Source organism: Triticum urartu, chromosome 3 (assembly GCF_003073215.2).
Source record: "Triticum urartu cultivar G1812 chromosome 3, Tu2.1, whole genome shotgun sequence".
NCBI lineage: Eukaryota > Viridiplantae > Streptophyta > Magnoliopsida > Poales > Poaceae > Triticum > Triticum urartu.
The window spans coordinates 99,786,942-99,859,030 of NC_053024.1; the positions used below are offsets into that span (position 1 = coordinate 99,786,942).

A 72,089-nucleotide genomic window follows, 5' to 3' on the forward strand; every position below is an offset into this window, starting at 1 on the left:
AAGGAAAGTGCGTATAATCCATGGACTCAACATTAGTCATAAAGAACTCATATACTTATTGCAAAAATATAGAAGTTATCAAAGCAAAGTATTACGCGCATGCTCCTAGGGGGATAGATTGGTAGGAAAATACCATCGCTCGTCCCCGACCTCCACTCATAAGGAAGACAATCAATAAATAAATCATGCTCCGACTTCATCACATAACGGTTCACCATACGTGCATGCTATGGGAATCAAAATATTTAACACAAGAATTTCTCAAATTCACAACTACTCAACTAGCATGACTCTAATATCACCATCCTCATATCTCAAAACAATTATCAAGTATCAATTTCTTCTTAGTATTCAACACACTCATACGAAAGTTTTATTATTAATCTTGCATACCAAGCATATTAGGATTTTAAGCAAATTACCATGCTATTAAGACTCTCAAAATAATCTAAGTGAAGCATGAGAGATCAATAGTTTCTATAAAACAAATCCACCACCGTGCTCTAAAAGATATAAGTGAAGCACTAGAGCAAAATTATAATGCTCAAAAGATATAAGTGAAGTACATAGAGTATTCTATCAAATTCCAAATCATGTATGGCTCTCTCAAAAGGTGTGTACATCAAGGATGATTGTGGTAAACTAATAAACAAAGACTCAAATCATAAAAGACGCTCCAAGCAAAACACATATCATGTGGTGAATAAAAATATAGCTCCAAGTAAAGTTACCGATAGAAGTAGACGAAAGAGGGGATGCCTTCCGGGGCATCCCCAAGCTTTGGCTTTTAGGTGTCCTTAGATTATCTTGGGGTGCCATGGTCATCCCCAAGCTTAGGCTCTTGCCACTCCTTGTTCCATAATCCATCAAATCTTTACCCAAAACTTGAAAACTTCACAACACAAAACTTAAGGTAGAAAACTCCTGAGCTCCATTAGTGAAAGAAAACAAAAGAACACTTCAAGGTACTGTAATGAACTCATTATTTATTTATATGGGTGTTAAACATACTGTATTCCAACTTCTATATGGATTATAAACTATTTTACTAGCCATAGATTCATCAAAATAAGCAAACAACACACGAAAAACAGAATCTGTCAAAAACAGAACAGTCTGTAGTAATCTGTAGCTAGCGCAATATCTGGAACCCCAAAAATTCTAAAATAACTTTCTTGACGTGAGGAATTTATCTGTTAATAATCTGCAAAAAGAATTAACTAAATATCACTTTCCAAATAAAAATGACAGCAGTTCTCGTGGGTGCTAAAGTTTTTGTTTTTTACAGCAAGTTCAACAAGACTTTCCCCAAGTCTTCCCAACGGTTCTACTTGGCACAAACACTAATTAAACACAAAAAACACAACCAAAACAGAGGCTAGATAATTTATTTATTACTAAACAGGAGCAAAAATCAAGGAATAAAAATAAAATTGGGTTGCCTCCCAACAAGCGCTATCGTTTAACGCCCCTAGCTAGGCATAAAAGAGAAGATAGATCTAGGTATTGCCATATTTGGTAGGCAATTCTTCGATTAGGAATCTATTTCCCTTAGTAATTTATTTCTTTCTAGTGATTATGAAACTTTTAGGCACAAGATCAAAAAATTCATTTGTAGCAATTGGTTCCTCAATGATAGCAAAAAGATTGGGATGAATACTTATAGATTTGAGATCCGCAGTTTCCTTACTAGATGATTCACCCTTATTTTTAGGAACATACATAAGCTTGAAAATTTTAGTAGGAGGACTTGGAGTGTTATTTACGGAAGAAAAAGCGGTTCCCAAGTTTGTAATGATACCCTCAAGTTTATCAATTCTAGTGGAATCTGAGTTTATCTTCTCATTAACTATGGGTTCCTTTTCCTTGATATTCTTCAGAGTCATTCCTACCTTAGATCCATATTGAGTAATTTGATTGTGGATCTTTTTATCTAGACTTTCAATTAATTCAATAGTAGCAACTTTATTTTCAATAATTTCAAGTCTTTGCATAACATGCTCCAAAGTTAACATGGTTCCATTAACCAAAAGAGGTGGTGAGCCAAATAAATCTAGCATAGCATTATAAGAATCAAAAGTATGGCTACCCAAGAAGTTCCCTCCGGTAATGGTATCGAGGATATATATATACCAAGGATTAACACCTACATAAAAATTGCGGAGAAGAACTGAAGTATATTGCTTCCTGGTAGATCTATTTTGAGCATTGCAAATTCTATACCAAGCATCTTTTAGATTTTCTCCCTCCCTTTGTTTAAAATTTAGAACTTCATTCTCGGGAGACAACGGAGAAGATATGAGACTAGCCATGATGACAAGCAAACAAACTAGCACACGAGCAAACAAGGGCAGGCGAGAAAAAGGCAAATAGAGAGGGAGGATAGAGAGAGAGGGCGAATAAAACGGCAAGGGTGAAGTGGGGGAGAGGAAAACGAGAGGCAAATGGCAAATAATGTAATGCGGGAGATAGGGATTGTGATGGGTACTTGGTATGTTGACTTTTGCACAGACTCCCCGGCAACGGCGCCAGAAATTCTTCTTGCTACCTCTTGAGCACTGCTTTGGATTTCCCCGAAGAGGAAGGGATGATGCAGCAAAGTAGCGTAAGTATTTCCCTCAGTTTTTGAGAACCAAGGTATCAATCCAGTAGGAGGCTATGCTCGAGTCCCTCGTACCTACACAAAAACAATAGCTCAACGCAACCAACGCGCTTAGGGGTTGTCAATCCCTTCACGGTCACTTGCAAAAGTGAGATCTGATAGAGATGATAAATAATATATTTTTTTGGTATTTTTGGTATAGAGATGCAAAGTAAATAAAGTAAAAGCAAAGCAATAGTAAAGTGATGGAGATTTATATGATGAGAAAGAGACCCGGGGGCCATAGGTTTCACTAGTGGCTTCTCTCAAGAGCATAAGTATTCTACGGTGGGTGAACAAATTACTGTTGAGCAATTGACAGAATTGAGCATAGTTATGAGAATATCTAGGTATGATCATGTATATAGGCATCACGTCCGAGACAAGTAGACCGAAACGATTCTGCATCTACTACTATTACTCCACCCATCGACCGCTATCCAGCATGCATCTAGAGTATTAAGTTAAAAACAGAGTAACGCCTAGCAAGATGACATGATGTAGAGGGATAGTTCATGCAATATGATAAAAAAAACCCATCTTGTTATCCTCGATGGCAACAATACAACACGTGCCTTGCTGCCCCTTCTGTAACTGGGAAAGGACACCGCAAGATTGAACCCAAAGCTAAGCACTTCTCCCATGGCAAGAACAACCAACCTAGTAGGCCAAACCAAACTGATAATTCGAAGAGACTTGCAAAGATAACCAATCATACATAAAAGAATTCAGAGAAGATTCAAATATTATTCATAGATAGACTTGATCATAAACCCACAATTCATCGATCTCAACAAACACACCGCAAAAAGAATATTACGAATAGATCTCCACGAGAGAGGGGGAGAACATTGTATTGAGATCCAAAAAGAGAGAAGAAGACATCTAGCTACTAGCTATTGACCCGTAGGTCTGAAGTAAACTACTCACACTTCATCGGAGGGGCTTCGATGATGATGTAGAAGCCCTCTGTGATCGATGCCTCCTCCGACGGAGCTCCAGAACAGGCCCCAAGATGGGATCTCGTGGATACAGAAAGTTGCGGCAGTGGAATTGGGTTTTTGGCTCCGTCCCCGATCGTTTGGGGGTACGTGGATATATATAGGAGGAAGAAGTACGTCGGTGGAGCTTCGAGGGGCCCACGAGGCACGGGGCGCGCCCCCTACCCTTGTGAGCACCTCGTGGCTTTCTTGACGGAGGGTCCAAGTCTCATGGATCTTATCTGATGAGAAAATCACGTTTCCGAAGGTTCCATTCTGTTTGGACTCCGTTTGATATTCCTTTTCTTCGAAACCCTAAAACAGGCAAAAAAATAGCAATTCTGGGCTGGGCCTCCGGTTAATAGGTTAGTCCCAAAAATAATATAAAAGTGGAAAATAAAGCCCAATAATGTCTAAAAGAGTAGATAATATAGCATGGACCAATAAAAATTATAGATACGTTGGAGACGTATCACATCTCACACAGTCAGTCCCCGCCAAACATTTCCGTTCGTATGTACATCCCACACAGTCGATCCAAGGAAAACATTTCCGTTCACAGGTACATCACAAACATTTTTTCCCCGTTAAATCATTTGCGTTATTGAATGTATCGCACACGGTCCGTAGAAGAAACTGTGTGGCAAAGGCTCTCCATCACACACAGTTTTTATGTGGTAAACGTTTACGCAAGGTGGCCTAACACAAACAGTTTTCAAGAGAAAGACGTGTGTGATTGTTCATTGATCCAACATGGTTTATTCCTAGAAACTGTGTGCGTTGCCTGAGGTCATCACCCACGGTATTTTTTCAACAACCGTTTGTAATAGCAAAACCCAATTAGCAAGCTAATTCGCCATTACCATGCTAATTATCTGATTATTCATAATCCATTTATTAATCTAATAGACATTTCATCTTAGGCACACAATATATTTCATTTTCATAATTGAAATACATCAGAGTACAACATCATATAGCTTCAGCACTCAGCTACCCCATTACACAACTACACCAGGACCAAGTTTCACGTGCAACATCTATAACCTTTCGAAATTAGCAACATAGACGGTACATAGACAGATGTATCTCATCTGGAAAACTGCTGAAGCAAAAGGCGAATATTGAGCCTTCATTGATGTTGAAGGTCTTTGTAACTTTAGGCCAGTGCCTGTGGATGATTTACCGTCCATCCTTCTTCCTCTTCGGGAACACTTCAATATTGAACCGTGGGTGTTGTATGAATACCTTCCTCGCCTCCTAACCATACAGGTGGTTTGAGAGGTAATCATCAGTGAACTGCTTTGGAAAGGCCTGAAAACAAGGATGTGCATAAATATCTTCTCTATGTTGGAAATGGGGCAAAGGAATAAAAAAGGCAAGGTATAATAGTTAGTACCATCCTGTAGTGAACTGATGTCGTCTTAATTGTGTAGACAAAGATCTTGTTGTTTTTTGTCGCTAATTTGTTTATCCTAACAATCTTTCTGAGTTTCTTGACTTGACTGGTATTCATGGACAACTCATTTCCCCATATGCAAAAAGGGTCGACAGTGGGTCAAAACCTCTAACAGCAAGACCTACATGTGCAAGACCAAATTGTTAAAAACCTAAATATTAGAATGGTTCCTGCAATTGCACAATAATGTGCTATTAGACAACGGACCATGCACGTGCTAACCTCGATTGTAAACCTCAGTGCTTACCATTGTTTCCCTGCAACACATGTAAGGTAGTTAGTCATCAGGTTAAGTAAGGGTTCGATGCTATCAGTAAAATAAGTTGATGAAAAATAAGCACATTACAGATTCATCAGATTAATTCAAGCCACACGGAAAACCCATTTATCCAAACCAAGCATGATTAAGAACTAGGAAATATAGCACTTGTATATGTTTCTCATGTATTAGTTGCAGCCAAATTCGATTTATTCCTCACATGCACAACAATACAAAATTCTACCCACGACAATTGGACATCGCATTGCAGAATTTAACCAAGCAGTTAACTAAACACCACAACAAATGAACCAACATTAACTGAGCACCACATTGCACAATATAACATACTCCTAATAGAAGATCGAACAGCTAACCAAATAGTTAACTACAGCCAATTGTAGCAATTGTATTTGTTTCTCATGTATTTACTACAGCCAAATTCAATTTATTCCTCACATGGTATACAATAACAGAATGCACCCACAACTATTGACCATCGCATTGCAGAATTGAACCAAACAGTTAACTAAACACCACAACACAAATGAACCAAACGTTAACTGAGCACCACATTGCACAATGTATAACCAAACCAAGCATGCTTGACAACTTGCAAATATAGCAATTGTATTCGTTTCTCATGTATTTTGTATAGATAAATTAGATTTATTTCTCACATGGAAGACAATACAAAATTGCATCCTGAAGAATTGAACATCACATTTGCAGAATTAAACCAAATAGTTAACTGAAGGCGACAACTAATTAACAAAACAGTTAATAAGTGAGCACCACACTGCGCGACATATAGAACATATACACTAGAGCAACAGATTGCATGGTAAAATTAGATAGCACAATTCACTAGAATTTGTGAAGGAAAGGCAGGAGCAGCACACGCAACGGGTAAGCCGAGCATGCTTAACCGGCGTAGCTAGCAAATGGCACGGTGCTCCTTCAAGATCTGGGGGTCGGCGCGAATGGCAGCCATCATGACCTCATCCACGCGTGCGGCCGCGATTTGCTTCTCCGCTGCCAAATGCTCCTTGAGGTCCTGGCTATACTGCGTGCACCATGGCTTAGGCCCGCGCTTATTTGGTGGAGGGGTCAGTGATTTGGATGGAAGGTTTTGCGCTCACGCCGGCGGTCGGGGCATGTGGGATGTGGAAGGAGGAGGAGGAGGATGGGGGTCGGGTGTGGATTACCTGCCCGGATAGGCTAGGCCGAGCAGCGTGAAGGAGGGTCGCCGGCGAGGAGGCGGCGGCGCTACAAGCAAGGAGTGAAGGTTTCAACTTGGAAAAGAAGGCGGAAACAAGGGAAATGTGGCTTTTGGTAAGGGGGAGGGGACGAAGAGGTAGATATTTCCGTGGAAGCCGAAAATTTGGAATCGCTTCAGCCAAAAAACTGGCGTGCAAAGTGTCATCAGATATGGTCCCTTATTCAGACACGGTCTGAAGATATTTTGTGCTGCATCTCACACGGTTGGTTATAATAAACTGTGTGGGATCTACTTAATTTTTCGTCTTGATTTGAATTACATAATGGGGTCACAGCGGTCATGGACGGTGTTTCAATTACTAGAACTTTTATCTGCAGTGAACATGCAACTATAGGTGTGTCGTCAAAAAAATTGGAATTATTCAGGGTTCGTTTGGACATTTTTATACATTAACTGGGTTTTCTAGGCATTTTATGCGCATAATTTAAATTTGAACTACATGCACATGCTCCAGTGCATATAAACTGGTTGAAAAATCAAATATGTGTCCTTGGTTGCATGCTTAGGTCTCATGCAAGAAATGGGAATGAATTTCAAACACCCTGCCACCGTCAGTCGGGCGCACATATTGAGATACCTGGTTTTTAAATTCTAGTAAATCTAAAACTCGTATGAAATTCATGAAACTTGGCATGCTATCATGGAGCGGCATCAACATACCGTGGTAAAAAATTTGTCCCATTTGGGGCAGGTTTGGGTATAAGCTTCTCACAAACCAGTGCTTCTCACAACAAGTGTGATGGTTTCGGTAGGGAACGTGCCACCTTTGGGGACGAAACGATATCTGTTGCCTCTTATTGCTTTCAAAACATTTCGAGTGTCAACATAGAACACAAGAGTGTTGTGTTCAATTTTGGAATTTTTTGGGGTTCATTTGGACATTTTTATACATTAACTGGGTTTTCCAGGCATTTTATGTGCATAATTCAAATTTGAACTACATGCACATGCTCCAGTGCATATAAACTGGTTGAAAATCAAATATGTGTCCTTGGTTGCATGCTTAGGTCACATGCAAGAAATGGGAATAAATTTGAAACACCCTGCCACCGTCACTCAGCCGCAAACATTGAGATACCTGGTTTTTAAATTCTAGTAAATCCAAAACTCGTCAGAAATTCATGAAACTTGGCATGCTATCATGGAGTGGCATCAACATGCCGTGGTAAAAAATTTGTCCCATTTGGGGCAGGTATGGGTATAAGCTTCTCACAACAAGCGTGATGGTTTCGGTAGGGAACGTGCCACCTTTGGGGACGAAACGATATCCGTTGCCTCTTATTGCTTTCAAAAAATTTCGAGTGTCAACATAGAACAACAAGAGTGTTGTGTTCAATTTTGGAATTTTTTTGGGGTTCGTTTGGACATTTTTATACATTAACTGGATTTTCCAGGCATTTTATGTGCATAATTCAAATTTGAACTACATGCACATTCTCCAGTGCATATAAACTGGTTGAAAAATCAAATATGTGTCCTTGGGTGTATGCTTAGGTCCCATGCAAGAAATGGGAATGAATTTTAAACACCCTGCCACCGTCACTCGGCCGCAAACATTGAGATACCTAATTTTTAAATTCTAGTAAATCCAAAACTCGTCTGAAATTCATGAAACTTGCCATGCTATCATGGAGCGGCATCAACATGCCGTGGTAAAAATTTTGTCAGCTTCCCCAGGTTTAATTCGGTTTTTAAATATAAAACACTCATCGCAAACGTTTTAGTTAGAACACCCGTATGCAAACCGACAGCTTCCCCAGGAAGCCAAGGGAAAATGTGCCGAGCAGGATTTGTGCAGCTCTTGATCACAAACGTTTTAGATAAAACACCCGTATGCAAAGTGAGAGCAGAGCAGGATTTGTGCATCCCTTCAACGCAAACGGTTGTTTTGGATGACCCGTGTGCAACCACGTACAAACAATTATTGGGTATGTTGCCATTTGTCAAACTAGAAAGATTTACATTTGTTGATCTAGTAACGCTGCCATTTGTCAATCCTTGTAACACTGTGATTTGTCAAAATATGCAGCTAGAAATCATTAGCACTATCTAATTTTTGCAACTAAAATTCAGTAATTAAGCATATATTTCATTCATAGATTAAGCAGTCGTTCTTAATTTATACAAACTATTCAACTCGACATGTGAACCTACCAAACTTCTCCCCAATTGTTGCCAACCACGTACTGAAATAGCTAGTTCAACTATATATATACTAGCTAATTTTAAGTATGTTGTATAGTTCGACCACACATCTATAGTCAGATGAACTGAACAGAATAGCCCCTAAATACTACTACTACCACGGAGGGGCTTTGTGCTACTTCCGGCATCCTCTCCTCTGCCGAGTGCGCTCATCCTCTCAGTCAGAGGCAGAGGAGGAAGAGGAGCCTACCGACGAGCTGGACAAATGCAATACGGTGCATGCCGGTGCTGCACGTTCAGCGACGCTCGCTAGCTCAAATGCCCACTGCCGCTCCAGACGATCCCTCTCAAAGCGGCCGGACTGCTCGTAGATCTCCTGATTCCTTGCCTTTGCGTCGACGTGTGCTGCGGCCACGACTGCGGTAAGGCTCTTTGCGTGCTCGGCGAGGTGCTCCTCCTCCTCCCAATGGAACTCGATGTAGCGCGCAAGGTCGCTGATGCACGTGCGGGCCTCCACCTCCGCCTCCCGCCTTCGGGCTGCGGCGGCGGAGCGGTGATAATCCCGGCGGTCGACGGTGGGCTGGCGGCCACTGCGGCCGACGATGGGGTGGCGGCCATGTAACACCCACAATGTGGCTATATCTCCCACGTGTCGGGGCACGACTTAGAGGCATAGCCGCATGGTAGGCATGTCGCAAGAGGGGTAATCTTTACACATCCCATGTATTGAATAAGAAAGGGGTAAAGAGTCGGCTTACAATCGCCACTTCACATAATACGTAAATATATCATACATCATCTAGAATACAATCAAGGTCCGACTACGGAACCAAAATAAAGAAAGATCACCCCAAATGCTAGATCCCCGATCGTCCCAACTGGGCTCCACTACTGATCAACTAAAAATGAAACAACACAATAAACACGATCTTCATCGAGCTCCCACTTGAGCTCTGTTGAGTCACCTGCACTGTCCTCATTGGCACCTGCAATTGTTTGGAAGTATCTGTGAGTCACGAGGACTCGGCAATCTCACACCCGCGAGATCAAGACTATTTAAGCTTATGGATAGGAGAAGGTAGTGAGGTGGAGCTGAAGCACTAAGCATATATGGTGGATAACATACGCAAATAAGAGCGAGAAGAGAAGCAACGGAGCGGTCGTGAACTAGAAGTGATCCTGAAACTACTTACGTTCAAGCATAACACAAGAACCGTGTTCACCTCCCGGACTCCGCCGAGAAGAGACCATCACGGCTACACACGCGGTTGATTCATTTTAATTAAGTTAAGTGTCAAGTTCTCTACAACCGGACATTAACAAATTCCCATCTGCCACATAACCGTGGGCATGACTTTCAAAAGTTCAAACCCTGCAGGGGTGTCCCAACTTAGCCCATTACAAGCTCTCACGGTCAACGAAGGATATTCCTTCTCCCAGGAAGACCCGATCAGTCTCGGAATCCCGATTACAAGACATTTCGACAATGGTAAAACAAGACCAGCAAAGCCACCCGATGTGCCGACAAATCCCGATAGGAGTCACATGTATCTCGTTCTCAGGGCACACCTGATGGGCAAGACGTCGGGTTGGCATAAACCCTGGTTGCCCAGGGGGCTTCGGACATCGCCCAGTTTGGACAAACACTCGGAGGAGCACTGGCCCGGGGGTTTAAAATAAAGATGACCCTTGAGTCTGCAGAACCCAAGGGAAAAAGTCTTAGGTGGCAAATGTTAAAACCAAGGCTGGGCCTTGCTGGAGGAGTTTTATTCAAAGCGAACTGTCAAGGGGTTCCCATAACACCCAACCGCGTAAGGAACACAAAATCAAGGAACATAACATCGGTATGACGGAAACTAGGGCGGCAAGAGTGGAACAAAACACCAGGCATAAGGCCGAGCCTTCCACCCTTTACCAAGTATATAGATGCATTAATTAAATAAGAGAGATATTGCGATATCCCAAACATATCCATGTTCCAACATGGAACAAACTTCATCTTCACCTGCAACTAGCAACGCTATAAGAGGGGCTGAGCAAAAGCGGTAACATAGCCAAACAGCGGTTTGCTAGGAAAGGTGGGTTAGAGGCTTGACATGGCAATATGGGAGGCATGATATAGCAAGTGGTACGTAGCGCGGCATAGCAATAGAGCGATCAACTAGCAAGCAAAGATAGAAGTGATTTCAAGGGTATGATCATCTTGCCTGAGATCCCGCAAGGAAGAAGAACGAGTCCAAGAAGAAGGCAACCGGACGGAGTCGAACGGATCCTCACATCTCCGAAACGAAACCGAAGCTAACGAGATAAGCAACCCAGAAAGAAGCAAGCAACATAGTAAACAACCATCACATGAACATGACATGATGCGCAACCAAGTATGATGCATGTCCGGTTTAATGAAACATGGCATGGCAAAGTGCACAAACAACTCTACAAGTTAAGTGGAGCTCAATATGCAACGAGTTGCATATTGACGAAACACCACACCAATTATTTAGTTCACTCCTGGTTAGGTACTCAACAATTTAAATGTTGGTTAACATGGCAAGAGGTGAAGCATAACAAAAATATACCATCTAAACAATTTAAATGGGGCCGGATATAACAAACAACAAATCCGGTAAATCCCCATATGCATTTAGCAAATTAATGCAAACAACAATTTAAACATTCTTGATGTTGTTATCATGATGTGGATGACATTCGCAAGTTTTATGCAATTTTTATTAAAAGTTGACATGAGCATGATGAGAGCATTTGTCACCGTGGTAGAAAGAAAGGGGTGCCACGGCGACGAAACAGAAATGATGCCGCGGCAACATTCCAATGATCCGGTAGCTCATGGGGATACCGGTGCAAAAGGAAGTGGGTGTGAGCGAGTTGAGCAAGATGGTGGGGTGCTCCCGGTTACCAGGTTCCCACGAGTCAACGGCGGTGTCAAACGAGGGAACAACTAATGCTCACGGGCGGATACAACATCCAAACATGCATCTCATACAATACACATGCATTCGGTCCACGGGCGATCGTCTCGATGGTTATAGCTTCGAAGCGTGCATTATCGGAACGGATCAAGTTCGTAGAGGGAAGTAGGCGTTCTTGTGACGGCGGTAGTGGAAGTAGTGGTACACGTTTCGTAGTCGTACCCACTCCATAGATGTTCAGGGTCACGACGAGGACCTTGACGTCCATGGGGTTTTCGAGGGTCGATGGTAGTCGTTCATGTTGTAGTCGAACTTGAGGAATGCACCGGTAGTTGTACGTTGGTCGAAGAGGAACTTGGCGCAACTATGATCTTCGCTGATCATCATTGTACTTGGCGTCCGGTGCGGTACTTGGTGAAATCCTCGAAGATGGATAGCGGTACTTGGCATTTCGGTCCGCACTCGTTCAGGCATCCAAGGTCTTGCTGGCGGTGTACTTGGCGAATCCCAAAACGGTCGTCGATAGTGGAACTTGGTGCCGTTGTAGTCGATCTTGCCGGCCTTGACGGTACAACACAAAACAACACAAGGGGCCTCGGGATGCCAGCAACAAGGAGGCGATGGTGGTGGTCAGCGGCAGGAGATGGTCGGCAGCTTGAGCGGAGGCAGACCGATAGGGCGCTGGCTGGGCCTTGCAGCAGAAGCAAACCACGCATGCGGCTGCGCGGGCGCTCGGTCACGCTGGAGGCCAGCGAGGCAAAGGAGGTCAAACGGGCTGCCGCAGAGCAGTTGCAGGGGAGGCATGGCGGCGCATGGTGGTGGCTGTGAGCTCCTGCGCAGGGGGGAGGAGAGGGCAGCCTGGTGGTGGTGCTGGCTGCCGACAGGGGCACTCCAGTCAAGGCCAGGTGTTGGAGGAGCACGGCGCCGGCTTCGGGGAGCTCCTCTCCCATTGGGCTCATGCGCGTGAAAGAAGCAAAGGAGGCGGCGCTGGAGGGAGCAGCACGAAGAAGAAGCCAAGGCAGCGGCTTCCATGGGCGACCTCCGACGATGACCAAGGAATCGGCGCGGACTGGAGACGGGCCATGAGGGTCGGGCACGGCGCGCGGGAAGAGGCTGGGCGAGGGGCGGCCTTGCAGGAAAGGGAGGCGCGTGGGAGGAAGAAGGAGAGGTCGAGGGAGACTAGGGCGTCGTGCAGCGGCGTTCGACGGAGGGAGACGGCGATCGGGCGAGGTGAGGTCGTGGCGAAGGGGAGACGAGGCGGCGATGCAGGGGGAAAACGAGCGCGGGGTCGAGCGAGGGGATCAGCTCCTGGCGCTGTCTGCGTGCGCGTGCGGCGCTGGAGGCGGACGAAAGGGAAGGAGTGGACCGTGGGGGATCGGGCTAGGGTTAGTTGGGATAGAGCGCGGCTGGGCTTCAAGGTGGCCCAGTGGCTTGCGGGTGCTGGGCTTTCTCTCCCTCCCTCTTTCTTATGTTTAACCGAAAAACAATTAAAGAGAAGAAAAAGAAGAGGGGGCTAGAGAAAGAATTCGCGCATGCAGACAATTTTCCCGGACTCACGAAAATGTGCTTGTTCCGAGAAAATAGAAATGGCCATGATTGAAAGATGTAAATTCAAACTCATTTGAATTTAATTCAAATGGGTTTGAACTAGGACGAGGTTTTAGGAGTATCCAAAAATGTTGAGAATTTTGATAGAGCTCCGGAAAGTGATGAAAGGATTTATGGAAAAAGTTTGAGGTCAAGAAAATTGAGATAGAAAAGGCATGGAATAGATTTGCAAGTATGTTAAGGTGAATTCCTAAATAATGGAATATTTTATAATATCTCCCTAAATATCGGGAGGGTATGTTTTAAAGAGAAACCACCATGTGAGGTCCCTCAGTTTAAATGAATCGAAGATCCATGCAATTTATTTAGTTGAGTTGCAAAGATTAATGACATGATGGCATGATGACATGATGCAATGCAAAAAAATGCAAAGACAAATGCAACAAACAAACTAAACACATGACACAACGAAAAACATGGAAGCTGTCTGGAGCGTCGGTCTCGGGGCGTCACAACACTCCACCACTACGAGAGGATCTCGTCCCGAGATCTAGGATGGCACCGGAAGGAAAATGGAAGAGGCAGATGTAAAACAAAGTTGCTTCTTTGACAAAGGAGTGAAACCACGAACCTTGAGAGGTAAAACAAATTTAAAGAAAGAATACAACGAAGATGAACAAAGTTGAAAACACTCCGTTAGAAAAAGAGGAACAAGGAACATTACAAGAACCTTGTAGGTTGAAAGACATAAGAACAAGGGTTGCAATGGACAAGAATTACATGTAAGCACTCCGGTAGAAACGACATGTACAAGGAACGATAAGAACAATTACGACAATACTCTGGTTGGAAATGGATGGAATAGAATATGAACTTGGCAAAATGAAAGCACTGGGATGAGACTCTGGTTAAAAGAGGAATTATAGCCACAACACTCCGGTTAAAACAAGATAGAGAAGGAATAAGAATGATATAATTTGGACAGCACTCCGACTGTAAATGGAAGGAATCGAACATGAACTTGACAAGATAAGAGTATACTTGATGAAATAAACAGCACACTGCCTCCGGAACAATTGAAAGAATGGCACAATGGGTAAGAAAGATTTCGGACAGCACTCCGGTTGAGAAGGGAGGCAAAACTTGATAAGATGAGAGAACTTGAATGAAGGACACGACACTCCGGTTGAATGGATAGACAAAGGAAAGAGCATGATCTTGGCAAAACAAGATGATAGGACAAAGAGAGCAACATCACCATGCCTCCGGAACAAATGAATGGAAAACTAGATGGTTGGAAAGAAAAGAACAGAGAAGAAGAATGACAACTCTCGCAAATAAAATTGAAAGAGCATGCTTATGAAGAAAAGGTTGAACGGAGTTGTTGGATTATCAACAACGAAAGCATAAGCTTGATGTGTGCTAATGGAAACATCTCAAAACTGAGGTGAAATTCTGCCAACGAAAACAATAGATTGGATTGATATGAACAAGGAGACGAGAAACTTATTTCCTCGGGAGGATAAATGAAGAACTTGGGTCATTTATAAGCACCATAAATAGCAACAATCCTTAGGGAAGGCTTTAGGTGAAATATAACCCAAGATAACTCCAATGAAGAGATTGATGGGTTGCAAAGGATCTCATGAACAAATTGAAAATGATGGGTTTAAAATATGTCATTCTGGACAACTTGTGAATCGTGAAACATGAAAGAAAATGGTCAAAAGTGACATAACACCACCACAAAAGATAAGAAAGAAAGAATTGCACTTCGGAATGCAAGATGAAGAAAGCTTGAACTCCTCAAAACAAGACATGTGTTGAACGCCATGTTTATTTTAGAGTAAAGCTTGACGGATCTTAACTCCGAGAGGAATCTTGAAGAATAATTGAAGAATTAAAAGAATCCTTGACGAACCACCATGTAGAGCCTCCGTGAAGAACTCCGGTAATAAAAGAATGATCAAAAAGAAAGAGAAGTTGAGAACACAAGGTGAAGCCTTGTGATGATTTAGATGGAGCTTCGCGACGAGATAAAGCGGAAAACTTGAAACTCCAGAAAAGAAAAGATGAAGCATCTCGAACCGAGAAATGTGACATGAAGAACAACTCTGGAACGAAGAAACTAGGTCACTTGGATGAAACAATAATAAGAATTACGTTATACGCATTCTTCACCAATTTAAATTGATGACAAGCAACGGATTTGACATACTACTTATTGTCGTAGAAAGGATTAAGATAGATATGGCGCAAACTTGAGAAGAGCTTGATGGATACAATGGCATGATTTGGAAACAACGAATGAATTGATATGAAAATGAAGGAAGAAGAATCTTGAACAAACCACCGTAAGAACTGAAAATGATCAAAGGAAAGATAGCGAAACACCGGGAAGAATTAGCAAATGAACGAAGATGCGTGAGAGAATTTAGATACAAGTGAACGAAGAGATCTCGAGATGATTAGAGAAATTTGAATGATGCACCGGTAAGATTTGGGGAACAATAGCTGAAAGCTGAGAATGAATAAATCTTCTGAAATGATGGCCTTCAGAGAATCAAACTAAAAAGACTCCTGAATTGCTCTGGATGGTTGAAAATAATTGTCATAATCAAAAACAATTATGAGAGGATGGCATCAAGCTTGAACTACGCATCTCTGAGAGAACGGATAAGATTTGGAGGAAAAACTCTTCTTCGGTCTTCAAATGCTGAGAATGATGATGAGAAACACCACCAAATTGCTGAGACACTCCGGAATAATGAAGAATCGAAAGGTTGAACCAACAATGAAAATAATTTGAAAGATCTTGGAGAAAGACATATGACTGATAATAATTCATTCTTACGTCAAACTTGAAAAGAATTTGAGAATAACACCAGGAAAAGAAGAGTCAGGTAAGATCCTGGGAAAAGACATGTGGGTTAGGGCCCACTTAAAAGATACACCGTTGAACGATTTAAAATAAAGATTGCACCAGTTGAATTAAAATGGCTTGAATGAGAGAACAACCTTGAAAACTAGCTTGGATTGATTAAGAATAGAAGCACTAATCTTCCGAGATATCTTTGGCACAACGGAAAAAATGGAAAACGAGAGGTGAATGATTAAGAGGTGCACTGGCATAAGAAAGCACTTGACATGAGAAAAGGATATGATCGACAAATCTTGACTTGAATCCACCGGAGAAGAAAATAAAAGAAGAATGATGAACTTAAGCTCCGTTAGTATCTTCCTGAGAATCACCGAATAAGAACATTGAAGGAAAGGAATGAAGAGTCTTGACATCAATAAAATGATACTTTGATTAAGAAATCCGAGTCCTAAAAAAAAAGGGGGGGGGGGGGGGGTAAAACGAAGACAACTTGGGACGAATGAAACAAACACCGTTGAGAAAAACTTAGAGTTGATCTTGCGGATGTTGAAAATGATCGGATCCACTTGAAGAGAAGCACGTCGGTAGGAAAAGAATTGACATGACAATCTCGATGATCAAGAAGAATTAGTATTCACATAGAAATATGAGAACACTGCTTAGGAAAGCTATGGATTCAACACTTGACATTGAAGCAACTCGAATACCACAACTCAAAATAAAACAAAAGATTGGCTTGCAGAATAAACCGGAAACAAACATATGATAGATCCCATATCGTATCATGTGTCTGTTGGAAACATATACTAGGAGCTACTTGAATTCCCACTTATAAACTCCTGAAACTTTCTGGTTATGCAATCAGGTGTTGGGGATACAGGGGAAGCATAATATATCACCCAAACTAACAATTCCTACATCCAGTTGTATCCATCCTTCAACACATAACCAAGAAACCTTCGGAAATCATGTACCTCAACCTTCGAAAAGCATCTGTTATACGAGTTATGGCAATACTCCCGAACTCCCGCCCCAGTACTGGGTGGCGTCGAGGTTATCTCACCAACAACTGCATAAAAGAGATTTTTGATGTCGGCGAACTCAGGTATTCCAGAACTGCAACGATAAAATTGTGACGACAACACCTCGGAGCTCAACTCCCCGGGACACTGCCACAACCCCTAAATGTCAGGAGGCACCAAGAACAATGTTCTCGTCACAAAACCATCGGAACTATTCCAAGATACCCGCGTGATCCTAAATTTTTTTAGTGAAATTTGAGGAGAGAAGAGTCAAAACTCTACGTCAGGAGGACTCACCAGAGTGATGTAGGGACTGAGGAGTAAAAATAATCCTACTCTCCGATATATATAATCCTAAGACTCAAAACATTTTGTTCTAGACTCAATAACGTCAGTGATTCGATCAAGCAGGGGGCTCTTAAGTCGGGGATGGCTCTGATTACCAACTTGTAACACCCACAATGCGGCTATATCTCCCACGTGTCGGGGCACGACTTAGAGGCATAGCCGCATGGTAGGTGATACGTCTCCAATGTATCTATAATTTTTGATTGTTCCATGCTATTATATTATCAACTTTGGATGTTTATGGGCTTTATTATACACTTTTATATCATTTTTGGGACTACCTATTAACCTAGAGCCCAATGTCAGTTTCAATTTTTTTTTGCCTATTTTAGGGTTTCGAAGAAAAGGAAAATCAAACGGAGTCCAAATGACCTGAAACTTCACGGAACTTATTTTTGGATCAGAAGAAGCCCAGAAGACTTGGAGTCTACGTAAGGGAAGCTTCAAGGAGGCCATGAGGTAGGGGGGCGCGCCCACCCCCCTGGGCGCGCCCTCCACCCTCGTGGGCCCCTCGTGGCTCCCCTGACGTACCTCTTCCGCCTATATATCTCCATATACCCTAAAATGATTGGGGAGCACAATAGATCGGGAGTTCCACCGCCAGAAGCCTCCGGAGCCACCGAAAACCAATCTAGACCCATTCCGGCACCCTACCGGAGGGGGAATCCCTCTCCGGTGTGCATATTCATCATCCCGGTGCTCTCCATGACGAGGAGGGAGTAGTTCTCCCTCGGGGCTGAGGGTATGTACCAGTAGCTATGTGTTTGATCTCTCTCTCTCTCTTTCTCTCTCGTGTTCTTGAGGTGATACGATCTTGATGTATCGCGAGCTTTGCTATCATATTTGGATCCTATGATGTTTCTTCCCCCCTCTACTCTCTTGTAATGGATTGAGTTTCCCCTTTGAAGTTATCTTATCGGATTGGGTCTCTAAAGATTTGAGAACACTTGATGTATGTCTTGCCGTGCGTATCTGTGGTGACAATGGGATATCACGTGATTCACTTGATGTATGTTTTGGAGATCAACTTGCGGGTTCCGCCCATGAACCTATGCATAGGGGTTGGCACACGTTTTCGTTGTGCTTCTTCGGTAGAACCTTTGGGGCACTCTTTGAGGTTCTATGTGTTGGTTGAATAGATGAATATGAGATTGTGTGATGCATATCGTATAATCATACCCACGGATACTTGAGGTGACATTGGAGTATCTAGGTGACACTAGGGTTTTGGTTGATTTGTGTCTTAAGGTGTTATTCTAGTACGAACTCTAGGGCTGTTTGTGACACTTATAGGAATAGCCCAACGGATTGATTGGAAAGAATAACTTTCAGGTGGTTTCGTACCCTACCATAATCTCTTCGTTTGTTCTCCGCTATTAGTGACTTTGGAGTGACTCTTTGTTGCATGTTGAGGGATAGTTATGTGATCCAATTATGTTATTATTGTTGAGAGGACTTGCACTAGTGAAAGTATGAACCCTAGGACTTGTTTCAACGCATTGCAATACCATTTACGCTCACTTTTACCATTAGTTACGTTGCTGTTTTTATAATTTCAGATTACAAAAACTATTATCTACTATCCATATACCACTTGTATCACCATCTCTTCGCCGAACTAGTGCACCTATACAATTTACCATTGTATTGGGTGTGTTGGGGACACAAGAGACTCTTTGTTATTTGGTTGCAGGGTTGCTTGAGAGAGACCATCTTCATCCTACGCCTCCTACGGATTGATAAACCTTAGGTCATCCACTTGAGGGAAATTTGCTACTGTCCTACAAACCTCTGCACTTGGAGGCCCAACAACGTCTACAAGAAGAAGGTTGTGTAGTAGACATCAGTAGGCATGTCGCAAGAGGGGTAATCTTTACACATCCCATGTACTGAATAAGAAAGCGGTAAAGAGTTGGCTTACAATCGCCACTTCACACAATACATAAATATATCATACATCATTCAGAATACAATCAAGGTCCGACTACGGAACCAAAATAAAGAAAGACCACCCCAAATGCTAGAACCCCAATCGTCCCAACTGGCTCCACTAATGATCAACTGGAAACGAAACAACACAACGAACACAATCTTCATCGAGCTCCCACTTGAGCTCAGTTGAGTCACCTGCATTGTCCTCATTGGCACCTGCAACTGTTTGGAAGTATCTGTGAGTCACGAGGACTCAGCAATCTCACACCCGCGAGATCAAGACTATTTAAGCTTATGGGTAGGAGAAGGTAGTGAGGTGGAGCTGCAGCACTAAGCATATATGGTGGCTAACATACGCAAATAAGAGCGAGAAGAGAAGCAACGGAGCGGTTGTGAACTAGAAGTGATCAAGAAGTGATCCTGAAACTACTCATGTTCAAGCATAACACAAGAACCGTGTTCACTTCCCAGACTCCGCCGAGAAGAGACCATCACGGCTACACACGCGGTTGATTCATTTTAATTAAGTTAAGTGTCAAGTTCTCTACAACCGGACATTAACAAATTCCCATCTACCACATAACCACGGGCACGGCTTTCAAAAGTTCAAACCCTGGGGATCGGGAGAGGCAAGGCGAGGGGTCGAGGCGAGGTGAGGTCGTGGCGAAGGGGAGACGAGGCGGCGATGCAGGGGGAAAACGAGCGCGGGGTCGAGCGAGGGGATCAGCTCCTGGCGCTGTCTGCGTGCGCGTGCGGCGCTAGAGGCGGACGAAGGGAAGGAGTGGACCGTGGGGGTCGGGCTAGGGTTAGTTGGGATAGAGCGCGGCTGGGCTTCAAGGGGTTTGGTGGGCCGGCCTGGCCCAGTGGCTTGCAGGTGCTGGGCTTTCTCTCCCTCCCTCTTTCTTATCTTTAACCGAAAAACAATTAAAGAGAAGAAAAAGAAGAGGGGGTTAGAGAAAGGATTTGCGCATGCAGACAATTTTCCCGGACTCACGAAAATGTGCTTGTTCCGAGAAAATAGAAATGGCCATGATTGAAGGATGTAAATTCAAACTCATTTGAATTTAATTCAAATGGGTTTGAACTAGGACGAGGTTTTAGGAGTATCCAAAAATGTTGAGAATTTTGGTAGAGCTCCGGAAAGTGATGAAAGGATTTATGGAAAAAGTTTGAGGTCAAGAAAATTGAGATAGAAAAGGCATGGAATTGATTTGCAAGTATGTTAAGGTGAATTCCAAAACAATGGAATATTTTATAATATCTCCCTAAATATCGGGAGGGTATGTTTTAAAGAGAAACCACGATGTGAGTTCCCTCAATTTAAATGAATCGAAGATCCATGCAATTTATTTAGTTGAGTTGCAAAGATTAATGACATGATGGCATGATGACATGATGCAATGCAAAAAAATGCAAAGACAAATGCAACAAACAAACGAAACACATGACACAATGAAAAACATGGAAGCCGTCTGGAGCGTCGGTCTCGGGGCGTTACAGGCCATGACCACTACCTCCCACCTTCAGGCCGCGGTGGCGGAGCGGGTGATGGCCACGGTGGCCGGCAGTGGGGTGGCGGCCATGACGGCCACCTCCCGCCTTCGGGCCGCAGCGGCGGAGTGGAAGATGGCCCTGCTTTCGATGGTGGTGTGGTGGCAACGGCGACCGGCAACAGCTGTCGACGGGCAGCGGCGGCGGAGCGTGTGGTGGGTGTTCTGCGCACACCCAACAGGGACGCCACGCGCACTACACTACGCTGGGGACTGCACCGCCGCCGCGGTGTAGCCTACCAGCTGGAGTTGTCCTTTGATGACGGCAGAGTGGCTGAGTGATGACGACAGACCTGTGCCATTGACGATTGTGGGAGAAGTAGACGAGATAAGCTATATGGAGGGAGGGGAAAATGCGATGCAAGACTCTCGCCGGCCGTGAGGGTTTTTATAGCAGGCCGGTAAGCATTGCAATTTTGAGGGATTTCACCGAGTCGGGTGGGAAGCTTGCGTGGGAACCTACGAGGTTGTGCGAGAACGGGCTCACCGACGATTCATTAGCGCCACCATTTGGCCAAAAGAACGCCCCCGCGTGCTGCGCAAGCTTGCGCTGTAAGCCGTCTGCGGCAGCGGGGTGACAAGACGTGCAAGAGGACACATTTAATAAAAAAAACTTTTGTGATTTAATTACCTAATATACCCATTCCTGGTTTATAAGTAGGATTTAACTAATAAAATACAGATGCATGTCGTCAAAGATTATATCGTTGGAGTCGTATTTGAACATAGTTTCCAGCTATACAATTTTTGTAACATGCATTAACACTGTTTCGGTTAAATTTAAGGTTATACACTAGCAAGCGTTTTCCCGCAACAGACACGACTTATTCCATCACAAATAGCTTGGATGGATCAACTGTATGCCACGTATCGCACACACAACTTTAATCTGATTCGTGCTTGATGTCTCCAACACCGCTCGCACAGTTCGTCTTATTTGCCACGTATCACTGTGCCATCCTCTGCTCGCGTCCCTCGGCAAGCTCTACTCGCTGTTAGGCGCCGCGGCGCGCTCTGTCGCGTCTGTTGGCGCGCTCGGCTTGTGGACAGCTTTTCCTTGCGCGTTCAACTGCTATATGCATATATACTAGCAAGATGCCCGTGCGTTGCACGGAACATCAAGATACATTTGTATGAGTAGTTTATCTTGTGAGAGAAAGGGATGAACGAGAGAAGTCCTTATCTGCAAGTGTGGAGAATGGTGCGGGTATCTTTTTGCAAAATTGTCATAGTTTTCTTTCTAACCATCAGATATATATCGGACGGTCTATATTACACGATGGCAGGCACACCATCATCACCAACTCGGTCTTTTATGAGAGTAGAGATAGAGATGGTTGATCGCCGTTGAGGTGACCGCAGAGCGCTCTGCTCGCGTCCCTCCGTGCACACTCTGTCAGCAGTTGGGCGTCCACACGACCACGTCAGGGGCCCCCATATGCATGCGGTTGCGCCGCGCGCGTTGCCACGCGATGCAGTTATGTGCGGCATGATGGGTTACGCGCTGCAAATTAGAACTGCCATCGGGGCCTGCTGATATTCCTGGCCGTCCGACTTCTGCTTTAATTCCCACGGCCATTATAACCTTAGTCTCTTCAACCTTTCGATCGCGCCCACAACACAACAAGCACACCCACGACGACACATAGAGAGGGGATGTCCAGCGGCGCTCCAATGGAGTTCGGGGAGCATAGAGTGGAGACCCACGCGAGGGAGACGGATCTCTCGGTGGTGTACACCATCAACCCGGCCGTGGTGGACGACTACATCAACAGCTTTGAGCAGTTGCTTGCTCAAGACAAGTACAAGGTGGTCGGCATCGACCTCCAGTACACCACCGGTCGTCCCGGCATAGATCAGAAGGTTGCCGTCACCCAGTTGTGCATGGGCCATCATGTCCTCATCTACCACTACTGCATGGCCACAGAGCCTTGCGACCGTTTCAATAGGTTTGTCAACAGCTCCAACTACAAGTTCGCCACAGTGGAAACCACCAACGATGTAAATGCGCTCCGTGTTACGGGCTTGTCCTGCAAGAACCTTGTCGAAATTCGTGACCACTACAGGGTCTGGGGCAGCACGAAGAAGGACTCCCTGGTCGAACTCGCCTCGGCCATCATCGACCCTACTACAAAAAGATGAAGCGGGATGCCCAGAGAACAAGTCCCGTATCCTGGCACGGGTCCTGGATGCGGCAACTGGATGAACCTCACATCAGGTTCGCGGCCAAGAGCATGTACACATGCTACGAGATGCACAGGCAGATCGTTGACATGAGGAAGTGCCTCGTTACCAAAATCGACGAGCCCGGATCAAGCCACAAGCAGAGCAAGCGTCACAAGAAGTAGATGATGATCACATGATCGTTTATGCTAGTTAATCATGCATGTAATATATAGTTTACTTTATTGTTGGTGTGTGGAAATGGCATGTGTCTAGTAGCCACCTATATAATTATGCATGTAATAGTTTACTTTGGTGTGTGAAAATGCCATGGTTGTAGTAGCCACCTATGTAAGTGGATGTTTAATTTGGTTATGCAAGCATGTCCTTATAAGTGTGTGTATATATATATGTTGTTGTCCTGTATGGAATCCCATCGCACAACACACACGTCTTGTTAAGTTGAACCGTTTCTGTTATCTTGTGTCAACGCAAACAGTTCATCCGAGTGAACCGCATGCCGTATATCGCACACACACCTTGATCTGGCTAACCGTTTCTTTTGTGTTGCCTAATCACAAACAGTTCACCCGAGTGAACCGTATGCTGTATATCACACACACCTTCATCTGGCTGCCCGTTTCTTTTGTTTTTCCTAATCACAAACAGTTCATCCGAGTGAACCGTATGTTGTGTATCACACACGCCTTCATCTGGCTGCCCGTTTCTTTTGTTCCTCCTCATCACAAACGGTTAATTGAACTGAATCGTATGCCCTTCATCGCACACGCAACTAAAATCTGAACCGTGTTTGATGCATCCTCCATTGCGAACGTTTTGCACCTTTTTGACGGTTTTCATACACCACCGTTTGCGATTATTGCATCGCACACAGTTTCTGAAGGGTCTCTGATCGTAGTGTCGCGTTAGCAGCATCCTGCAGTAGTGGACACTACTAGTCACCCACAAGCACCAATCTATAGTTCCGGTACAAAGGTTGAACACAAGATATGAACAAGGGTTTGAGAGGAGATGGTGATGTTTAAGATGTTGATGGAGATTTCCCTCCCCAAGATGGGAGAGTTGTTGGTGATGATGATGATGATTTCCCCCTCCAGGAGGGAAGTTCCCCCTGTGGAATCGCTCCGCCGGAGGGCAAAAGTGCTCCTGCCCAAGTTCCGCCTCGAGACATCGACGCTCCGTCCCGAAAGTCCTATCCTTACTTTTTTTCTAGGTCAAAATGACTTCTATACCAGAAGAGGGGCACCGGAGGTGGGCCAAGGAGGGCACAACCCACCAGGGCGCGCCTGGGCTTCCTGGCGCGCCCAGGTGGGTTGTGCCCACCTGGTAGGCCCCCTCTAGCACTTATTGGCTCCAATATTTCTTATATATTCCAAAAAAAATCCCCGTAAAGTTTCGGCTCATTTGGAGTTGTGCAGAATAAGTAGCTTGGCGTAGCTTTTTCAGGTCCAGATTTCCAGCTGCTTGTATTCTCCCTCTTTGTGTGTACCTTGCATATTATAAGAGAAAAGGCATTAGAAATACTACAAAAAGCATTATTATACATAAAAACAATATAAATAACAGTAGGTAAACATGATGCAAAATGGACGTATCATGCGCCCCCAGGTCTTGTGGCCTCTAGGTGGCCCCCTCTGTTAACTTTTTCCGCCGGTATTTTTATATATTCCACAAAAATTCTCCGTAAATTTCCAGGTCAATCCGAGAACTTTTATTTCTGCACAAAAATAACACCATGGAAATTCTGCTGAAAACAACATCAGTCCGGGTTAGTTCCATTCAAATCATGCAAATTAGAGTCCAAAACAAGGGCAAGAGAGTTTGGGACAGTAAATACGATGGAGATGTATCACTTGTCAAAAAGAAAAAGTGTAAAAAAGAAAGGTGAAGATTGATAACCCACAAGTATAGGGGATCGCAACAGCTTTCGAGGGTAGAGTATTCAACCCAAATTTATTGATTCGACACAAGGGGAGCCAAAGAATATTCTCAAGTATTAGCAACTGAGTTGTCAATTCAACCACACCTGGAAACATAGTATCTGCAGCAAAGTGTTTAGTAGCAAAGTAATATGATAGTGGTGGTAGCGGCAACAAAAGTAAAGACAGCAAAAGTAATGTTTTTGGTATTTTTTAGTGCTTGTAACAGTAGCAACGGAAAAGTAAATAAGCGTAAACCAGTATATGGAAAACTCGTAGGCACCGGATCAGTGATGGATAATTATGCCGGATGCGGTTCATCATGTAACAGTCATAACATAGGGTGACACAGAACTAGCTCTAGTTCATCAATGTAATGTAGTCATGTATTCCGTATATAGTCATACATGCTTATGGAAAAGAACTTGCATGACATCTTTTGTCCTACCCTCCCGTGGCAGCGGGGTCCTATTGGAAACTAAGGGATATTAAGGCATCCTTTTAATACAGAACCGGAACAAAGCATTAGCACATAGTGAATACATGAACTCCTCAAACTACGGTCATCACCGGGAGTGGTCCCGATTATTGTCACTTCGGGGTTGCCGGATCATAACACATAGTAGGTGACTATAGACTTGCAAGATAGGATCAATAACTCACATATATTCATGAAAACATAATAGGTTCAGATCTGAAATCATGGCACTCGGGCCCTAGTGACAAGCATTAAGCATAGCAAAGTCATAGCAACATCAATCTCAGAACATAATGGATACTAGGGCCCTAACAAAACTAACTCAATTACATGATAAATCTCATCCAACCCATCACCGTCGAGCAAGTCTACGATGCAATTACTCACGCACGGTGGTGAGCATCATGAAATTGGTGATGGAGGATGGTTGATGATGACGACGGTGACGAATCCCCCTCTCCGGAGCCCCGAACGGACTCCAGATCAGCCCTCCCGAGAGGTTTTAGGGCTTGGCGGCGGCTCCGTGTCGTAAAACGCGATGATTTCTTCTCTCTGATTTTTTTCTCTCCGAAAGCAAATATATAGAGTTGGAGTTGGCGTCGGAGGGTCAACAGGGGGCCCACGAGGTAGCAGGGCGCGCCCTAGGGGGGCGCCTCCCACCCTCGTGGAAAGGGTGTGGACCCCCCTGGACTTCATATTTGGCGAGGATTTTTTATTATTTTTTCTAAGACCTCCCGTGGAGTTTCAGGTCATTCCGAGAATATTTGTTTTCTGCACATAAAACAACATCATGGTAATTCTGCTGAAAACAGCGTCAGTCCGGGTTAGTTCCATTCAAATCATACAAGTTAGAGTCCAAAACAAGGGCAAAAGTGTTTGGAAAAGTAGATACGACGGAGACGTATCAACTCCCCCAGGCTTAAACCCTTGCTTGTCCTCAAGCAATTCAGTTGACAAACTGAAAGAAAGAAAGAAAAACTTTTACAAACTCTGTTTGCTCTTGTTGTTGTAACTATGTCAAGCCAGCATTCAAGTTTTCATCATAGATCATAACTAACCACATTTGCAATAATTCTCAGGTCTCATCATTACTCATATCAATAGCATAATCAACTAGCAAGTCATAGTAATAAATCTCGGATGACAACACTTTCTCAAAACAATCATAATATGATATAACAAGATGGTATCTCGCTAGCCCTTTCTGAGACCAAAAAACATAAATGCAGAGCACCTTTAAAGATCAAGGACTGACTAGACATTGTAATTCAAGGTAAAAGAGATCCAATCATAGTCACACCCAATATAAATTAACAGTGATGAATGCAAATGACGGTTGTGCTCTCCAGCTAGTGCTTTTTAATAAGAGAGTGATGACTCAGCATAAAAGTAAATGGATAGGCCCTTCGCAGAGGGAAGCATGGATTTTTAGAGGTGCCAGAGCTCGGTTTTGAAATAGAGATAAATTGTATTTTGAGCGGTATACTTTCATTGTCAACGTAACAACTAAGAGATGGCGATATCTTCCATGCTAAACACATTATAGGCGGTTCCCAAATAGAATGGTAAAGATTATACTCCCCCTCCACCAACAAGCATCAATCCATGGCTTGCTCGAAACAACGAGTGCCTCCAACATACATCAGGTCCCAGGGGGAGTTTTGTTTGCAATTAATTTTGATTTAGTTTGCATAAAGCATGGGACTGGGCATCCCGGTGACCAGCCATTTTCTCGTGAGTGAGGAGCGGAGTCCACTCCTCTTGAGAATAACCCGCCTAACACGGAAGATAAGGACAGCCTTTGTTGGTACATGAGCTATTCGAGCATACAAAATAGAATGTTTATTTGAAGGTTTAGAGTTTGGCACATACAAATTTACTTGGAACGGCAGGTAGATACCGCATATAGGAAGGTATAGTGGACTCATCTGGAATAACTTTGGGGTTTAAGGGATTGGATGCACAAGCAGTATTCCCGCTTAGTACAAGTGAAGGCTAGCAAAAGACTGGGAAGCGACCAACTAGAGAGCGACAACAGCCATGTGCATGCGTTAAAATTAATAAACATTGGATGCAAGCATGAGTAGGATATAATCCACCAAGAACATAAATATCGTGAAGGCTATTTTGATTTTATTTCAACTACATGCGTGAACATGTGCCAAGTCAAGTCACTTAAATCATTCAAAGGAGGATACCACCCCATCATACCACATCATAATCATCTCAATAGCATGTTGGCATACAAGGTAAATCATTATAACTCATAGCTAATCAAGCATGGCACAAGCAACTATGATCTCTAATTGTCATTACAAACATGTTTATTCATAATAAGCTGAATCAAGAACGCGGGACTCATCATATTTACAAAAACAAAAGAGGTCGAGTTCATACCAGCTTTTCTTATCTCAGTCAGTCCATCATATATCATCATAATTGCCTTTCGCTTGCACGACCGAACGGTGTGAATAATAATAAGAGTGTACGTGCATTGGACTAAGTTGAAATCTGCGAGCATTCAATAAACAGGAGAAGACAAGGCAATACGGGCTCTGGGTTAAATCAACAATAATGCATATAAGAGCCACTTCAACAATTTAATTATGGTATTCTCCTACCGACCCCCAAAGAAAGAAAAGAACTAAAACTATTTACACGGGAAAGCTCCCAACAAGTAGAAGAAGAACGGGAAATATTTTTGGGTTTTCTTTTTAATTATTACTACTACAGCAGAAAAATAAACTACTACTAATTTTTTTTGGTTTTTCTTAAGATTTAACAAACACACAAGAAGAAAGCAGAAAAAAGAAAATAAACTAGCATGGATATTACAATGAAAAAGTATGAGCACCGACATCTAGCAATGAGTGTGTGTGAACATAAATGTAATGTCGGTGAGAAATATGTACTCCCCCAAGCTTAGGCTTTTGGCCTAAGTTGGTCTATGGCCACGGCTGGCCTGGCGGATATCCATAATAATAGTTGTTGGGGTCGTACTATGATGAAGAGGAATAGTTGGGATCATACTATGATGAAGAAGAAGACTCTGACTGCCACTGGCTGACAGTCATCTCTGGATCCCAAGAATAAACAGATTGTCGTGGAGGCTCATCTTGTGGTTCCTGTTCTGGCTCCTCGACCGGTGCAGGGTTCCGGTAGGCATGAATAGCCGTCAACGGAACAAGGTACGTGCCTACAGTCAAATCAAACAAAGAAGGAGAAGGCAAGGTAATAGTCTCAGGATGATGTTTATTAAAGAACAATTGATATCTAAGCTCCCTTGCCCTATTCTTAACAATAAAATCATGTGCCACCATACTTTTATAATCTAGATAAACACGGGGTAGCACTTTTTCTTCCTTCTCAGCAGGCCTAATAGGTATGTTAAAATGTGTAGCTAGGCGTGTAGCATAAATGCCTCCAAAGATGGGACCCTTAGTACGGTTCATATTTAACCGTCTAGCAATAATACCGCCCAAACTAAAAGTGTTATCACTATATAAACCTTGAAGTAGAATAATTAAATCAGGGATACTAAGGTTTCCAGAATTTCCGCATCCAATTAAACAACAACTAGCAAATAATGCAAAGTAACGCAAAGCAGGAAAATGTATGCTAGTGATTCGTGCATCAAAAACCTTCCTGGTTTCTCCTATAGTGATATTATCAATAAACCCAGCCACATCATCATGATGTGGTTCTTCTGTCTTGCCCTCAAAAGGGACTAAACAAATCCGACAGAAATCAAAAAGTGACATCTCCTTAGGCTCATCATATAAATGAAATTCCACCGTAGGTGGTGAGTTCCTAGGATGAAAATAAAAGTTTTGCACAAAGGTATTTGTAAGTAAGAGATACTGATCACATTGGTCGTGGAGGAAAGCGGTGAGGCCTGCATTGTGAGCCAATTCATGAAAATCTTCATAGATACCGGCTGCTCTCAAGAAATCTTCAGAAGGCCATTCACACGCCCGAATCTCCGTGGTGCGTGGCAAATTATACTTAGGCTTAGGTGCCTTTTCCTTTGAGCTTCGGCTTGATGAGCCCCTCAATAATCTCCTCATCATTTTTCTGAAATAATCTGAAATTTTTCGTAACTTCAAAAATAAAAGTAAACCGAACTCAATAAAACTGATAGTAACTACTCCTACAAGTGCCTAGAGCCTATATCAAGCATTAGAACTACTTGGAACCATATAAATTTGACATGCAAGCTCAAGAACATGGTCACCTATGCAGCACAAATTTGCAAAGAATAAAGCACTAGAACAAAAACTAATTGGACCAATGGAGGAGTCACATACCAAGGAACAATCTCCCCGAGAAGTTTTGAGAGAGGTGCTTTGAGCAAGGAGATCGAAAATCGCAGCAAAAGTGGCTGGAACTCGTGCTTGAGTTGGTTTTTCGGGTTTGTGTGAGATAGAGGAAGAAGATGGGTGCTGGGATAAGTGGAGGAGGGCCACCGTGGGCCCACGAGGTAGGGGGCGCGCCCACCACCCTCGTGACCAGGTGGCAGCTCCTCCCGCGGTAATTTTTGCACAATAAATCCTCAAATATTCTCAAAAAAATCATATTAAATTGGCATGGCATTTTGAGGACTTTTATTTTCGGGATATTTTTATATTGCACGGATAAGTCAGGAAACAGACAGAAAAATATTATTTTTACTTTATTTAATATAAATAACAGAAAATATAGAGAGGGTACAGAAGTTTGTGCTTCTAGTTTCATCCATCTCATGCTTATCAAAAAGAATCCACTAACAAGGTTGATCAAGTCTTGTTAACAAACTCATTCCGATAATCATGAAACCAGAGAAATTTCGAATAACACTAAGTTACCTCAACGGGGATATGCACATCCCCAATAATAAGAATATCATATTTCTTTTTGATAGTAGGAAGAGGAAATTCAAAACCTCCAAATATAATTGATGGAATTTTTCCAATAGAGTTGATACTATGAACTTGAGGTTGTTTCCTCGGAAAGTGTACCGTATGCTCATTACCATTAACATGAAAAGTGACACTGCCTTTGTTCCAATCAATAACAGCCCCTGCAGTATTAAGAAAAGGTCTTCCAGGAATAATAGACATACTATCATCCTCGGGAATATCAAGAATAACAAAGTCCGTTAAAATAGTAACATTTGCAACCACAACGGGCACATCCTCACAAATACTGACAGGTATAGCAGTTGATTTATCAGCCATTTGCAAAGATATTTCAGTAGGTGTCAGCTTATTCAAGTCAAGTCTACGATATAAAGAGAGAGGCATAACACTAACACCGGCTCCAAGATCAGTTTTAATATAATTTATTTTAATAGAGCAAGGTATAGTAGGCACTGCGGGGTCTCCGAGTTTCTTTGGTATTCCACCCTTAAAAGTATAATTAGCAAGCATGGTGGAAATTTCAGCTTCCAGTATCTTTCTTTCATTAGTAATGATATCTTTCATATATTTAGCATAAGGATTTGTTTTGAGCACATCAGTTAATCTCATACGTAAAAAGATAGGCCTAATCATTTCAGCAAAGCGCTCAAAATCCTCATCATCCTTTTTCTTGGATGGTTTTGGAGGAAAGGGCATGGGTTCTGAACCCAAGGTTCCCTTTCTTTACCATGTTTCCTAGCAACAAAGTCTCTTTTATCATAACGTTGATTCTTTGATTGTGGGTTATCAAGATCGACAGTAGGTTCAATTTCTACATCATTATCATTACTAGGTTGAGCATCATCATGAACATCATCATTAATATTTTTACTAGGTTCATGCTCATTACCAGATTGTGTTTCAGCATCAGACATAGATATATCATTTGGATTATCAGGTGGTTCAGCAATAGGTTCACTAGAAGTTTGCACCATTCTATCATTTTTCTTCTTCTTCTTTTTAGAAGAACTAGGAACATCAATATTATTTCTTTGAGAATCTTGCTCGATTCTCTTAGGGTGGCCTTCAGGATACAAAGGTTCCTGAGTCATTCTACCAGTTCTAGTAGCCACTCTAACAGCATAATCATTTTTCTTACTATTCATTTCATCAAGCACTTCTTTTTGAGATTTAAGTACTTGTTCTACTTGGGTGGTAACCATAGAAGCATGTTTGCTAACAAGTTTAAGTTCACCTTTAATATCAACCATATAATCACCCAAACGTCTAATCATATAAGCATTTTATTTTAATTGTCTACCAAAATAAGCATTGAAGTCATCTTGCTTATACATAAAGTTATCAAACTCATCCAAGCACTGACTAGCAATTTTAGTAGGAGGGACTTCAGCCTTATCATATCTATAGAGAGAATTTACCTTTACTACATGTGTCGGGATATCGGGATCAGGAGGTTCTTCAGTAAATAAATAATTAAGATCATATGTTTCTTCAACAGGCGGTGAATTAAGACCATGTATTTCTTCAATAGGAGGTAAATTCTTAACGTCTTCAGCTTTAATACCTTTTTCTTTCATAGATTTCTTTGCCTCTTGCATATCTTCGGGACTGAGAAATAAAACACCTCTCTTCTTCGGAGTTGGTTTAGGGATAGGCTCAGTAATTAGAGCAGGAGCTGGCTCAGGAGGTGCCCAATTATTTTCATTTGTCAACATATTATTCAATAGAATTTCAGCTTTATCTGGTGTTCTTTCCCTGAAAAGAGAACCAGCACAACTATCCAGATAATCTCTGGAGGCATCGGTTAGTCCATTATAAAAGATATCAAGTATTTCAGGTTTCTTAAGAGGATGATCAGGCAAAGCATTAAGTAACTTGAGAAGCCTCCCCCAAGCTTATGGGAGACTCTCTTCTTTAATTTGCACAAAGTTGTATATTTCCCTCAAAGCAGCTTGTTTCTTATGAGCAGGGAAATATTTAGTAGAGAAGTAATAAATCATATCCTGGGGACTACGCACACAATCAGGATCAAGAGAATTAAACCATATCTTAGCATCGCCCATTAATGAGAACGGAAATATTTTGAGTAAATAGAGGTAACATGATCTCTCATCATTAGTGAACAGGGCAGCTATATCATTTAACTTAGTAAGATGTGCCACAATAGTTTCAGATTCATAGCCATAAAACAGATCAGATTCAACCAAAGTAATTATATCAGGATCAACAGAGAATTCATAATCTTTATCAGGAACACATATAGGTGAAGTAGCAAAAGCAGGGTCAGGTCTCATTCTATCTCTAAGTGATTCTTTGTTCCATTTAATTAATAACCTCTTAAGCTCATATCTATCTCTGCAAGCAGAAATAGCAGCAGAAGATTCCATATCAAAAAGATAACCTTCAGGAATAATAGGCATATTTTCATCATCACTATCATCATCGTATTCAGATTCAATAATTTCTTTTTCTCTAGCCCTAGCAATTTGTTCATCAAGAAATTCACTAAGGGGCACAGTAGTATCATGCATAGAAGCAGTTTCATCATAAGTATCATGCATAGTAGAAGTGGCATCATCAATAACATGCGACATATCAGAATGAATAGCAGAAGCAAGTGTAGGTGTCGCAAACTTACCCATAACAGAAGGTGAATCAAGTGCAGAGCTAGATGGCAGTTCCTTACCTTCCCTCGTAGTTGAGGGATAGATCCTGGTTTTTGGATCGCTCAAGTTCTTCATAGTGTCCAGCAGATATAAATCCCAAGTGACTCAAAGAATAGAGCTATGTTCCCCTGCAACGGCGCTAGAAATTTGTCTTGATAACCCACAAGTATAGGGGATCGCAATAGCTTTCGAGGGTAGAGTATTCAACCCAAATTTATTGATTCGACACAAGGGGAGCCAAAGAATATTCTCAAGTATTAGCAGCTGAGTTGTCAATTCAACCACACTTGGAAACTTAGTATCTGCAGCAAAGTGTTTAGTAACAAAGTAATATGATAGTGGTGGTAGCGGCAACAAAAGTAAAGACAGCAAAAGTAATGTTTTTGGTATTTGTAGTGATTGTAGCAGTAGTAATGGAAAAGTAAATAAGCGTAAACCAGTATATGGAAAACTCGTAGGCACCGGATCATTGATGGATAATTATGCCGGATGCGGTTCATCATGTAACAGTCATAACATAGGGTGACACAGAACTAGCTCCAGTTCATCAATGTAATGTAGGCATGTATTCCGTATATAGTCATACGTGCTTATGGAAAAGAACTTGCATGACATCTTTTGTCCTACCCTCCCGTGGCAGCGGGGTCCTATTGGAAACTAAGGGATATTAAGGCCTCCTTTTAATAGAGAACCGGAACAAAGCATTAGCACATAGTGAATACATGAACTCCTCAAACTACGGTCATCACCGGGAGTGGTCCCGATTATTGTCACTTCGGGGTTGCCGGATCATAACACATAGTAGGTGACTATAGACTTGCAAGATAGGATCAAGAACTCACATATATTCATGAAAACATAATAGGTTCAGATCTGAAATCATGGCACTCGGGCCCTAGTGACAAGCATTAAGCATAGCAAAGTCATAGCAACATCAATCTTAGAACATAATGGATACTAGGGATCAAACCCTAACAAAACTAACTCGATTACATGATAAATCTCATCCGACCCATCACCGTCCAGCAAGCCTACGATGCAATTACTCACACACGGCGGTGAGCATCATGAAATTGGTGATGGAGGATGGTTGATGATGACGACGGCGACGAATCCCCCTCTCCGGAGCCCCGAACGGACTCCAGATCAACCCTCCCGAGAGGTTTTAGGGCTTGGCGGCGGCTCCGTATCATAAAATGCGATGATTTCTTCTCTCTGATTTTTTTCTCTCCGAAAGCAAATATATAGAGTTGGAGTTGGCGTTGGAGGGTCAACAGGGGGCCCACGAGGTAGGGGGCACGCCCTAGGGGGGGCGTCCCCACCCTCATGGAAAGGGTGTGGGCCCCCTGGACTTCATATTTGGCGAGGATTTTTTATTATTTTTTCTAAGACCTCCCGTGGAGTTTTAGGTCATTCCGAGAATATTTGTTTTATGCACATAAAACAACATCATGGTAATTCTGCTGAAAACAGCGTCAGTCCGGGTTAGTTCCATTCAAATCATACAAGTTAGAGTCCAAAACAAGGGCAAAAGTGTTTGGAAAAGTAGATACGACGGAGACGTATCAAAGATCACCATGACTCTTGTATAAAGGTAGAAGGTAAAAGTAAAAGATAGGCCCTTCGCAGAGGGAAGCAGAGGTTGTCATGCGCTTTTATGTTTGGATGCACAAAATCTTAATGCAAAAGAACGTCACTTTATATTGCCGCTTGTGATAAAGAACTTTATTATGCAGTCCGTCGCTTTTATTTCTTCCATATCACAAGTTCGTATAAAGTTTATTTTCTTCACACTAAAAGATCATACATATTTAGAGGGCAATTTTTATTGCTTGCACCGATGACAACTTAATTACTTTAAGGAACTTACTCAATCCATAGGTAGATATAGTGTACTCTCATGGCAAAACTGGTTTAATGGGTTTTGGATACACAAGTAGTATCTCTACTTGGTGCAAAAGATTTGGCTAGCATAGGATGAGAAGCAAACTCAACATGTTGGAGGATCCATGACAATATAACTTCTATTCGGATATAAGAAAACATAACCCATTATGTTGTCTTGTTTGTCCAACATCAACTTTTTAGCATATAATATTTTAATGAGTGCTCACAATCACAAAAGATGCCCAAGATAGTATATTTATATGTGAAACCTCTCTTTCTTTATTACTTCCTATTAATTGCAACAATGACCAATACTATGTTTGTCAATTCTCAACAAATTTTATTCATCATACTCCTTATATGTGAAGTCATCACTCTCCATAAGATCATTATATAATCTTTTTACTTCTTTTATTCCTTTTCTTTTCTTTTCTAAGATCAAGGCAAGAAGGCAAAGCCCTCAACTCAAAACTACTCTTTATTATATAACTCTCGGACTCGATTACATAGATAGATCAAAAACCAAAACTCAAAGACTAAATCATACTAAAACTTTTGTTCTACTAGATGACGATAAAACCAAAAGGATCGAACTAAGATAAACGATAAAGATAAAGATGTGATGGTGATACGATGCCGGTGCACCTCCCCCAAGCTTGGCACAAGCCAAGGGGAGTGCCCATACCCATGTACTCAAGTCTCCTTTTTCGGAGGTGATGGTGCAATATTCTTGGCAATAATTCCCTTCAGGATGCGATTCTCTTCTTCGAGCTGAATTTTGCTACTTGAGATCCATAATTTTCTTGTGGAGTTTGCCTGTGACAGTTAGAGCACTGTCCACCCATGGATGCATCTTAGCTGCGGAGGAAAAAGCAACACTCTTCAAGTTATTATAAGAGATAAATTTAGCACCGGGAGGTTTGACCGAATCCAGAAGGACTGAGCTCGTGAATTCTTCATGCCCACCATTAGGTTGAGGGAGAGAGGTGCTTCTTGCTCTCTTCCATGGCATCCACTCTTTCCAGGTCAGCTTCCATCTCTTCCTCCGTTGGAGCAACATAGTGTGTGCTAGAGAGTATCTGAATAGGATCCTGAGCATCCTCCCTAGCTGGTGCCTCCACATGATTGACAGCACTGTGATCCACAGCAGCATCCAAGTGATCATCAGCCTGGATCACATTATCATTATGAACAGCATGGACATCTTCATAAGGAGCTCCTAAATTCTCATTGTGAGGATTGATAACCACCTGATCCATAGGGATATTACCTAAAACCTCATCATGCCAAAACCCTCCATGGACATGAGGGAGTGGATGGGGGTTACCACCATCAGGGGGCAGAGGATCCTCATCTCCCCCATGCTGACCAATCAGTTCCCGAGACAAAATATATGTTGGACAGGTCCATGAGTCGCCATAGCCCACATCATCAAGATTTCTCAGCACAACTAAGCTAACTGGTATGGTGTCCACATTCATAACCCTTAGCTTAACAACAACCCTCGACTTGTCCCTAGAATCTTTGTTCCATATCAGAAATCGACCATAGGGTGAAACAGTACGGCTAATGACCCCCACATCCCAGCATTCCAGAGGATAGTTCATGAGCATTATCCAGATATCATGGGTAAAAGTAATGCTATGGTAGTTCAAGCCTCTGTCCTGCCTGCTAACTCTAAGAACAGAATCCCCAATCTGAAACGGACTGAGACTGACGGCAGTATCACGTGAGCAAGCAGTGGTAAACTGAATAAGAGCAGTGCCCATACCACAACGAGATGTGTAGTTGATGCGCCATCCGCGCCCCTCCAGGTAGTTGGTGATCAGAGCAATGGCGCCATGAAACTCCTCTGCAGATACCTCAGGTACGAGTGTGGCGATTGCCCACTCATCGCAGACCATTGGGAGCTCACCTCCAGGCACCACATATCCACGGCGAGCACGAAGAGGGCCAGGTGGGAGGATTGTAGTGCCAGGGGGAAGGTGGGGGAGAGGATTGCAAGGGAAGCAGGCCATCTCGGAGGTTGGAGCTGCGGCTGGCGGAGCAGGGGAAGCAAGACAGAGGGGAGAAGTCGAGGAGATTAGTCTTGCCAGTTGAAAGACCAAAAGATTACTATGGCTCCTAATCTTGGGAGTTTTGCTACTCCCAGCAACAACTTCATGCGTGAACCTATAGCACAACTTGAGGTTGTAGCCTAAGTATGAGATCAAACCGAACTTAGTTTCCATGGTTCAACAGGATCAATTTGGAGGCTCTACTTCTGAGGATGCTGGTATGCACCTACACAATTTCACCGAATTGTGCAACATGACACGCATAAAGGATTATGATCTTGACGCTCTGAAATTGCGTCTATTTCCTTTCTTTTTGAGAGGAAAAGCTAAGGAATGGCTTCTACCTCTACCTAGAGGCAGTATTACTTTGCTAATTATTGCAGTAATTTTTTATCTAAGTTTTGTCCACCTAAAAAATTATGCAATTACGTTCTCAGATTACAGGTTTCAAGCAAGAAGAATGTGAGCCACTAGCGCTTGCGTGGGATAGAATGAAAAAAGCTATAAGAAACTGTCTCAATCATGGATGAAGGAATGGTTAATGCTTCATATGTTTCATAATGGCTTAAATCATATGTCAAAAACTATGTTTGATACAACCGCAGATGGAACAAGCATGGAAAAGTTCATAGAAGATGTTAAGAAACTACCACAAGGCCTTATACAATGCAAGGTGCTTGAAGAAATAAACCAGGTTTTTCTTAACCACCGATGCTTATTTGTATAGGGCAGACGCTTAATTAGACATGTCTTCTGTAGAAATAAGCACTGGTGTTTTAGAAAAACCCGTTTTATTTTTCCGAGCACCTTCCTAAGCACCTAGCATTGTACAAGGCCTATTATGCAAGCAAACCATGGCCAATGACAGGTTGAAAGAATCACCACCAAGAGGTACATTCCATAAAAAAGGCTCTAGATGCCCTAAATATTTTTTACTTCATTTTATTCGGTGAATTGATCGATATTTTGGTACATTCCATAAAAGCCGAAGCTCAAAACAGTATGAGAGTAGCCACGATGGAGAGTAACATACACTAGTAACATATACATATCCTAGACTGTTACTACTCCCTCATTTCTGGTTTATAGGGCTCGATTCAAAAATCTCACCAACCAAGATAGATGATGAGTGGTGGAATACTTTTCGTAATTTGCAAAAGCACCCAATTAATGCTCTTGTTTTTTCTAAAAAAATTATGTTACCAATGTATTAATTGCAATGCATGCATGCATAAAGTATATGCATTGGTCAATTTTCTCTTAATACTTGCATGCAATAATTTAATACACCTTGAAATCTAAACTTGTGATGGAGAACAACCAAATTAAGCCTTATAAAATAGAAAAACTAAGATTTTGAGATAAGCCCTATAAACCGGAAAGGAAGGAGTACCTTCATAATGTATAATAATATAAGTACAGTAACATGTAAAGCCTTATTTATTAGGTTATAGACTCATATTACATTGGGACATGTGATGTTACAGTAACTAGCTAAGTTACTCAAACTACTTCTCTCTTCGTTAACTCATTGCCACATAAGTAAATTTGCTGAGTTGGACTCGATGTTACTGCTAAAATTACTTCCGCTGTGGCTACTCGCGGAAACCGTAAAAACCGTAAAATTGGTTCGATTCGATTTATTATCGGCACGGTTTTTCAATATAATGATTTTAAAATGCACAGAGTGAGTGGTCCACAGCCAGCCTCGACCACCACCACCTGCTCTCACCTCGCGTCTCGTGCACACGCCCCTCTCTCGAGGCTACCACTTGTTGCAATCTCAGCGGGCATCGTAGAGCACTCGAAGAGCCGAGCGAGCGAGCGAGCAGACGCTCTGGCTCTGCCGCCCGGAGACTTCGAACCCATCACTTCTTCCTCGCCTTCCTCGCACCCCCTTTCCCAGTTCCCAAGCGCGCCCTCGCACGCGAAAATAATAATTCTCGAGTCAGTGAGCCTAGCTAGGGTCGAGTCCCGGCTGGGGATGACGAGCCCTCGCCGGCGATGGACCTGCCGCTAGCCCTCGCACCTCTAGTCCTCCTCCTCCTCGTGCTCCTCGCCGCCCCGCCGGCGGCGCTGCTCATTGCCCTCCACCTGCGCCGCCGCCGCCGCAGCCTCCGGAGGCCCCGGCCAACGCCGCCCGAGCCGGCGGCCGCGGCGCTCGAGCCGAGCGCGCCGGCCAAGGAGGACGAGGGCGGGGAGGAGAAGAGGCGGCCGCGGAGGGCGCGGCGGAAGCAGCAGCAGCAGAAGCAGGGCGGCGACGGGGCCGCCTCGCGGGCGGCGGGCGGCGGCGGGGACGGCGCGCTGCCGCCGCGGCCGCGGTTCCCGCTCGCTTCGGTGGCCGGCGCGCTGCAGCGGCGGATCACCGCGCGGTACGACGAGCTCGCGCTGGCCAGCCAGGCCCAGTCCCTCACCATTGACCAGGTTGGTGGGTGCGCCCCATGCAATGCAACCCTTCTCGGCATCCATTAGCTTCCTTGCACCAGTGTGCTGAGCGTAGGATCCCTGCTCTGCTCCGATGGCAGGTGTTGCTGTGCTACCAAATGTGGGATTGGTTTGGTGCCCTCAACAACTGTCAAAACAGATAGCCCCTACTAATGTTAGAATTGGTGCTTGTTTCGATTGCAAGCTAGTATTGGAGTTTAATGGCTTTGATTAGAGAAGTACTCCTCTCCATTCCAAATTACTTGAAGTTCTATGTTCTCTCTATTCCAAGGAAGTTTGACTTTAGTCTATGGAGAACTATATCAACATCCACAATGCCAAATTAGTTTCACTAGATTCATCATAAAACATGTTTACATACTATATATGTTCAGTGTTATAGATATTAGTATCACATTTGTCTATAGACTTGGTAAAATATAAAGAAGATTGACATAGGACAAAATTAGATTCAAATAATTTGGAATGGAGGGAGTAAGATACCAAATGGGCTCCCATTGCTAGGTAGGTGCATGCTTCATCAGTCCATCTGCGACGGGATGTCGGTGTGCTGTTGGTTCTGCTAAATGCTTTGACTTGAATTTTTACCGCCAATGATAGTTAAATTATTATGGATTTTACGATGCTACTACAATGACACTGAAACCCATTCCAAAAAAATGGGCCCAGTTTTAGTAGTGGTTAATTGTCATAACCGTCAAATTGGGCTTTTGTCAGTAACTATGGCACATAATGCTGACATCCTTTTGTAATTACAGCCTGGCGCCATTTGAGTAACTGCATTAGCAGGGAATCAGTGGTTTTGTTGCTTCGATATGTTAAGTTTAATCATACTCAAAATGAAAACCTATTATATCCTTGTTGTGTGCCAATGTACACATATGGAACTATTCTAACAAAGTGTTGTCTTCCTAATAAACAACCTCAACTGACAGTTTTATTTCTTTGATTTGGAGGGCTGTATACGCAACTTGATTGTCAGAGGCTCAATACAATAGACAAAAGAAATGAGATTTTCCATTTTGATGGATTTTGATATAGTTATAACTTTCCGTAGTGGTAATTTTCCATAAAATACACCTTCCCCCAAAGCTCAGTTACATAGTTGCAATTTGAAAGAGAGAAAGCGGGGCAAGTGCCCCCTTCCTGCCCTGTGGTCCGTTTGGGGTCATGGGTTTTCCCTCCCGCCCAGTCGCAGGGCGGATAGGCGAGCGGCAAAAGTGTGTGTGTGGGTGTGGGGGGGGGGGGGATTTGGCGGATGTGGGCTGATTTTTAGAGCTCGCCGCCAAAAAAAATATGAGTCCGGCCTATATACGGTACCTGTTCGGGACGCTTTGTCATCCGGTACCGTATATCGGTGCTTATTTTGCGGGGAGGGCGGATTTGCGGCATCTGCTAGAGTAGCTCTTACGCAAACACGCTGCAAGCAAAGTGAAAACCCGTGGCCCCCACTAGAATACAAAATAAGACATTTTTGTGTAGAAAGTACATCTAGATCTAGCTTTATAATGTTCTTGCGATCGAGGATATCGTCGCAAACCTTCTTCTACAGATCTACAACCATGCGGGTTTCCTATCTCGTCCTCCTTGCTATTTGTGCCATCCTGTCCCGTCAGGTCCCACCTGAATCACCCCAACCATCATTGCCACTTGCTGGTGGCAGTAGGAAGAAGAGAAAAAACCTGAGGAGGAAGCAGGAGGGCATGGATCGCACAGATAAGTTGGGGGCTGTTGAGGAGGAAAAGGGGCCAACACCGAACATCTTGCTCCTCCCCCGGTTGAGTGGTCCAATGAAACAAAGGATCACTAAGGAGTATCGTCGGTTGTTTGGGGTTTTTGGTGGTATTGAAGAATTCTTTCACCAGGTTGCACACTATTTTCTTCGGTTCTGCTTTGTATCTTCAATTGATTTCAATGTGGAGGTTGGTGTGATTTGAGTGCGTTCTAAAAGAGGAACCTAAATTTTTGGTGGTTCTGTGAACTTCCATAGCTAAATTGTGCACCGGTGTGGAGTTATTGTGCAGTTTAAGTGGGGCATAGTAGAATCTGTGCGTCTAATTAGTGTTTTTAATGAGAATTTAAGGTGTTCAGTGCTATATGATTAAAGATTTACCTTTATTTGGTTAGATCATCATGGATCATACCTGTATTGGAGGGTTTGTCCATTGCAAGTTTGCAGCCGAAAACAGTATATTTTGTTATCTTCACGGCTTCGTGCCTTTTACCAATTCCTTCATGTACTTCTACCTTGTTTTTTCAGGTCCATGAGTTTCTTAAGACTCTTGTAGATGCGAGGGATGAACTACTACAAAAGTATGTGACTATTTGCATTCAGCTTTACCCTTCAGAGTTCAGACATGCATTACCCCACATGTTGTACAAACTTTCAGTAATGTGTTGTGCATCTCAGGTCTGAGAACACCCGAAGAAGCATCACAATAAGGAAGGCCATGTTATCCAACAGTCGTAACGGTAGGTCTTCACATGACCACCTTCGCTTATGTGAACAGGTGAGGCATTTGAGAAGAGAAATCCCATACCGACATCAACTAAGAAATGCTGTTAACATTCGAAGATGCAGACATGCAGTGTTTTGCCGACTTCAGCCTTTTTAATACCTTGGGCATTGTTGTAGGTGAGTAGATTGGAATTCGAATATGAAAGACTAAAGAAAGATGCCAGCATTTACCATAATCTCCATGAGCAGCTTCAGCTGTCATCGTGCTACAAACTGGTAACGATCTTCTGTTCTGCTCACAAGCAAGCACCTTTGCCCCCGTGATATGAACTGCCAGGTGTTTTGACACCAAACCTTTCACCGTGGCAGATGGAGGAGAGCAACGATGAAACGGAGAAGAGAATCCGCGAAGGAGCCTTCGCCAAAGGGGTGCGCGATACCGCCTTCGAGGACCTGCTGGCCGTGGAGAAGAAGGACGACGCTTTCTGGCGCCGTGACGGGAAGCTGAGGTCGATCTCGGACAGCATGTAGGCAGCGAGGCAGAAGACAAGGCGATCGCACCGACTGTGTCATCTTCGTGGTCATCAGTCTAGACTGCAGCAACTAGAAACTGAATCTGTCCCTTGGAGAACTTGTGTGTGTTGAAACCATTGGCGGTGTGATCGTGCTCGTCGAGCTCTCGATCCTCCTCCTGTGTCTTGAACTCTTGAGTCGTGGCTTTCAATAAGATCTGAACTGGGCAGATCCAAGTGAAAATGTGTTGTCCTTGGGTGGTGGTGACTGATGAATGCCGCTCGATGTGATGCTGTGCCTGTTGTTGTTGCTGCTGCTGCTGCGCTCTGGATCGCTGGCGCTGGCGCTGGCGCCATTTACTGCTGTTTGTTTCTCCAGCTAACTCCGGGCCTTCTTGTCCCCCTCCTCAGTTTGCGATCTACAGATTTCGTTTCAGTGCCGCAATTACAGTGTACTTGTTACCTCCCTTCACCTAGTGATTTCAGAGAGTTGCCTTTCCATATCCAACACGAAGAGCCATCAGAGTAATTTCACCAGGGCCATGGCCACGCGAGAGCAGCCGTCGCAGGGCGTGACGCCGGACGCTGCCGCCACTCAGCCTCGGAGGCCCCGCGTCCTGGTCGCCGCCTCCGGCAGCGTGGCGGCGATCAAGTTCGAGGTCCTGTGCCGGAGCCTCGCCGAGTGGGCCGACGTCCGGGCGGTGGCGACGGCCTCGTCCCTGCACTTCATCGACAGGGAGTCGTTCCCGAGCGGCGTCGCCCTCCTCACCGACGCCGACGAGTGGTCCGCCTGGGGGAGGATCGGCGACGAGGTCCTGCACATCGAGCTACGCGAGTGGGCCGACGCCATGCTCATCGCGCCACTCTCGGCCAACACCCTGGCCAAGGTAGGTACTGTAAAATACCGTGGACACACCGTGGGCGTCTCGTCGCTGTCCTGCTTTGACCATTTTTTTTTCTTCTCTCGATCTGCCGCGCTCAGATCGCTGGCGGGCTGTGCGACAACCTCCTGACGTGCGTGGTGCGCGCGTGGGACTACAGCAAGCCCATCTACGTCGCGCCGGCCATGAACACCTTCATGTGGGACAACCCCTTCACCAGCCGCCATCTCGACGCCGCCGCCGGCCTCGGCGTCTCCCTCATCCCTCCGGTGACCAAGCGGCTCGCCTGCGGGGACTACGGCAACGGCGCCATGGCAGAGCCCGCCGAGATCTGCAGGACCCTCAGGCTCTTCTTCGGTTCACAAGAACCATTCTGAAAGACTTGCTCACTCTGTTTGCCTGCTGTACGAGATAGGTGTATCCGCAAACACTTCCTCTTCTATCAAACGCTTACAATGTGGTGATCGTGCTCCATGGTGTGTCTCTCGTCGTCCATTTCGCTGTACAAATCGTCGAGCACCCTGAAGATCTCCTCAGCTCCGGGCATCGACGGCGGCACACTGCCGGCCACGAAGGCGAACACCTTGTTCTTCACCTCGATCCAGCTCTGCCCGGGGCTCTTCCTCAAGCCGGCCTCTCTCGTCATCACCCTCACCCTCTTGGACTCGTCCCACATCCCGCACGCGGCGTACAGGTTCGTGATCAGCGTGTGGTTGCCGGTGGTCTCCGCGCCGGCCTGCAGAACCTTCGCGATGGTGGCTTCGGCCATGGCTGCGTCCCCATGGATCCTGCACGAGTTGAGCAGCGCTCCCCACACGCACAGGTCGGCTCCCACCGGCATCGTCTCGATGAGCTCAGACGCGTCCTTGAGCAAGCCGGCACGGCCCAGGAGGTCGACCATGCACGTGTAGTGCTCCATGGATGGGGAAATCCTGTGCTCCAGTATCATCTGATCAAACAGACGGCGGCCCTCCGACACGCGCCCTGCGTGGCTGCACGCCGACAGAACGGCGACGAAGGTGACGCCGTCAGGATCGACCTTAGCTTCGGCCATGTCTGCGAACACTGCAAGGGCGTCGTCGCACAGGCCGTGCATCCCGTAGCCGGCCAACATGGAGTTCCAGGAGACCAGGTCCCTGCTCTTCATACCGTCGAACACCGTGCGTGCGTAGGCCACTCTCCCGCACTTGGCGTACATGTTGATGAGCCCGTTCGCGACGAGCGAGTGCCGGTCGAGCATGGATCTGATCGCGCCGGCATGGACCTCCCGACCCAACCGCACCGCCAGTAGCTCGGCGCAGGCTGAGAGAACGGTGGCTAAGGTCACCACGTTCGGCGAAAGCCATCGCCGTTGCATCCGCCGGAACAGCTCCAGTGCGCGCTCATTGTCACCGGACGACGCGAAGCCGCCAATGACAGCGCTCCAGCTCACCACATTGGGCGCAGCCATGCCGCCACGCTGCTCCATCCGGACGAGCACGTCCAACGCTTCGTCGCACATCCCAGACGCGGCGTAGCTGGTGACGAGGGCGTTCCATGTCACGGTGTTCTTCTCTCCAGCTTCCCCGAAAACCTTCCGGGCGTCGTCCATCTTCCCCAGCTTGCCGTACATGCACACCAGCGAGTTGGTGACGAACAGGTAGCCACGGACGACGCCCTTTGCGACGCCGTAGCCATGTATCGCCCTCCCTTTCCCCAACGCGAGGTCGCCGGCGTAGGGGCACGCCGAGAGCGCCACGGCCACGGACTCGGCATTCCCTTCACATCCGCTGCGGTGCATGTCTCCGAACAGTTCAAGAACCACCGGGTGCTTGCCGCACCTCGCGTGCGCCGAGAGCAGCGTCGTCCACGTCACGGCGTCGGGGAGCGCCTCGTCAGCGGCGGCGGCCATGCGCCCGAACGTGGCCATTGCACTGTCGGGGTCGCAGCAGACCGAATAAGCGGAGATGAGCGTGTTCCAGGACATGGTGGTCCTCTTGGACGGCATTGCGTCGAACACGTGGCGGGCCTCGTCGGGGCGGCCGTGCCTGGCGTAGGCGGCGAGGAGCTGGCCGGCGACGTCCGGGTGGGCATGCAAGCTAAGGTGGAGGGCGTGTGCGTGGATGGCGGACGCGATTCGTGGGGAGGTCGCCGCGCGGAGGGCGAGGGGGAGCGTGTAGGTGTTAGGGAGCGCGGGGCAGAGCGCGCGCATGCGGCGGTAGAGCGCGAGCGCAAGGTCTGGACGGGAGCGGCAGATGTGGGCGCGGAGGAGGCGGTTCCATAGGACCGCGCAGGTGGTCGGCGGGAGGTCGCGGATCGGTTGGTCGCCGCCAGCGACGGCGGAGAGGAGGCGGTGGCGCTGCCGGATGCATCCACGAGAAGCGGTTGTTCGGAGGAGACGGTGCATCTGGCAAATGGGTCCTACCAGCCAGCGTAGCATAACGCCCACTTGGTAAGATTTTTTTTTTATCATCATCGCCCCTTTTATTAGCTTGTGATAAGTTACACCCTCTATTGCAAAATATAAGACGTTTTGGTTGTTCAAATTAAACTGCCAAACGTCTTTGATTAATAAGAGGGATCAGTTCACCCGGAGCCTCTTAAACCAACTACTTCCTTCATCCAGGTGCATAGGGCATCTAAGAAGTTGTTGCACCATGATCAGGACGCATTCTAGCCAATTCAGACTTGTAGCCAATTGATGCGCAGTAGAATTAGCTTCTACTCCCTCTGTTCACAAATATAAGATGTTCTAACCTTTTTTTGAATCAGATGTACATAAACATGTTTTCTGTGTTTGTTCACTCATTTTAGTTCGTATGTAGTCCATATTGAAATTTCCGAAACATCTTATATTTATGAACAAAGGGAGTATATAATAATGTTCAAAAAAAAGTTTGTGGGATTCACAAGCGAGATGATAGTCGTCGAAGATTGCTACAGGTAGTACTCCCTCTGGTCCTTTTTACTCTGCATATTAGGTTTGTCCGAAGTCAATCTCATCCAACTTTGACCAAGTTTATATAAAAAATTATAAACATTCACATAACAACACCAATATCATCGGATTCATCTTGGAATATATTTTCATATCATATTTATTAGATATTATAGATGCTAATAATTTCTAATATAAATTTGGTCAAACTTAGCAAAGTTTGACTTTCGGCAAATCCAATGTGCAGAGTAAAAAGGACCGGAGGGAGTACTGCCAAAGATGTGCCTCCAGATCATTGTCTCAATAACCTCAACATTGTTGGAATTGGTGACAAGCTTGTTACACTGAACAGACTGGGCTAGAATCAAACCATACCGAAGTGACATGGACTCTGCAGAAAGAACATCTCCGCATACTGCTCCAGCTGCTGGAGCTAGAGCAAAGATTTGTTGTTGTTACCCAGTAACCCACTACAAATGTACACTTGTACAGTCCTACTGAACAATCCTTTTTTTCTCGAGGAAAATCAACTGAACAAACCTCAAACAATCAGCGGATGCAAGCTATGGTGAGCAACAAATCTATGGTTTTGTTACAGCTGAGATCTGTATAAATTGCAGTGTAGTCCTCCAATGTTAACAAGCTCCAAACAAAAACAACTCACACACGAACACACTTGAAATAATCTCACAGGACTTATCTATGCCACTTAGGGATGGAGGGCGCCAGTCACCCAGGTAGTGGGAAAATAGGATACATAGATCAACAATTTACGTTTCTTCAGGTGCTTCCGGAGTCTGGAGGGGCTCTTCCGAACATATAAATTCTGAGAGGAAATTTGCCATGTATTACAAACAAGCAATGGTGGAGTTGTAGTCACGAGTCCCTGTCAAGAAGACAGAATGGTAGATTAATCTAAAGCTTGTAGCTTGTGTTTTGTGCATACGATTTGTCAAGCGCAATGAACTACAGAGGCAATCGGTACTAAGCAACTACTAGCATTTTACTATCTACTTTGGAGAGGACCAACCACCTTTACGAGTAACAGACCCTAACGAAGTACCAAATCAAACTGACCAGAGTGATTCAAGAAAGCAGCTCTTCAGAGAATCTAAATGTGACGAACATCGGTTGATTGGTACCTGGTGATCTTAATATTTCTGAAGGATAGCATCACAGTAAGTATCAATGTAACCATGGCGAAACAAAGGTGCTCCAAGGAATGGCCGCTAATGAAGTATCTATTCACACTGTAAACCTTTCTGTCGGCAAGGCCTTCAAATCTTGCCAGAAGGTAAAAGCCTGCACCGAGATACCAATTAAATAAGAGTTTTTTTTAAGGTTAACAAGTTCAGATGTATTAGATCAATTCGCTGTTACCTTACCTGTAGCAAGAAACCAAAATCTTGAGTGTGTATACTTTGGCGGGAACAAGAATAGCAGTGCAGGAATTGCAACACAAGGAACCAGGTTTAAAACTACCCACAGGCGCATATCATCAAGAATCCTGCAGCCAGACAAGCCAGAACAACACATTACATATAACACATTTTCAGAATTTATTTGACATCGATCTTAGAATAAAGAAGCTCAACAACTGCGCACTTGTCCATACCTTTCACACACACTGCCCACCAATAAAAGAGACAAGAGCGAGATCAAACAAGATAATCCAGCCCTCTCATCAACTCTTTCAATTACCAATATCGACAAAAGCGAGGAGGCCGACATCATCATCTGCATTGTGAGAGCATCCAGTAAACATTCGTCTCAACAAAAGCTTTGTCAAAACTCATTGATCACATTGATTTATGCAGCAAAAGAATATTCAGATCAGATACATAGCACAATAATATTTCATATCAAAATCACATGGAAACCCAGATACAGATATTTTTCGCCTATGGTGAATGCTTGGATTTAAAATGTAAGTAGGCAAACTGCATTTTTAACAGAGTAATTTACCATCAGAGTCCAAACTATGTAAATCAGAAGTTAAAATAACAAAAAACTCCCTAAGTACACCAAAAAGACCAACTAATAATTAGGAAACTGCAGAGGGGAGGATGGCAGAAAGAAGAAATGTTTAGAATACCGGCAACCTGTCCCAAATTAACCGGTCATCATCTGGCTTGAGGTGATAGTAAGCTGAGCCAAATGCTGCCCCTACATTCCCTGCATAGAAGAGGAACCATCCCAAGGCCTCCCACCTTAAGCTACATAATTTCCACAAAGTAACATAGGTTTTATTAAACACCAGTATAATTCATTTGACATATTCAGCAGAACACAAGAAGACAATTTTATTTGAAGTGCCAAATCTCAGCTACAAATTTTTCTTCTGTGAAACTTAACACAATGAAAGGAGCACACTATCATTTCACTCCGGCCTGTTCTTTTAACAATGATAGCAAAATTGTTTAGGCAGCAAGCCACAGGACAATAGTTGTGCACTAAATAACAGGTTTCTGCAAACAGGAATATCACACACATCTTAACTGAACAGTTTAGCCTACCACCCACATTCAAATCCCACTGACTGATTTATTCTACTCTGTTGCAAGACTGCGGATTCCCAAAGCTCATGCATTTCATCAAGAAATCTAGCAATAGGAAGGAAAACATGGTAAATTTCCCATATAACAGCAAAACATTTCAATTCCCACTGGATAAGAAATATTCCCATTGATTAGAGCATCATCACATATTCTCAATAAGTGGAGCTGGAGCCTCATCGGGGCCATGGTGAATCATGTTCATGGCCATCCCTTTCAGCAATACTGTCATTTAGATCACGCAGCATCCATTAATAATGTGTTCTTACTTGCTAGGTATACACACTAAGAACTCTCTTGTAAGGTTCTCAAGCATAATTGATAAGATGTGCCTCCTTCATAATATTGTTCAAGGTCTGTTACTGCTAATTTGACAATTTGATTATTCGTCGCATTCTTTAGAAACAAGTACAGCAAAACCCTCCAAATGGTGCATATCATGTGAAGAGAAAATAAAATGTATTCACTTCTTTAGTTCTTTAAGCTAGACATTTCACCAAACAGCTGGCGTGCGAGCAAGAGAAAGGGCATGGCTCACCTTATGCCGAAGCATCCGCTGCCGAAGAGGCAAAGGATAAGTCCTGGTACTCCAGCAAGGAGAAGCGGGTAGGCGGTGAGCACGTTGAGGGTGTTGGGCACGCCGAGGAGGTTGCGCATGTCGGCGAAGAGGTGGAGCGCCGGCGAGTGGCGGAGGCGTGGTGTGGCCACGAGAAGCAGCGCCGAGGCGAGGACCGCGCCGCCTGCAATCGCACGGCGACGGTTATCGGTGCGGAGCACGGCAGCCGCGAATGGCCCTAGGCCGAGGCGGCCACCGCCGCGGTTGGGGTAGTCGGCGGCGAGATGCATGCCTAGATTTTCAGATGCGGCGACTCCGGCTGCAGGCCTAGATTCGATTCTCATGGGCCGTCTTATTCTTTTGGGCCTTCATTTTTAGGGATTCTCTCTCCCTTTGCACCACACATCAGCTAAAAAAAATCTGATTTGTCTAAAAAAAAGCTAAAAAATCTGATGACTCTCAAGAAACAAATTCTAAAGAACAACTGCTACATAAATTAGTGTTTGGATTCTAAAAAACCCATAAATTAGTATTTCTCCCCTAAAAAACACAAACTACTTTATCCCAACTATCTAAGACATTCTTTCCGAGCAAACTGATGTGTGAGGAAGTTGGTATTCTATTGCCAATAGAAATGTATTGTTAAAATAGGACTCCCTCTGTCCCATAATATAAGATGCTATTATATCTAATATGTGAGATGTAATAGCATCTTAAATTATGGGACGAAGGGAGTACAAATACTCTTAAATAGGAGGCATTTTTCGTATGTTGTTATGCCATCTTTTTTAAAACCGTACCACACTATTTAAATAGTACTCCCTCCATTCCATATAGTTTGTTGTGGTTTTAGTTTCAAATTCCATGTTTTAATTTAAATTTTGAAGTAAAACCACGACAAGAAATATGAAATGAAGGGAGTACATATTGATTAACAAATGTTAATACAAGGAAACAGAGCTTGCAAAAGGGGGGAATATGGTGAAATAAAACACCATCAACCTTATCTCTTTGTGTGCTACCTTATTCGCTTACCCCCTGATCTCACGAGAGTAAAGTTTACCTCCTAAAAGGATCTACTAAATTCATCGAGTTGTTCCCAAAAGCCAAAATGGTCAAACAAATGGATAACCCGTAACACTTTTTTCTTCAATTAAGTTGTGCCGCCAATTCTAATTTGCTTCAATGCTTGATCAAAGAAGAACGGCGAGCAGTGATAACACTTTTTGTCTGAGAGAGCAACATTTTTGTATTTTTGACAAAACACTACTCCCCCATTCCATAATGCTTGTTATGGAACGGAGGGAGTCATGTTATTTTAGATGGTAAGCCCAACCATTTCAGTTTGGAATAGCTGACCACACCTGTTGTGTGGTTATAAAAGAGGCAAGTTTTAATCTCAGCCTTTGATCTGCATAACGGAACTACAAACCTTTCAAGGTGAGTGTACCAAAGCAAATCTCATTAAACTATCGCAATAAGCCCAGACATGTCGAATGCTATACGCTATAGCAACGGATTAAATAAACAAGAAACTCCGAAAGCAAAATCCACAAACAGGCCAAGTCCATGTCGGTTCTTGAATCTGAGTTAACATCGATCACCACATATGCCAAGTGGCCCCGCCAATCAGTCCTTGGAGAGCAGCAAGTAGTATTAGAGAGAATATCCTATATACATACATGGAAACCAAGTTTCAAAGAAAACTGCATGAAAACCACGTTTAAAAGTTAAAAAAAATATCTGAAGAAAATACAGCATGTTAAGAGGGAGACGTTCTATTTTCATACAAATTTTCAAATTCAAACACATTATCATTTACGAGCCATGGAAAAAACAAATTCGACAGTGAGTAGTGTCATTTATTGTTCGGCACTATTCAATGTTGATTTTGTTATCTCGTACCTCGTAAATGGTAATATTTTGGTTTGGGAATTTCACATGCTAATAGAACATCACGCTCTTAACATCTCATATATATATATATTTTGAGATATTTTTGAAATGTCAAGGCATCATTTTCATGTGGTTTTCATTGGTTTTCACTGAAACTTGGTTTTCACGTAGTAATATCACCAACAAAATCCAACGTTGATTGATATAGTAGAAGCAGAGAAGAGAGACAAGCCCGAGAAGAGAAAGACAATTAGGCAGATTAGGCTGTCGAGCAATCTGCGTGTGCCGCGGGAAGAGAAGATTCGGATTCGGGTCCATGGATCGATCACTTGATCATCATATACCTGCTGCTGCTGGAGGTGTGGGCCGCGCTGTCGGGATCCATCGGCGTATCATCTACAGTATTATCGAAATGCAAGCTCGAACTCGATCCAACCGAGTGACAGCCATCGATCGTATCCAGCTAGCCACCCTGAGACACGGAGACAGCATGCACTGCACAGTATTATTACCGTGGACACGGCACGGTCGTCAGGGGGTCGGATCTGGCGCAGAGATCTCGCGTGGAAAATACTGCGGGGCCAACTGTAGCTAGGACGTACGGTCCGGAGCACTCCATCAGCCGGAATCGAATATTTCGCACTGTACATACTCCTGTATGCATGCGTGCTGCATGCATCCAGTCCAGGGCATGCAGGTATGTGCAGAGCCTCCATCGATCGACAGAGTTGACGTTGGCAACCTGGCATTCGCGCTGTCGCGGCGTCGATCGCTCCTGTCGCCGCCTCCCACGGTTTTGTCATGCGTACAGCAACTAGCTAGCCGGCCCGGACGCGGGTGTTCTGATTTCGGGCTCACGTGAGCTTCGATGAACAGTAGAACAAAATCGATGCTCAAAATGTGAGCTCGGCATTGATTTTGTCTTTTCTCACGTTTTTCACGAATGACATTAGGTGACAAAACTTTGCATGCTATCGAAAAATCTGTCAATGTTCGGCAGATTTTTACTCTCGCCTCTCGCTCCCCGCTCCCTGCTCCGCAACCATGGCGACTCCACGCCTCCCGCTCGCCATTGCCCCCACCGCAGATTTAGCCGTGCCGACCTCGCGACATGCCTCCACGACGGAGAAGGCTGGATCAGGCGGCCGCGGGCGCTCCACCTCCCCTTCCCCCTTCCCCCATTCGCCCTCCCCAAGTCCAGGAAACCCGCGGGGAGTTGGTGAGACTGATTTCACCGCTCCCGCAGGCGATACTCATGGCGACGGGGAATCGGTGGTGGGTGGAACGGGCGACAAGGATTCGCGCCGCTGCTGCGGCGTGGATCCGACGGATTCAGGAATTGAAGGCGGTGGATCAGGCGGCGGCGGCGGCGGCGAGAGATCCAGATACGCGAGCCGCGGCAACAAGGTATGCAGAAGCCTGCCGTTCGAGAGCAGAGGGAGAACAGAGGGCCCTAGCGAAGCGGATCTACAACGAGGCTATGGCGGCGGAGAGGCTGAGGATGCCTGCCTACCCGGACTCCACGTCGACCGCGTTCGTGCAGTGGACGAAGGCGGAGGCGAAATCAGAAGATCCTCGCAGGGCGCTGAGATGGGAGGGCTTGCTGGGGCTGGTACCATCGGGTGCGCCGCTGCAAAACATCCCGTCCTGGCCGCCGGCGTCAATTCGAGATTGAGCTCTGCTGGAGCTCAAGCATTCATGCCTCCAGGCTCACCTACGATGTGCGGAAGAGCCAGGTGTAGGCGAGCTTCGCCGCTGCTGATGCTGTTCTGTTCACCGGTGAGGAGGAGCGCGGGTCGAAGAGTCACTGCCAGGAGGGCCCTTCAGGTCAACGAGAAGCTATCAGCGAACCCCGCTTGCCCCGTCACCAGACCTCCAGCGGGTGGAGTGGTGGCGCCTCTTCAAAAGGCGCCTCCCCTTCCGGATCCGCACCAGGAGGGCCAGGGTTGGGGAGAAGTTAGGGTTCGGCCAACCCCTAGCAGCTTCAACAGATCTAACCTGGTGTGGGTTAGGAAGGACAAATTCAGTTCACAAGATTTCACTGAAGCGGATTGCCACCCAGTCGGTAAATCAGATCGTCTGCCTGCTCCAAAATTCTTCTCCTTCTCTCGAGACTTCTGGGCTAGGAAATCGGGCAAGATTCCTTTTGCTTCCATTGTCAAGATGGCTGGAGGAGGAAGAGATGCTAGCAACCGAGGTGGGAGATATGGTTCGGGAAGGGGCCGCAATGGTCGTCCTCTTGCTCCCACTCCGTCGGGGCAGGATGGGACTGCTCCGCCCCCTCTTGTTCCTCAGGCACCTCAAGCTGCGCCGCCGATGTCGATCTACACCAAGCCCCCTGTTTCCAGTTGGTTCTGCTCAAGCTATGATGCAGGCAGGAGGGCAAGTGTATGGATATCAGGGAGGCTAGAATCCCCAGATGCAGCAGATACAACAGATGCCATAATGGGTGAACCAGCAGCAGTTCCCCTTACAATATTTGCCCCCTACTCAGGTTTTCCCTCAGCAATTCAACCCTCAGATGCAGCAGGTCCAGTTTGGAGGAAGTGGGTCATCTACTGGAGGAAGTGTGCAGAATAGCCACCAGGATTCCAGTAAGAACAAGAAAAAGAAGAACCAAAGGAACAAGCATGCAGCTGCTACTACTGCTAGTGATGAATCCTCCTCCTTTAATGTGGATCCTAAGTTCATTGGGGCGATTTGCTACAATTGTGGTCTCCCAGGCCACTTTGTGGGAATGTGTCCCACCCCAAAGCTATGTTTCATTTGCAAGACCCCTGGCCATCACATGGATGCATGTCCCACCTGGTACAAACCCTACCCTGCTGCCATGTACTGGGGGAGTGCCAACAATGGACTAGGCTTCTTTCATACTGAAACTGGTGGCAAGGAAGACCGTGAGTGGCTGAATTTTGGGAATGTTGGACTTGTTTTAATAGAAAAAGGAGAGATTACTGAGAAAGAGCTGGGTATTTGTTTTTCTGATATGTGAAAAACTAACTGGCCTTGGCAGATCAGAAGATATGATGAGAAAAAAATTCATTGTCAGGTTTCCCCCTAACAAGAAGATCAAAGATTTGGTAGAATACCCATCTGTCAACCTGAAGAAAGAAGGAGTGACTATATCTTTTAGTGACTGGAGTGGTGAAATGCCAGCCTTTGACACTGTGGATGAAACTTGGATTGTGATTGAAGGACTGCCTCCTAAGTGGATATCCTGGAGCATTATCTCTCAAATATCTAGTATGCTTGGTGTCCTTGTTAATGTGGATTGGCACACTATCTTCAGGAGCTTCTATGAGAGGGTGAGAATCCAGGTAGCTGTGAGAGACTCTACTAAGATCCCAAGAGACAGGATGGTGGAGATACACCATGAGTTATATTTACTGCAGTTTACTGTGGAGTCTGAGGTTGTTAGTGGACATGAGTCAGATAATCCTCCAGGCCCTGATGACAACAATCCCTCTCAGAACAAGCACACTGAAGAAGAGTTTGATTCCAGTGGTGATGACTTGCTAGGAGAAGACATGGATACTGGTAATAGCAACCCCAAGACCCAAGACTATGCAAAAGTGCTCTACACCTGCTCCCAGAGGCAATGAAGAAAATCTAGCCTCCTCCAAGTTTATGGGTGCACCTATGAACAAAAGCTACCTAGAGGCAGTAAGGAAGACCCACAATGATTCCATGGGCACCCCTATCCTTGACCAATTTGAAGCTGCCGCTGACAAACCTGTTTTCTAGAAGTACACTAGTACTCAGCAGAAGTGGGGCCCTGTAGCGGCCTCTAGGGCTAGCGCTAGGAACAGGAATGATAGCAGGCCAGCTCTTCAAAAAGCTCAGGAGTTGAAGCAAATTAAGAACCTGGAAAAACCTACTATAAGAAAAGGTACCCATAACTCTTTTGCTTGCTTAGATGATTCTCTCTTAATTAAAACTGCAGAGTGCTCAGGTATTAACTTGGGGACTAGCAGAGATAATATCAGAGATAACATTTGCACTATTAAGCAAATTGAGTTAGATAGACTTACTAAATTTAATTCTGAAAATCCTGATACATTTTTACCTCCTAGTATTGATATTACTGGTGAGGAATTTAATGTTACTAATACCAATCCTGGGATGAATGTTGAGCCAGAGGAGGAGACACATATAAATGTGCTCCCTCAATCAGACTCCCCCTGGATTGAGGTTAATAGGAAATCTAACTCCTGTAGAGGGAGAAGGAAAATTGATTTTATTATTAAATGATAGGTATTTTTTGGAATATTAGAGAGCTAAATGGCCCCATTAAAGTTGACAAATTTAATGAGCTCATTAGAGCCAATAGTCCTGATTTTATTTGTATTTCTGAGACCAAGAAAGAAGAATTTACTCTTCTTCAACTTGAAGCAATTGATCCTAGATCTAATTTCCAATGGAAATGGCTCCCTGCAATTAACACCGCGGGAGGGATTTTAATTGGTTGTAAAGTGGATCTATTTGACTTAGTCCAGTGTGATTTGCATAATTTCAGTATTTCCTGCTTACTTAAAAACAAACAGGATCTCTCCATTTGGAGACTTGTTTCTGTGTATGGCTCTGCCTATGACCAGTTTAAAATGGATTTCATTAATGAACTCCACATCTTGCTGACTGGCTGGACAGGACCCACCCTGGTGGGTGGTGATTTCAATCTTATTAGAGAGGCTAGTGATAAAAGCACTGGTGTTATTAATCAACACTGGGCTGACCTCTTCAATGACTAGATCAATAGATTTGGTCTCTTAGAGCTCAAGATAAATGGGAGAAAGTATACCTGGGGCAATAACCAGGACAATTTAGTGATGGCTACTATAGATAGAGTATTCATGACCACTGACTGGGCTTCTGCTTTCCCTGGTGTGCACCTTAAAGCCCTACCCAGATTAGGGAGTGACCACACTCCTTTGGTAATTAATACCTGTGCTTTCTCCATTCCCAAAGAAAAGCATTTTAGATTTGAAAAGTGGTGCTTGGAAGTAGATGGGTTTAGAGATGTTGTGATTAAAGCTTGGATTGCTAAATGCCCTTTTAAAAAGGCAATAGATGTTTGGCATTTCAAGATTCGAAATTCCAGAAAAGCCATTAAAGGTTGGATAGCCAACTATGAGGCAGAGCGGAACAGGAAAAAACAAGCCTCAGTGGCTGAGTATAATTGTCTAGATATTTTTTCTGAATCCAACCCCCTCTCCTAATACTAACAAAAGAATAAAAAAATTGCAGGGGACCTGGAGGAAATCTGGAGGAAAGAATAAATCAAGGCCAGACAGAGATCTAGGGAGAGAGACATCCTAGAAGGAGACTTAAATGCTGGCTACTTCAAAGCTGTAGCTAATCAAAAGAGGAGAAAGAAGCAGATCATGGCGCTTGAAGGAAACACATGTACTGTAACCGACCCTGAAGGTATCATGAATATTGTTGTGGATTATTACAAAAAATTATTTGGTTTCCAAGATAAAATTAACATCAACCTATATTTGGCTCATATGCTGAAGGAGCTCTTAGTCCAGATGGATTTCCCTTTTTATTTTATCAGCAATTTTGGGATCTTATTAAAGGTGACCTATTTGCTTTGTTTCATGATTGGGAGAAAGGTTATCTAGACCTATTTAGACTTAACTTCTTCCTACTCACTTTAGTTCCAAAAGAGGCCGATGCCACTAGAATGGAGAAATTCAGGCCTCTTGCTATGATTAATTGTAGTTTTAAGATCTTTGCTAAATGTGCCACTAATAAGTTTGGCCCTATCTGCAAAGACCTTATTTCTTTGAACCAGACAGCCTTCATAAAAGGCAAATTTATTGCTGAGAGCATTATCACAACCCATGAAATTATCCATTCTGTACACTCCAGTAAGCAGTCTGGTTTTGTGTTTAAGCTAGATTATGAAAAAGCTTATGACATGATCAACAGAGAATTCCTGATGGACATGATGCATAAGAGAGGATTTAGCACTAAGTGGATGCAGAAAGTTAAATCCCTTCTATATAAAGGCTCTGTTGGAGTTAATATTAATAATAACAACAATGATTTCTTTGTTGCTGGTAAAGAGGTTAGACAAGGGGACCCATATTCCCCTCTAATTTTCAACCTAGTAGCTGATGTGTTTACTAGAATCCTTGTTAAAGCTTCCAGGAATAATATTCTTGAAGGTTTATTCCATAGCTCCAATCCAGCTGGCATCATTAGTATGCAATATGCTGATGACACTTTACTTTTTCTGAGTAATAACTCATCCCATGCCAGACACCTTAAATGGTTGCTTTCCTGTTTTGAACAACTATCTGGTATGAGAATTAATTTTCATAAATGTGACCTGGTGCCCATTAATATAAATGGAGATGATGCCAATATATTTTCTCAGATCCTTGGGTGCAAAATTAGCGAGTTCCCTATTAAATATCTAGGTGCTCCTCTACATCACAGAAAACTAAAGAAAAGTGAGCTCCAGCCTACTATTGATAAAATTATTAAAAGAGGAGTTGGGTGGAGAGGGAGATTACTATCTTCTGGCAAGAGACTCACTCTAGTGAAGACCTGCCTAGCTACTATTCCTGGCTACCTTATGGGGATCATTAAATTCCCAAAATGGGCCATAAAGCTAATTAATTCTCAATTAGCTCACTGTTTTTGAGATGACTATGAGAGTCATCATAAATATCACCTGGCTGCCTGGGAGAGTGTGACCCTACAAAAGCAAATGGGGGCCTGGGTATCCCCAATATTGCTGACATGAATCTATGCCTATTAGCTTCCTGGATTAAGAGATATTTCCTGGATGAGGGCAGGATTTGGAAGCAAATTATTGATGCCAAATATAGAACTAGCAGCCCTAATATTTTACTTGCCCTAGTAATGGTGCTTCCCCTTTCTGGAAAGGGATCCTTTGGGCTGCTAAAGCCACTAGAATGGGATATTCCTGGATAGTTGGTAATGGCAAAAGTATTAGATTTTGGGAAGACTAGTGGATTGGGCATACCACTCTTGCTACCCAATTTTGGGACTTGTACAGTATTGCCAATGACCAGAATATTTCTATTAGTGAAGCGTGGGATGGCACTAATTTTAAAATTACTTTTAGGAGGTGTTTTACCCAAAAAAATGCTAGCTGATTGGAATGATCTGTTCAGTCGCATTATTAATATTAAGCTAGAGGACAGAGAATATACAATCCTCTGGAATTATGATCATAAAGGTGTCTACACTATAAAATCTTTCTACAACATTATAAATTTTAGGGGGATTCATCCGGGTAACCTGCCAGTTATTTGGAAAATTAATGTCCCCCCGAGGATTCAGATTTTTCTCTGGCTTATGGTCAAAAAAAACTATTAACGACAAGTAATCTGCAAAAAAGACAACATGTAGAAGATACTACTTGTCTTTTCTGCAATGAATCTGAATCTGTTGAACATTTATTTTTTGGCTGCGTTGTTGCGATTGAACTATGGAGAGTGATTTTTTATATATCCAATAAACACGCTAGAATGTCCGTTGATGACATGCTGGCCTGGTGGTGTAATAACAAGAGTCACTCAGCGGACTGTTTGCTACGTTCTGCTGTCCTTTGGACTCTATGGAAATATCGTAATGACATTTGCTTCAATCATGTCCCCTGGCTTGGGATGCAGGTCCTATGGAGGAAAACTGCTACTATACTAAGCAGTTGGATGGTCCGATGCTCTGGCCCTGTCAAAGAAAAAGTGATGCTCTTAGTGAGAAAGCTGGAGCAGGAAGCGCGAGCCCCCCTCCTGATGTGGCCAGACCCTGGATAGGCCTACTGCAGTTCTCGGAGGTGCTACATAAACCGTGCCTTGACTAAGATCTGAGTGGTCCACTGAGCTTCAACTTCCTAGCAGCGGCTCCCATCTAATGTTCTCTGCCGGTTGGTAGTTCCTTTGAGGATAGCTTTTTCTTAGTTAAGTAATATTAGCGTTCTACCTTCTGAGGCTTGGACAACTCATTTTGGCGGGGCAGCGTATGTGCTGTTTATCCCCCCGCGTGCTTGTAACAGAATGTTGGATTCTCTGGGTTTCATTTGGTAATACAAATGGAGCCGGGGCCGAGAGCCCTTTTCCTAAAAAACAGATTTTTAAAATATTTTTTCTACTTTTTATGATTTTACTGTTCACCCAAGTGAACTCGGGATCCGAACAACACTTTGGCGGGCCGGACGAAACTATACATACGTTCCGGTGCAACTGTGTGTGCTTTCTTTCACAGGCCAGCTGTACTCATCGTGAATAGATACAACTAGTTTTTTTACGTGATCATAGATGTGAGCATATGCATGTGTTTGTATTCCCTCCGTTTCTTTTTAGTCTGCATATAAGATTTGATCAAAGTCAAATTTTCTTAACTTTGACCAAGTTTATAGAAAAAATATCAAGACTCACAATATGAAATCAATATTGTTAAATGCATCATAAAATTAATGTTCATACCATATAGATTTAGTATTGTAGATATTGATTTTTTTATAAAGTTGGTCAAACTTTACAAAGTTTGACTTTGACCAAATCTTATATGCAAACTAAAAAAATGGAGGGAGTAAGTGTCTACGTCTATATTGGTTTTCTAGAAAGAAGATACAATTGACTTTCTTTCACATGGTCCATCTATAGAACTCTCTTCATTCCATTCATGCGCACCCCATGATGTGGCCTCCTCTACGTACGTGCCTCACGACATGGGGACCTGAGGCGCTACTTCTTGCCACGAACCCTACCAACGTCACCGCTGATGCGGAACTAAGCATGAAAATAAATAAAAATCGTATGAACACCCAAGATCTAATCTAGGAGATGCAAGGCAACGAGAGGGGAGTGTGCCTACATACCCTTATAGAATGAAAGCGTTAGTGTGTGTAACACGGTTGATGTAGTCATACTCTTCACGATCCAATCTGATCTAGTGGCGAACGGACGACACCTCCGAGATTAGCACATGTTCAGCTCGATGGAGTCCTCTCCTTCTTCATCCAGCAAGCGAGGAGAGGAGATTGATGAGATCGGAACCAACACGGTGGTATGGTGGTGGTTGTGGCAGCGAAATTCCGGCAGGGCTTCGCCAAGCGCATATATACGAGAGAAACGTGGGAGAAATTGGGAGAGGCAATGGGCAAGGATGAAGGGGTGGCTGCCCCCATGTGCCTCCCCCTCTATATATAAGCTAGGGGCAGGGGAGGGCATCCAAAACCTTCCTAGGGCTGGCCACATGGGAGAAATCCCTTTAAACTTGGAGATAACATCTTATCTCTAGATTCAACCCTTTAAATTTAGAGATAAGACCTTATCTCTAGATTTAAATGACATGTGCCTTGGGAAATGGTGCGGCCAACCCATGTGGGATGTAGCCCACCCCTCAGTCCATGTGGGCCCTTCCTGGGTTGTTGGGCCCCACGGTGGAACCCCCGAAACCTTCTAGAGCCTTCCTGGTACTCTATAAAAAATTCCTGAACTTTTCTGGAACCCTGAATATGACTTCTCATATATAAATATTTACCTCCGGACCATTCTAGAGCTCCTCGTGATGTCTTGGACCCCATCCGAGACTCCAGACTCCTTTGTGTACCTCACCTTGGCCATCTTCAATCCCTACTACGAAAACATGAAGGAGGATGCCAAGTAAAATCCCGCAGCCTGGCACGAGGCATGGATGAGGAGACTGGATTTAAGTTCACCTCAAGTTCGTGACCAAGAACGTGTACACATGCTATGAGATGCACATGTGGATCATTTACATGAGGGAGTGCCTCATTCCTGTGATCGACGAGGGATCGAGCCACCAGCAGAGCAGTGGCGGCAAGCGTCATAAGAAGAAGTAGATGATGATAATTAGATTATCGTTTATCCTATTTAATTATGCATGTAATTATTTACTTTGGTATGTGCAAATGTCATGTGTGTAGTAACTTATGTAATTGGATATTTAATTTGGTTATGCAATCATGTCCTTATAAGTATATAATATACTATGTTGTTGTTATGTAGGCAGAGCATAGATGTTGTGCAGATTGAGCAAATCGCATTGCCTACGGATGAAACTACGGAACCCATCGGTGACGATTTCATCAATCGCTGACAATTATGTACCACCAACCATTTGCCCACAACACACACACACACATTTTATTTGGAGCAATCGTCTGTGCTATTATCGTCATCCCACACAATTCTGATTACTGACCACTTTGCCGGTATTACACACATCTTGTTAAGCCAAATCGTTTATGTTGTTTTGGCTCATCGCAAATAGTTTGTCCGAGTGAACTGTATGCCGTCTATCGCACACACCTTGATCTGGCTGATCGTTTTTGTTGTTTTGGATCATCGCAAACAGTTCATCTGAGTGAACTATGTGCCGTCTATCGCACACACCTTGATCTGGCTGACCATTTCTGTTGTTTTCACTCATCACAAACAGTTCAGCAAACTCAATTGTATGCCATCCATTGCACACACCTTGATTTGGCTAACTGTTTCTGTTGTTTTGCTCGTCTAGTTCGTATGGATCAACTATATGCCACATATCGCACATGCGACTCTAATATGAACCGTGCTTTATGCCTCCACCATCGCACACAGTTTGTCATATTGGTGACGGTTTTGTTTCGATACCGTTTGCGATTCATGCATCGCAAACAGTTTGGTCGAAGGGTCTCTGATTCATGTGTCGCGTTAGCAACATCCAACAGTAGTGTTTGGAACAACATTCACACTTGCTTCCATGAACACAAGCATTTACCCCTGAGGGAGTCCTGGACTAAGGGGTCCTCGGGTGTCCGGACAATTTGATATGAGCCGGACTGGTGGGCCATGAAGATACAAGGGAGAAGACCTTTTCCCATGTCCGGATGAGACTCTCCTTTGCGTGGATGGCAAGCCTAGCGTTCGGATGTATTATTTCCTTTCTCTATAAACCGACTCTGTACAACCCTAGACCCCTCCGGTGTCCAGGGGCGGAGCTGGAACCAATGCCACCCTGATGCACCACTTTAAAGCGACGTAATTTTTTTAAGCAATGTTGTACTCCCTCTGTAAACTAATATAAGAGCATTTAGATCACTATTTTAGTATTCTAAACGCTCTTATATTAGTTTACGGAGGGAGTACTAAATAGAAGTGTTCTCAAACTTCTATCATAAATTATCACACACAATAGGAGATAATAGTATATAAAAAATGTAGCAATCAAAATTCTTCATAAAACAAAGACTAAAGAACTTGAAAAATATCTCTTGCATTTTCAAATTACACCAAGTTTCAGTAACCTACAATGATAAAGTAGAATCAAGCTTTAAAGTGGAACCCAGTAGAATGGCCAATTGAGATTTGCTTATAAGTAGCTAAATATTGAACATTAGTTTTTAGTACATTCACTTCATAGTCTTTCAAAATTATTGTAGCAAATTGAGTATACCCAATTAGAATTTGAAACCATAGGCAATGCGCCATCTCAGACATGACACACAAAAAAAGTTTAATCCACTAGCCACAAATTCATACATGCAATTGTTGCAACTTGTAGAAATCTTTAGAAACAACAGCAAAGACAAAGGATACCGGGGCACAATCCGGACCGACTCATGAAGTTAATCTAGACGAAGAAACAGGTTGGTAAGTGAGTGCAAGAGATGAAATTACGTGTGGTGACCTGGTCGTGTGGACGTGGGAGCTCGTCGTTGATTGTTGGCCGCTGCGTACGGTGTGCCAGCCGCCAGACATACACGTCTACGGGGTCGACGAGACCATCGATCGATCAGTTGATCAAATCAACGTGTTCGCCGGTGTGCGTGCGTGATTTTCGGGTTGCGGGCGTAACCTGACGTGGGCTGTAGGCCTGCCGGCCCGCGGTAAGTAGAGCGTGGTGCGGACGAAATGACGGGCCCTGATGCACTACTGCCGGGCCACCCTGATGCCCAGGGCCTTTTATGTGACAGTTACAACTAAAAATATTTTTTGACCCTGATGCATGTGCCACAGGGTCGGCTGATACGTCTCCAACGTATCTATAATTTTTGATTGCTCCATGCTATATTATCTACTGTGTTGGATTATATTGGGCTTTATTTTCCACTTTCATATTATTTTTGGGACTAACATATTAACCGGAGGCCCAACCCAGAATTGCTATTTTTTGCCTATTTCAGTGTTTCGAAGAAACGGAATATCAAACGGAGTCCAAACGGAATGAAACCTTCGGGAACGTGATTTTCTCACCGAACGTGATCCAGGAGACTTGGACCCTACGCCAAGGCATCAGAGAGGCGGTCACGAGGGTGGGGGGCGCGCCCTCCTACCTCGTGGGCCCCTCGGAGCTCCACCGACGTACTTCTTCCTCCTATATACCTACGTACCCCCAAATGATCAGGAGGGGAGCCAAAAACCTAATTCCACCGCCGCAACTTTCTGTATCCACGAGATCCCATCATGGGGCCTGTTCCGGAGCTCCGCCGGAAGAGGGCCATCATCACGGAGGGCTTCTACATCATCATAGCCCCTCCGATGAAGTGTGAGTAGTTTACCTCAGACCTTCGGGTCCATAGTTATTAGCTAGATGGCTTCTTCTCTCTTTTTGGATCTCAATACAAAGTTCTCCCCCTCTCTCGTGGAGATCTATTCGATGTAATCTTCTTTTTGCGGTGTGTTTGTTGAGACTGATGAATTGTGGGTTTATGATCAAGTCTATCTATGAATAATATTTGAATCTTCTCTGAATTCTTTTATGCATGATTGGTTATCTTTGCAAGTCTCTTCGAATTATCCGTTTGGTTTGGCCAACTAGATTGGTAGTTCTTGCCATGGGAGAAGTGCTTAGCTTTGGGTTCGATTTTGCGGTGTCCTTTCCCAGTGACAGAAGGGGCAGCAAGGCACGTATTGTATCGTTGCCATCGAGGATAACAAGATGGGATTTATTTCATATTGCATGAATTTATCTCTCTACATCATGTCATCTTGCTTAAAGTGTTACTCTGTTTTAACTTAATACTCTAGATGCATGCTGGATAGCGGTCGATGAGTGGAGTAATAGTAGTAGATGCAGAATCGTTTTGGTCTACTTGTCACGGACGTGATGCCTATATACATGATCATGCCTAGATATTCTCATAACTATGCTCAATTCTGTCAATTGCTCAACAGTAATTTGTTCACCCACCGTAGAATACTTATGCTCTTGAGAGAAGCCACTAGTGAAACCTATGGCCCCCGGGTCTATTCTCATCATATCAATCTCCATCACTTTAATCTAGCTTTGCTTTTTTACTTTGCATTTTACTTTTCATTTGCATCTTTATACCAAAAATACCAAAAATATTATATCTATCAGATCTCACTCTCGTAAGTGACCGTGAAGGGATTGACAACCCCTAATCGCGTTGGTTGCGAGTAGCTATCGTTTTGTGCAGGTACGAGGGACTTGAGCATGGCCTCCTACTGGATTGATACCTTGGTTCTCAAAAACTGAGGGAAATACTTACGCTACTCTGCTGCATCATCCCTTCCTCTTCGGGGAAATCCAACGCAAGCTCAAGAGGTAGCAAGAAGAATTTCTGGCACCGTTGCCGGGGAGTCTACGCAAAAAGTCAACATACCAAGTACCCATCACAATCCCTATCTCTCGCATTACATTATTTTCCATTTGCCTCTCGTTTTCCCCTCCCCCCAATTCACCCTTGCCGTTTTATTCGCCCTCTCTCTCTCTATCCTCCCTCTCTATTTGCCTTTTTCTCGCCTGCCCTTGTTTTCTCGTGTGCTATTTTGTTTGCTTGTCATCATGGCTAGTCTCATATCTTCTTCGTTGTCTCCCGAGAATGAAGTTCTAAATTTTAAACAAAGGGAGGGAGAAAATCTAAAAGATGCTTGGTATAGAATTTGCAATGCTCAAAATAGATCTACCAGGAAGCAATCTACTTCAGTTCTTCTCCGCAATTTTTATGTAGGTGTTAATCCTTGGTATAGATATATCCTCGATACCATTACCGGAGGGAACTTCTTGGGTAGCCATACTTTTGATTCTTATAATGCTATGCTAGATTTATTTGGCTCACCACCTCTTTTGGTTAATGGAACCATGTTAACTTTGGAGCATGTTATGCAAAGACTTGAAATTATTGAAAATAAAGTTGCTACTATTGAATTAATTGAAAGTCTAGATAAAAAGATCCACAATCAAATTACTCAATATGGATCTAAGGTAGGAATGACTCTGAAGAATATCAAGGAAAAGGAACCCATAGTTAATGAGAAGATAAACTCAGATTCCACTAGAATTGATAAACTTGAGGGTATCATTACAAACTTGGGAACCGCTTTTTCTTCCGTAAATAACACTCCGAGTCCTCCTACTAAAATTGTCAAGCTTATGTATGTTCCTAAAAATAAGGGTGAATCATCTAGTAAGGAAACTGCGGATCTTAAATCTATAAGTATTCATCCCAATCTTTTTGCTATCATTGAGGAACCAATTGCTACAAATGAATTTTTTGATCTTGTGCCTAAAAGTTTCATAATCACTAGAAAGAAATAAATTACTAAGGGAAATAGGTTCCTAATCAAAGAATTGCCTACCAAAGATGGCAATACCTAGATCTATCTTCTCTTTTATGCCTAGCTAGGGGCGTTAAACGATAGCGCCTGTTGGGAGGCAACCCAATTTTGTTTTTATTCCTTGCTTTTTTCTCCTGTTTAGTAATAAATAAATTATCTAGCCTCTGTTTTGGTTGTGTTTTTTGTGTTTAATTAGTGTTTGTGCCAAGTAGAAGTGTTGGGAAGACTTGGGGAAAGTCTTGTTGAACTTGCTGTAAAAAACAGAAACTTTAGTGCTCACGAGAACTGCTCTTATTTTTATTTGGAGAGTGCTATTTAGTTAATTCTTTTTGCAGATGATTAATAGATAAATTCCTCACGTCAAGCAATTTATTTTAGAATTTTTGTGGTTCCAGATCTTGCGCTAGCTACAGATTACTACAGACTGTTCTGTTTTGACAGATTCTGTTTTTCGTGTGTTGTTTGCTTATTTTGATGAATCTATCGTTAATAAAATAGTTTATAATCCATAGAGAAGTTGGAATACAGTAGGTTTAACACCAATATAAATAAAGAATGAGTTCATTACAGTACCTTGGAGTGGTCTTTTGTTTTCTTTCGCTAACGGAGCTCACGAGTTTTCTACTTTAAGTTTTGTGTTGTGAAGTTTTCAAGTTTTGGGTGAATTCTTGTGATGGATTATGGAACAAGGAGTGGCAAGAGCCTAAGCTTGGGGATGCACATGGCACCCCCAAGATAATCCAAGGACACCAAAAAGTCAAAGCATGGGGATGCCCCGGAAGGCATCCCCTCTTTCGTCCACTTCCATAGGTAATTTACTTGGAGCTATATTTTTATTCACCAACATGATATGTGTTTTTCTTGGAGCATCTTGTATTATTTGTGTCTTTGGTTGTTAGTGTGCCACAATCATACTTGTTGTACACACCTTTTGAGAGATCCATACATGAATTGGAATTTGATAGAATACTCTATGTGCTTCACTTATATCTTTTTGAGCTATAATTTTTGCTCTATGTGCTTCACTTATATTTTTTTAGAGCACGGTGGTGGATTTGTTTTAAAGAAACTATTGGTCTCTCATGCTTCACTTAAATTATTTTGAGAGTCTTAATAGCATGGTAATTTGCTTAATAATAACATGCTTGGTATTCAAGATTTGTGAAACTTTCTTTTGAGTGTGTTGAATACTAAGAAAAGTTGGATGCTTGATAATTGTTTTGAGATGTGGAGGTAGTAATATCAAAGTCATGCTAGTAGAGTAATTGTGAATTTTAGAAGTGCTTGAGTTAAAGTTTGCAAGTCCCTTAGCATGCACATATGGTAAATGCTATGCAACAAATTTGAAACATGAGGTGTTATTTGATTGTCCTCCTTATGAGTGGCGGTCGGGGACGAGCGATGGTCTTTTCCTACCAATCTATCCCCCTAGGAGCATGCACGTAATACTTTGGTTTTTGATGGCTTGTAGATTTTTGCAATAAGTATATGAGTTCTTTATGACTAATGTTGAGTCCATGGATTATACGCACTCTCACCCTTCCATCCTTGCTAGCCTCTTCGGTACCGTGCATTGCCCTTTCTCACATTGAGAGTTGGCGCAAACTTCGCCGGTGCATCCAAACCCCGTGATATGATACGCTCTTTCACAGATAAACCTCCTTATATCTTCCTCAAAACAGCCACCATACCTACCTATTATGGCATTTCCATAGCCATTCCGAGATATATTGCCATGCAACTTTCCACCATCCAGTCTATCATGACATATTCATCATTGTCATATTGCTTAGTATGATCATGTAGTCGACATAGTATTTGTGGCAAAGCCACCGTTCATAATTTTTTCATACTTGTCACTCTTGATTCATTGCATATCCCGGTACACCGCCGGAGGCATCCACATAGAGTCATACCTTGTTCTAGTATCAAGTTGTAATCATTGAGTTGTAAATAAATAGAAGTGTGATGATCATCATTCAATAGAGCATTGTCCCCCCAAAAAGAGAAAGGCCAAATAAAAAAAGGCCAAAAAAAAAGAAAATAAATAAAAAGGGGCAATGCTACTATTCCTTTTTTTCCACACTTGTGCTTCAAAGTAGCACCATGTTCTTCATATAGAGAGTCTCTTGAGTTATCACTTTCATATACTAGTGGGAATTTTCATTATAGAACTTGGCTTGTATATTCCAACAATGGGCCTCCTCAAGTGCCCTAGGTCTTCGTGAACAAGCAAGTCGGATGCACACCCACTTAGTTTCTTTTGTTGAGCTTTCATACATTTATAGCTCTAGTGCATCCGTTGCATGGCAATCCCTACTCCTTGCATTAACATCAATTGATTAGCCTCGTTGATGTGAGACTTTCTCCTTTTTTGTCTTCTCCACATAACCCCCATCATTATTCTATTCCACCTATAGTGCTATATCCATGGCTCACGCTCATGTATTGCGTGAAAGTTTATGAGTTTGAAATTATTAAGGTATGAAACAATTGCTTGGCTTGTCATCGGGGTTGTGCATGATGAGAGCATTCTTGTGTGACAAAAATGGAGCATGACTAAACTATATGATTTTGTAGGGATGAACTTTCTTTGGCCATGTTACTTTAAGAAAACATAATTGCTTTGTTGGTTTGCTTGAAGTATTATTATTTTTATGTCAATATGAACTTTTGTCTTGAATCTTCCTAATCTGAATATTCATACCACAATTAAGAAGATTTACATTGAAATTATGCCAAGTAGCACTCCGCATCAAAAATTCACTTTTTATCATTTACCCACTCGAGGACGAGCATGAATTAAGCTTGGGGGTGCCTGATACGTCTCCAACGCATCTATAATTTTTGATTGCTCCATGCTATATTATCTACTGTTTTGGACTATATTGGGCTTTATTTTCCACTTTTATATTATTTTTTGGACTAACCTATTAACCGGAGGCCCAGCCCAGAATTGCTGTTTTTTTTTGCCTATTTTAGTGTTTCGAAGAAACGGAATATCAAACGGAGTCCAAACGGAATGAAACCTTCGGGAACGTGATTTTCTCACCGAACGTGATCCAGGAGACTTGGACCCTACGCCAAGGCATCAGAGAGGCGGTCACGAGGGTGGGGGGCATGCCCTCCTGTCTCGTGGGCCCCTTGGAGCTCCACCGACGTACTTCTTCCTCCTATATATACCTACGTACCCCTAAACGATCAGGAGGGGAGCCAAAAACCTAATTCCACCGCCGCAACTTTCTGTATCCATGAGATCCCATCTTGGGGCCTGTTCCGTAGCTCCGCCGGAAGAGGGCCATCATCACGGAGGGCTTCTACATCATCATAGCCCCTCCGATGAAGTGTGAGTAGTTTACCTCAGACCTTCGGGTCCATAGTTAGTAGCTAGATGGCTTCTTCTCTCTTTTTGGATCTCAATACAAAGTTCTCCCCCTCTCTCATGGAGATCTATTCGATGTAATCTTCTTTTTGTGGTGTGTTTGTTGAGACCGATGAATTGTGGGTTTATGATCAAGTCTATCTATGAATAATATTTGAATCTTCTCTGAATTCTTTTATGCATGATTGGTTATCTTTGCAAGTCTCTTCGAATTATCCGTTTGGTTTGGCCAACTAGATTGGTAGTTCTTGCCATGGGAGAAGTGCTTAGCTTTGGGTTCGATCTTGCGGTGTCCTTTCCCAGTGACAGAAGGGGCAGCAAGGCACGTATTGTATCGTTGCCATCGAGGATAACAAGATGGGGTTTATTTCATATTGCATGAATTTATCTCTCTACATCATGTCATCTTGCTTAAAGCGTTACTCTGTTTTAACTTAATACTCTAGATGCATGCTGGATAGCGGTCGATGAGTGGAGTAATAGTAGTAGATGCAGAATCGTTTCGGTCTACTTGTCACGGACGTGATGCCTATATACATGATCATGCCTAGATATTCTCATAACTATGCTCAATTCTGTCAATTGCTCAACAGTAATTTGTTCACCCACCGTAGAATACTTATGCTCTTGAGAGAAGCCACTAGTGAAACCTATGGCCCCCGGGTCTATTCTCAACATATCAATCTCCATCACTTTAATCTAGCTTTGCTTTTTTACTTTGCCTTTTACTTTTCATTTGCATCTTTATACCAAAAATATTATATCTATCAGATCTCACTCTCGTAAGTGACCGTGAAGGGATTGACAACCCCTAATCGCGTTGGTTGTGAGTAGCTATCATTTTGTGCAGGTACGAGGGACTTGAGCGTGGCCTCCTACTGGATTGATACCTTGGTTCTCAAAAACTGAGGGAAATACTTACGCTACTCTGCTGCATCATCCCTTCCTCTTCGGGGAAATCCAACGCAAGCTCAAGAGGTAGCATCGGCCCACTGGGCTCCGCCCCTGCCGGTGTCCATATAAACTGGAGGGTTTAGTCCATAGAGGCTAAGACAAGTCACATAGGCTAGACATCTAGGGTTTAGCCATTACGATCTCGAGGTAGATCTACTCTTATAACCCCTATACTCATCAAATACAATCAAGCAGGACGTAGGGTTTTACCTCCATTAAGAGGGCCCAAACCTGGGTAAACATCGCGTCGCCCTTGTCTCCTGTTTCCTTCGATCCTCAGACGCACAGTTCGGGACCCCTACCCGAGATCGGCCAGTTTTGACACCGACATTGGTGCTTTCATTAAGAGTTCCACTATGTCGTCAACAGAAGGTTCGATGGCTCGTTTGATCATCAACAATGATGCCAGATTTTTGTGTTCAGTGGCTTCATTCTGCGTGCCAACTCAATTGGCCACCTCGAGCAGATTGATAGCTACGCCCCTGGTCATCAGATCAGTTTCGGGAACCTAAATTATGTCCATGATATCTGAGGAGACTTGATCTTCGAAGGGTTCGTGGCCCCGACCACCGCTCTGGCCTTAGATCCGGAGCAAACCGCCAGGTCCGAAGATGGGAGTTTGGAGCCCACCGGACTCTCCACTGCAAACCGCACTATTGAAGATCCGGAGGCGATTGTGTCCACGGCAAACTCGAAATCAGACCGGGTTCCTCCTATCACTGAAAGGCCAAACTCGCCCCCGGACTCCAGATCCAAACTCTCGAAGTCCATGCCAAGCAAGCATGGCCAGGAGGCCTTCGCCCCGGCCGGCCTCTCGGAGTCTCGTTTCCCCATCCAATCCTCGCCCTTAAACGAGGCTCTAGACTTAACGTGGTCCCTCGCTATTACTGAGGAATCACCTCCGAACTATGCCCAGCCTGGATCAGGGGCTGGGAGCAGGGAATTTTACGTCCCACCTGCCACCCATTTCATAGCCACTGCCGAGGACTTAACCAACATGCTGGATTACACCTCCAAAGACATCAACGGTGTGGACGACGATGCCAGAGACGAACAAGGCCAAGACCCGAAGTTTACTGGACGCTGGACGACCACCTCCACATACGACGTGTATATGGTGGATACACCCAAATAGGATGATGGCGAAGGCGGGAAGGATCCGGCTGAGGACAAACCTGCTGAGGCTCCACCGAAGCATCGACGCCAGCGACACACTCAAAATTGCGTCATAGCAAACACAGTAATACCGGCACCGGAGACGATAACACTCAGGAGTGTGCCGAATACCCCGAGGCCCCCATCGAGCCCACATCCGGACAGGACGATGTGGAGGAGGGGCAAGTTAACCCCGACGATCCGGTCGGGAACGAGGACTCGGAGGATAGCAACTATCTACCGCTCTCCGAAGACGATGTCAGCCTCAGAAACAAAGAATTCATCGTGCCGAAGGAACCCCTTGAGCAGGAGCGCTTCAAGCGCCAACTAATCGCCACTTCAAAAAGAATCATCAATGGCTCCAAGCCGAACATGATACGCTCAACGACAGATGGACACAGGTCCTAGCTGCCAAAGAATATGGCCTACAACGCCCAGCAAAGAGCTATCAGAAGCTTCGGCTACTGCCACAATTCGACGACGAGGCCTTCGAGCCAATACCGTCGAAACATGACCGCGTGATACGTCCATTTTACATCATGCTTTTATATCGATATTTATTGCATTATGGGTTGTTATTACACATTATGTCACAATACTTATGCCTATTCTCTCTTAGTTTACAAGGTTTACATGAAGAGGGAGAATGCTGGCAGCTGGAATTCTGGGCTGGAAAAGGAGCACATATTAGAGACCTATTATGCACAGCTCCAAAAGTCCTGAAACTTCACGGAAGTCATTTTTG

General features: G+C 43.9%; 4 protein-coding genes across 6 annotated transcripts; 2 read left to right on the forward strand and 2 right to left on the reverse strand.

The window, feature by feature from the left end:
* The first annotated feature begins 38,827 nt into the window (after positions 1-38,827).
* On the forward strand, positions 38,828-42,722 carry LOC125543111. Of its 2 annotated transcripts, none has more exons than XM_048706358.1 (5): positions 38,828-39,487; positions 41,769-41,821; positions 41,919-42,018; positions 42,144-42,242; positions 42,336-42,722. In XM_048706358.1, exons 1-5 carry the CDS (start codon positions 39,068-39,070, stop codon positions 42,495-42,497), a joined length of 834 nt encoding a protein of 277 aa, XP_048562315.1. In that variant the 5' UTR covers positions 38,828-39,067; the 3' UTR covers positions 42,498-42,722. The 2 variants fall into 2 exon arrangements, with proteins under 2 accessions (XP_048562315.1, XP_048562316.1); XM_048706359.1 differs by lacking the exon at positions 38,828-39,487 and adding an exon at positions 40,849-41,373.
* Positions 42,723-42,872: 150 nt separating this feature from the next.
* LOC125543112 (phosphopantothenoylcysteine decarboxylase-like) lies at positions 42,873-43,833 on the forward strand. Its single transcript, XM_048706361.1, has 2 exons — positions 42,873-43,365; positions 43,461-43,833. The coding sequence occupies exons 1-2, from the start codon at positions 43,021-43,023 to the stop codon at positions 43,734-43,736; spliced, it is 621 nt and encodes a 206-aa protein (XP_048562318.1). The 5' UTR covers positions 42,873-43,020; the 3' UTR covers positions 43,737-43,833.
* Positions 43,802-46,004, reverse strand: LOC125543108 (putative pentatricopeptide repeat-containing protein At1g17630). Its single transcript, XM_048706355.1, has one exon. It carries the CDS (start codon positions 45,812-45,814, stop codon positions 43,802-43,804), a length of 2,013 nt encoding a protein of 670 aa, XP_048562312.1. The 5' UTR covers positions 45,815-46,004.
* Positions 46,005-46,845: 841 nt separating this feature from the next.
* On the reverse strand, positions 46,846-49,743 carry LOC125543110. 2 transcript variants are annotated; one of them, XM_048706357.1, is made up of 6 exons: positions 49,370-49,743; positions 48,372-48,492; positions 47,892-48,013; positions 47,662-47,783; positions 47,419-47,578; positions 46,846-47,162 (listed from the first exon to the last, which is right to left on the reverse strand). In XM_048706357.1, exons 1-6 carry the CDS (start codon positions 49,729-49,731, stop codon positions 47,153-47,155), a joined length of 897 nt encoding a protein of 298 aa, XP_048562314.1. In that variant the 5' UTR covers positions 49,732-49,743; the 3' UTR covers positions 46,846-47,152. The 2 variants fall into 2 exon arrangements, with proteins under 2 accessions (XP_048562314.1, XP_048562313.1); XM_048706356.1 differs by lacking the exon at positions 46,846-47,162 and having other exon boundaries at positions 47,373-47,578.
* Positions 49,744-72,089: the final 22,346 nt, after the last annotated feature.

Coding starts and splice junctions, on each gene's coding strand:
- LOC125543112 (XM_048706361.1), top strand. CDS start 43,021: ATGGCCACGCGAGAGCAGCCGTCGCAGGGCGTGACGCCGGACGCTGCC. Junction 43,366..43,460: donor CGGCCAACACCCTGGCCAAG/GTAGGTACTGTA, acceptor TGCCGCGCTCAG/ATCGCTGGCGGGCTGTGCGA.
- LOC125543111 (XM_048706358.1), top strand. CDS start 39,068: ATGGACCTGCCGCTAGCCCTCGCACCTCTAGTCCTCCTCCTCCTCGTG. Junction 39,488..41,768: donor AGTCCCTCACCATTGACCAG/GTTGGTGGGTGC, acceptor TTGTTTTTTCAG/GTCCATGAGTTTCTTAAGAC. Junction 42,243..42,335: donor TGTCATCGTGCTACAAACTG/GTAACGATCTTC, acceptor TCACCGTGGCAG/ATGGAGGAGAGCAACGATGA.
- LOC125543110 (XM_048706356.1), bottom strand. CDS start 49,731: ATGAGAATCGAATCTAGGCCTGCAGCCGGAGTCGCCGCATCTGAAAAT. Junction 48,493..49,369: donor AGCGGATGCTTCGGCATAAG/GTGAGCCATGCC, acceptor GAAATTATGTAG/CTTAAGGTGGGAGGCCTTGG. Junction 47,784..47,891: donor GTGGGCAGTGTGTGTGAAAG/GTATGGACAAGT, acceptor GTCTGGCTGCAG/GATTCTTGATGATATGCGCC.
- LOC125543108 (XM_048706355.1), bottom strand. CDS start 45,814: ATGATGATAAAAAAAAAATCTTACCAAGTGGGCGTTATGCTACGCTGG.